General features: G+C 43.6%; 1 protein-coding gene across 1 annotated transcript; it reads left to right on the top strand.

Moving 5' to 3' along the window:
* Positions 1–16897: 16897 nt before the first annotated feature.
* On the top strand, positions 16898–53598 carry LOC134353497 (guanylate-binding protein 1-like). The gene is made up of 10 exons (XM_063061499.1): positions 16898–17123; positions 17703–17830; positions 18398–18507; positions 19523–19707; positions 20896–21141; positions 22812–23092; positions 23442–23654; positions 24922–25024; positions 27848–28213; positions 53336–53598. Exons 1-10 carry the CDS (start codon positions 16913–16915, stop codon positions 53596–53598), a joined length of 2106 nt encoding a protein of 701 aa, XP_062917569.1. The 5' UTR covers positions 16898–16912.
* The last annotated feature ends 18491 nt before the right edge of the window (positions 53599–72089 follow it).

The raw sequence follows: 72089 nt of genomic DNA, 5'->3' as shown, positions 1-72089 counted from the left end.
CTCGATGAGTCAAATGACCTAATTCTGATCCTATACTTTATGGTCTGACAAATGATCTTACTTAGCCCCGTATCGTCTATGCAGTTTCTTCATCCACCATCCTTCTTGGTGACAAAGAATAAACACGCCTCAGCGTGAGATGTGGATGTTTGAATAAACACAGAAATCAGAGCTTTTTGGATGTGACTTTTCTCCCTGGAACCGATAGAGTGTTAACACTGTCCCCAAGGAGGACAAGTACCTGGTAGCAGACAGATGGCGCTGTAGTAATCTCGGTGAGGTAGTACGGTGGTGGGTTTTTTCTTGCTGAACGCGATGTTTGAATATTCTGGATGTATAGAAACATAGAAAACATGCAGCACAATACAGGCCATTTGACCAACTAAGCTGTGCCAAACATGTACCAACCTTAGAACTACCTACTGTAGGCATTACCCATAGCCCTCTATTTTTCTAAGCTCCATGTAGCCATTCAAGAGTCTCTTAAAAGTCCCTATTCTTTCCTCCTCCACCACCACCGCCGGCAGCCCATTCCACGCACTCACCACTCTCTGTGTAAAAAAACTTAACCCTGACATCTCCTCTGTACCTACTTCCAAGCACCTTAAAACTATGCCCTCTCATGCTAGACATTTCAGCCCTGGGAAAAAGCCTCTGACTATCCACGTGAACAATGTCTCTCATTATCTTATACACCTCCATCAGGTCACATCTCATCCTCCGTCACTCCAAGGAGTAATGGCTGAGTTCACTCAACCTTTTCTCATAAGGCATGCACCCCAATCCAGGCAACACCCTTGTAAATCTCCTCTGCACCCTTTCTATGGTTTCCACGTCCTTCCTATAGTGAAGTGACCAGAACTGAGCATAATACTCCAAGTGGGATCTGACCAGGGTCCTATATAGCTACAACATTACCTCTCAGCTCTTAAACTCAATCCCATGATTGATGAAGGCCAATGCACCATATGCCTTCTTAACCACGGAGTCAACCTGCACAGCTGCTTTGAGTGTCCTATGGACTCGGACCCCAAGATCTCTCTGATCCTCCACACTGCCAAGAGTCTTTCCATTAATACTATATTCTGCCATCATAGTTGACCTACCAAAATGAACCACCTAACACTTATCTGTGTTGAACTCCATCTGCCACTTCTCAGCCTAGTTCTGCATCCTCTCAACCTCTGACAGCCCTCCACACTATCCATAATACCCCCAACTTTTGTGTCATCAGCAAATTTACTAACTCATCCCTCCACTTCCTCATCCAGGTCATTTATAAGAATCACAAACAGTAGGGGTCGCAGAACGGATCCCTGAGCACACCACTGTTCACCAACCTCCATGCAGAATATGACCCATCAACAACCACTCTTTGCCTTCTGTGGTAAGCCATTTCTGGATCCACAAAGCAATGTCCCCTTTGATTTCATGCCTCCTTACTTTCTCAATAAGCCTTGCGTGGGGTATCTTATCAAATGCCTTGCTAAAATCCATATACACTACATCTACGGCTTTACCTTCATCAATATGTTTAGTCACATCCTCAAAAAATTCCATCAGGCTTGTAAGGCATGAACTGCCTTTGACAAAACCATGCTGACTATTTCTAATCATATTATGCCTCTCCAAATATTCATAAATCCTGCCTCTTAGGATCTTCTCCAGCAACTTGCCAACCACTGAAGTAAGACTCACTGGCCTATAACTTCCTGGGCTATTCCTACTCCCTTTCTTGAACAAGGGAACAACATCTGCAACTCTCCAATCCTCTGGAACCTCTCCCATCCTCATTGATGATGCAAAGATCATTGACAGAGGCTCAGCAATCTCTTCACTCACTTCCCACAGTAGCCTGGAGTACATCCTCTCCGGTCCTGGTGACTTATCCAACTTGATGCTTTTCAAAAGCTCCAGCACATCCTCTTTCTCAATATCTACATTTTCAAGGTTTTCAAACCACTGCAAGTCATCCCTACAATTGCCAAGATCTTTTTCCGTGGTGAATACTGAAGCAAAGTATTCATTAAGTACCTCCGCTATTTTCTCCAGTTCCATACACACTTTTCCATTGTAATACTTGATTGGTCCTATTCTCTCATGTCTTATCCTCTTGCTCTTCAAATACTTGTAGAATGCCTTGGGGTTTTCCTTAATCCGTTCTCATGGCCCCTTCTGTCTCTCCTAATTTCATTCTTAAGCTGCTTACTGCTAGTCTTATAATCATCTAGATTGATATCATTGCCTAGTTTTATAAGCCTTTCGTAACCTTTCAAATCAGATGCAATGGATTTCGAGGTGGAAGGTTCAGCTGATATTCAGCAGGTGCCTTAAGCCCCTTTTGGAAGACTTCATTTTGTATTGATTTGACCACTCCACACTGATGCCAGTAATCCAATTGACTCTCCGATTCTGGAATGACAGCCAGGGATGACCCAGAATGAGTGATATTTGTGGGGAGCGAATGAGATGAAGCTGGATTGATTCCACTTGCTGACCAATCTTGAGATTGAGTGGGAATGTTTGGTGCCAGCACCAAAGGTCATGGCAACGAGCTGCTGGTTGAGATGTGAAAGGGATTTTCAATCTTCTAGCCAGTCCATGCTCAAAAGAATTTCCCATTGTACCCGAATCATTCAGGTGTCTGGGGAATGCTTTTGATCTCCCTGTGACAGTGACATGGGAAGCACCACCCCAGCAGCAGCTGGACTGAGAGTGAGGCCTGCAACCATCACAGCCCTCCCTACTCTGGACAGAACCATGAGTATCCCAGCAGTTTGAGACAAGAGGTCCGATGATGTCCAGCCTCTCCACAGTAAATGCAGCAACTCTCCCTCCTTCTCTCCCTTTCAGCTCGAGAGAGCCTGGTCCAGCCTATTTGCATGGGTTCCTCAGAGGCTGGGGTCTACAGTGGTCGAGGAGGAGTCTTAGCCCAGGGAATAGGAATAGGAATAGGAGAGGACAGAGGACAATCAAAGGTTCGGAGTACTGCCCTTTGTCTTCACTATTTTTCCATTAATCAATTATTAATTCAAATCGCCAGGTTCATAAGACTGACTAAGTCCTAACCTGGGGGTTTTTGGTATTGCATTTGTAATATCCTGGTTTAATACCATGATTTATTTTATTAATACAGTTATGCTATTGTGTAAGTGTTCCTGTAATTAAATTATAATATCGAGTATTTCATTCTTGTCGTTTAAATTAAAATTTATATCCCTTACCAATATTTTGTTTGCCTTCTTGATAGCCTGCTGCACCTGCTAACCATCCTTTTGTGATTCATGCACAAGGACTCCCAAGTCACTCTGCACAGCAGCATGCTGCAAGCTTATACCAATTAAATAACTTACTCTTTAATTTTTCATCCCAAAGTGGATGAATGTATTGAATTTACCAAAATTACACTTCATCTGTCCACTCACTTAATCTATCTGTATCGCTTTGCAGACTCTCTGTATCTTCTGCCCAATTTTTACAGGAATTAAGATAAGAGACATTATAACTTTTAATTATAATTATTATATTAGTAATTATATCCCTCAACAAAAACTTTAATAAAGTTCTTTAGATGTACACTGGAGATATACAAGACTGGATTAATGATGGGGACCTCATGCAGGGTGTTGGGGGAGTGGGTGGTCATTAATAGAATCACCAGGAATGGGTTACAGGCTGGGATTTAACACAGGGGTTCGAGGGGTTATATATGGAAAAACAGATCTCCAGCAGTTCATTCTGGGATGCGATTTAAAGGTTTAGGTGTTTATATATAAAATAACCTACCCCTGTGAGTGGGTTACAGACTGAAATGTAATCCAGGTTTTTGGGGTAGAACAGGTCTCTGGGAATAAATTACATGATGGGTTCTAATCACAAGTCTGGTGGGTGGTAGGAGGGATATACAGTATGTTCAATAATGGATTCCCACCATCATTTACAGACTGGTATTTAAGTGTCTGATCACAGCAGAAAGCAAAGGCGTGTTTTGGTAATCATCTAAGTATGTTGTTCAGGATTCATTTCCCATATTTGTCATTTCTACCTGACTAAAACTTGAATTCTACAAGCAATGTAGTTTTAAGGTGGCACGCTATAAAGTGTAAACTCCCTCTCAGGGAGTTGTTTCCTGAACGGAGGTGTGTCATTACAGTCAGGTGACGTGTACATGCTAACAACATTGAAGATAAATCTGGATCCTGGTGAAAGCTCAGTGCCCTCCACTCTGGTGAGTACAGAAATTCAGGAGGGTTCATGTTATATACACAATCTGTTATTTAATTATAAGTTCTAGGGACAGGAGGGATCAAGTGGGCTGGGGTGTGGTTGTGGTTTATATAACAGAACAACAGATAGGCGAGGGTGAGTTACAGGCTGAGTTCTAACCCAAGGGTTTGAGGGGTTTGGTATTGTACTTGTAATATCCTGGTTGAAGACTATGCTTTATTTTATTAATACAGGTGTGCTGTTGAGTAAGTGTTCCTGTAAATTACATTATATGATCGAGTATTTCATTCTTGCTGTTTAAAATAAAAATTCAATTGATTAAGTTAGGCTTGTTATATTAGCCAATAGGATTTGTGTTGTTAATATTTTTTTTGAGAGTTTGCATGGGAAAAAAGAGCCCAGAAGTCATTTTAGAGAGAGCATAGGATCGAAGGAGAAAGAAGGAAAATAGAAATGGACAATGAACACCATTGAAGAACATGTTGAAATGTTCACAGAATCCATTTGGAAGGACAGCTACTGCTGTAGAAAAATCCTTCTGCATATTTTGGTTTCACACAACCTTGGAGAAGGTTCAACACTTTTCCTTGGTTGTTGCATGAATACTTCTTTCCTGGGGTGGGTTCTTGAGTGCAAAACCAGTTCAGTATCGTGTGCAAACAAAATGAAACAAACTGAATTGATTATGCCACTATCAAAAAAATTTTGACAATACAATTTTAGTATAAGTTTATACTCATGTGAGTCAAATTGTTGCTTCCTGGTGAATAGTTATCCATGGGTGTGTCACTATTCATACTACTTAGCGTCCTACTTTCCCTTAAAGGGACATTCAAACTTTTATGTTTGAATTTACCTGAATCATATTAACCCTAAGTGTGCTTATTTATTGGAAATGGCCTTTTCATCATTATTCCCATGCATTGTTGAGTTATGTTGCTGTTTGCTTGTATTCACAGCAATAGCTAACTCATTACAAGCCCACGGTGAGAGGGTTACATATTATATCTGTAATGAGAGAGATATGAAGGGTGGTGAACCCAAGCGCAGAGTAAGGTCTGGAATTAAATCAGCCTCAGACTGGAAGTAAACAAGACAACACCAACAAAATCCAAAGGCAAAATCACAAACAGTAGTACTAGAAACAGAACTCCTATGATTGAGCACTGAGTGCTCAGCATGAGGTCTGTAAGTACAGACTTTCCATGAAGGAATGTGGCTAGCAACAATTGCCAGTCTGAGTCTTAAAGATAGTGACAGCTAACCATACTTTGGGGAATTGGAGTGCTAAAACATGGATGCCTGCTGCCATTCAGTCAGGACCATGACAGAACCACCTCCTAAGCCAACTCCTGATGACCCAGGGCGATCATGATGGTGCAGGTGAAAGTCTTCAGTCAACATAGGGTCCAGGATGTCTCATGAAGGAACCAAGTTTCTTCTTTCTGGACCATATTCCGCCCAATCCACAAGGTACTGCCTTTTACCTCGTTGCTGTAATGTGTAGGAGGGTTGCCCCTCAACAATTCTGGGAGGTGGAGAAGGTTTGGGAACTGGAGCCAAGGGGTTGGCACTCAAGGATTTGAGGCAGGATACATAGAACGTGGCGTGATTCTGCATATTGCTTTGGAGTCAGAGATGATAGGTAACCAGAGTGATGAATTGCAGGATTTTGAACGGACCAATGGAACAAGGGACCAATTATTTGGATTCAACCCACATGGGGACATCCATAGTTGAGAGCCAAACCTGCTGACCATAAAACAGTGCTGATCCCTGTCTTCTCCAGTGGTTGGCCTAGTCTTGTTGTTGCATGAATTTGCCAGCAATGTCTCCCTCACCTTAACCCATTTAACTTGACATATCTGGATCGGTCGATCTGCTGATGGAACCCCAATCTCCGGTTCTTGTTCTGGGAACAGTGGAGGATGGTACCCCAAGTGGCATTGGAAAGGGGACTTCCCAATAGATAAATGTTGAAGTGTGTTGTCCACCCAGATCAGGTTGTCACTCCAGGTGGCAGAGTTCCCCAGGGCTGGACATGTGAGTGTTCTTTTTAGGTCCTGGCTGATCCTCTCCATTTGCCCATTGGTCTGCATAAGGAACCTGGATATCAGACAGGCAGAGGGCTCAATGAGATCACAAAAGGCTTTCCAAAATGTAGAGGCAAACTGGGGGCCACAATCGGAGACAATGTGCTGGGGGTAACTATGAACCCTGAAGATGTGCTGCAACATGAGCTTGGCGTTCTCTGAAGCTGATGGTAGTTTGGGAAGGGGTATGGAGCGGCAGGTCTTGGAGAATCGTTCTATGACCACCATGACTACCGTATAACCCTGAGATCCTGGAAGACCAACGACAATGTCCATAGAAATTTGGGATGTAGGGCTAGTTGGAATGGGGAGAGACTGAAGCAGACCTTGAAGCTACGCTCGGAATTCTTTATTTCATGCACTGACATCACACATTCCCAGACATCTTTAGTCAAGTCTGTTGACCAGTAATGTCTCTTGCCAAACTCTAGGATGTGAGTCACCCCTGAATACCCAGCCAGGTTCGAAGCATGCCCTCAGTTGAGTATCTCTAAATGAACAGGTTTGATAACAAAGGTACATCCATGAGGATCATTACCACGGTCTGCCCCATGTTGCTCTTGGGCTCAGCGTGTTATCAAGTCTATGTTGCAGCAGATGGGCGCCACTTCTCAAGGGCTGCGAATTTTATTTGAAGGGTCTTTTCCCAGATAGGTGCTTCGAACTGTCGAGAGAGGGTGTCTGGTGTTTGATTTTGTGATCCTGGGTGATAAGAAATAAGGAAGTTGAACCTATTACAGAATAGGGATCAAAGTGCCTCCCTGGAATTCAGCCTCCTCGCATCCTGTTTTTGTGGTCGGTCCATTTCACAAACGGATGTTTAGACCCCTCTGCCAGTGCCTCCGCTCCTTTAGTGGCAGTTTAACGGCCAACAAATCCTGATCCCAGATGTCATAGATTTCCTCTGCTGGAGAAAGATTTTGTGCATGTTGCTCAGATTTCCAGCATCTGCAGATTTTCTCTTGTTTGTGTCTTGTCAGTGTGAACACTGTTGCTGCTAGCTTGAATGAGAACATTAACTTGTGGGATGGTCATATTGGACATCCAATCAATTTCAATTTTTTTGTTTTAGTGGTTTTATTTGAAAACCCTGGTTCTTGCAAATGGAATTTACACTTCCACAGCACACATTACAAGTTGAGGATAGGCTTCTATTAAGGAATGCCAGAACTCTCCAAGACTTTTTGAGGTAATCTCCAATTGCAGTCAGTTTTTTGTCCCAAGATCAATGAGCTCAACTTTGATTAGATCAACATCTTCAATCCAGTTTATATTAGAAGGGAAAGAATTGTGAATGCATGGTTCAACTTTATTATCATCAAGAAGGAAATAACTTTTGAGAGTTCTGAAGTGTGACCAGGACTTTGCAGATGTCTCTCTTCAAAGAAATTGACAGAGACTCACCATCTTTTCACAGCCCTCACCCACCCCCACACACAGAGACAGAACAAGAGATCAAGTGTACCCAGTAGCAGTGTCTTTGCAGAGAACCCAAGTGCATCTGCCACTGCATCATGCTTGACCACACCTAATGAAAGTAGACCCACAGTAAAAGCAAAAGCCAAGCACACCAAGAGAGTGTGACAGCAGGCAGTGAACAGTATGTTAAAGTATAACAGGAACTGTACTCTGTATTGAAGGCTGGTAGAAAAGGTAGATGATTAATTCTATAGCTCAGGATAGAAAAATATTAGGGAAAATTGATGGGAAGGGATCTGAGTTACAGCAGTTTCCACAACTTCAATGGCATGGCAGACCAAGAAAGAAACAAAAATACAGAGGTGTCTGAAGGTAGTCACCCTAAGCTGAATGGGGAGTGAATACAAGTAAGATGGGCCCTTTCAGTGGTTGGGGCAGTATTCGACTGGACAGTCTTGAAGGATGAGCCACTGGTTTGATACCCTTACAGTCATTCAAATAGAGACTACCCTAACCCCTCCTGTATAGCGATGAGAACATCTGAAAGACTAGTTATCAAGAATCTATTAACCTTTGCTTTAAATGACTTGGCCCCCACAGCTGACTGTGGCAACAAATTTCACAGATTCACCACTCTGGCTGAAGAAATCCCTTACCTCGATCTAAATGGAACTTCCTCTATTCTGTTGGGCGTCAGTTTAAGGCAATCTACTGAAATACATTCGGCTTACCCCCCTTATTCTTTGATATGTAAAAGTCTTTTCCCCCGGTACCAAAGCAGAAGGAGCCTAAGGGAATGTTGAAGTGCATCCTCCAAATCTTGGGGGGATGGAATAAAACCATGGGCAAGATACTCAATGCAATATTGCCGACTTTGTTTTCTTTGCTGCAGTAGCCGTAGGTAATCTGATGTAAAAACTGATAATTAATAAATAAGAGGGGGGGGGAGGGGGTGGGGGGGGAGAAGGAGAGAGAGGGAGAGAGAGATTTTATTAATAACAATACAATTGTGTGAGTAGGCGCTGTAGAATATTAGTAACTGCTGAAGAATTATAATCAGTGTAATCCCAAATGAAAAGGTATCAGTATTGTTGGATCTCTGTAATTTTTGATCCCTGGTTCTTTTTGGAGTTCAGGAACAAGCAAGAAATTTTGATTCATTGATTCTTCACTGTCATTTATTTTTAAGTTTAAACAAAGATATAGGAGGAGTAACAAGGCCCATGAGAGACAAGAGAAATTGAACAGATTCAATAGTTTCGATGACAAAATGCACCTTTGAAAAATCTATCACCTTTATATTTAAAATAACAGAAATTCCTTAAATAACAGAATCCAATCAAAATCAAATTAAAACAATGATACCATGTATGATGTGCTAATACGTATCCAACTAAAAATGAAAATGGTGCACCATTATGTAACTGATATGCTGCTTTCTGACAGTAAGTAGGGATGAACCACCACATACTGTGAAAAATACATGGGTTTGTTAAAGATTCAAATTGTTAGAAGTACAAATTACGGTTTTGTTTTACTGTCATGATTAAAATTATGATTTTAGTCTTGCATTAATTCAACTACTATCTTATAAAAGGTGTAAAACACAATTGTTTCCAACGGTATTGAATACACATGCAAAACAAAACTAGACTTTTAGTCAGTTTTTAAAATGCTGTTAAATATGCAAATTTCTGGTGGGAATAAAGTTCAGTACATTGAACTTCCTTTCAAAATATGGTAAGTATCTGGGATTTAATGGAAGTTGTAGCAGTTGGTAGTGATGCAATGGTAGACTTCATGTATTTTCACCTCTCTGCAGTTTATCCGTTTCTGGCAGAATATCCGAGTATAGCAGCCTTCATTGTCACGTTTTATAAATATTATATTACACATGGGTTAGAGGAAGGCAGCCATGTTGGTGGTGCATTCCCTTGTTGGGAAAGCCTCTACCCACCGGGTGAAGTGATCCATGATCATCAGACAGTCGCTGCTCTCCCAGTTTTTTGCGAAGATCTCAAGCAGTCTATCTGGATGTTTTGCCAGGGTCCTCTTGGCACTGACTAGGTTGCCAGCCTCACCTTTATGCCCTTTCAGGGTTATGCTGGGGACAAGTATACAAGGGTGACAGAATTTCTGAACATCACCGCTCAAACCCAGCCAACACCAGTCCTGCCAGAGGGTTGTTACCCTGCTCTGCATTCCCTGATGAATCACCCCATGATATAATCTCAGTAGTATCTGCCACAATGATTCCTGCTTCTCTATGCTTCCAGCTTCTATCTGCACATTCCTTTGTTCTCTTTCTCCTCTGCTTTCACCTTTCAATAGTTTCTTCCTGCACACTTGCAGTTTCAATTGCCTCTTGTTCATCTGCTGCCCCCTTCACACTGATGTCTGCCCACTCATCTCCTTTCTGCTCCTTACTCTCCCCTTCTGGTGACCCTTTACTTTAATCAGTTCAAACTCTGCTGGCAGCCTCATCGCTTCCAGCTGTTCTTGTCCCTATGCTGAATAACTGCTCCTGTTGAGGTTACATATTCACGATGTCCCCACACCATCAGATAATCATGCACCACCCCGAAGGAATACCTGCTATCTGTGTATGTATTCACTTGTTTGCCCTTACAGTAGTGCAATGATTCTATCAGGGCCAGCAGTTCCACCACATGAGCTCAGGAACCTCCTGGCAATACTCCTACAGCTAATTCCTCACCGAATGTTGAAAGGACCAGATAGGGTGGATGTGGAGAGAAAGTTTCCAATGGTGCTGGTATTGAGAACAAGAGGGCACAACCTCAAAATTGAGGGGTGACCCTTTAGAACAGAGGTAAGGAGGAATGCTTTTAGCCAGAAAATAGTGAGTCTGTGGAATGCTCTGCCACAGACTGCAGTGGAGACCAAGTCCATGTGTATATTTAAGACAGCAGTTGATCACTTCCTGATTGGTAAGGGCATCAAAGGACATGGAGAGAATGCATGTGTAAGGGGTTGTGTGGGATCCAGGATCAGCCATGATGGAATGCCAGAGCAGACTTGATGGGCTGAATGGCCTAATTCTGCTCCTATGTCTCATGGTCTTATGTTTCCTTCACCACAGCCCATACAGTCCGTGGCTTCCCATCTATGCACCTCCGAGACGCATCTATAAAAAATTCCTCCAAAACCCTTTCCAGAGAAGTTTCTCTCACACGAATACCTTCCTCCTGTTGTTTCCATTTGGCACTCGTGCTTCACCGTTTGTTAGGAAGGTGCTTGAGGGGACATTTACCATTACTATTCTCACTGACTTGTCTAGGATGAGAACTGTCTCCCAACTGCCCTTCTGCTGTCAGTGACTGCTCTCAGCCTCCCTGTATTCAGGAGCTCTACAATGGTATGGGGAGTGTGTCATACGAGTTGTCCCATCATCACAACAGGATCACTTACATGTACTGCCCACGCTGTGCTGTCTAAAGCTGCTATGCAGCAGGGAAATTCTGCTACAACGTGAGTCTGGTTCATTGAATAATATGCTACTGGCTTACTTATGTCACTGTAGTTCTGCACCACCACTGTGTTGTAATTCCCTCCTCCACTGCTGCAGTGGGGGTGAAAGGGGTGAACTGCATCTGGTAAGACCCCATGCCCCCTAAACCTTTTATATTTACTAGGCAGGGCATGAAGCTGATTGCAGAACGTCTGTCATCTGACATGTCCTTCCTCCCATGGGAGATTGTGTGGAAAATCCTGCTACCTGATGCTCTAGAAGTTCCAGCATACTGCTAGTGTCTTCCATTATGAAGACTGATGAAAAATATTTATTCATCTGCCAATTCCTTGTCCCCTAATACTATCTCTTCAGCATCATTTTCCAGTGGTCTGATCTCCACTTTCACCTCTTTCACACTTTATGTATCTGAAGAAACTTTTTGTATCCTCTTTATTATTGTCTAGCTTACCTTCACATTCCATCTTTTCCTTCTTTATGTCTTTTGTAGTTGCCTCCTTTTGGTTTTTTTAAAGCTACCCAATCTGCAAGTTTCCCACTATTTTTTGCTGTATTATATGTCCTCTTTTTAGCTTTAATGTTGTCTTTGACTTTGCTTGTTAGCCATGGTAGTGTTATCTTGCTTTTGGAATAGTTCTCCCTCTTTGGAAAGTATACATCTTACACTTTCCGAAATGCTTCCAGAAATTCCAGCCATTGCTGCTCTGCCATCATCCCTGCCAGTGTTCTTTTCCAATCAATTTTGGCCCGCTCCTCTCTGTAAGTCCCTTTAATCCACTGCAATACTGATACACCTCAGTCATATTCATGCAATGGAGTGTTGATTGCATTCTTACCTATGCAGACATCTCAGTCATATGGATGTTTCCCAGTCTACAACTTACTCTAGATGCTGTGGTCCTTGAGTTGTATTCACACAATGGGATGATTGCATTCATGTATATGCAGATGTATATCAGTCAATTGGATGTCTCCTGGTCTGCAGTTTACTCTAAAATGCAGTGTCAGGAGGACCATTGCTCCAAACCACATTTTAATTTCAATCTACATTCCATACTCAGATCTGAAGATTGTTTGCCATTGAAATTAATATTTGCTATATACCCTAAATCAGGAATACATCCGAACAATAGATTCTTGATTTGTCAGGGCAAGAAGGGACATGTGGAGAAGGCAGGAGATTGGGGCTAAGGGGGAAATGGATTAGCCATGGTGAAATGGCAGAGAAGACTTAATGGGTCAAAATGCCCAGTTCTGTTTTATTACTCTAATTGAAGTCGTTAAGTGGCTCTAATAGGAGGCTGGCATGAACATCGATTCCTCGAAATTCCAGAAATTGCTCTCACTCTTCACCATTCCAGTTTTCCTCTCTCAACCTATCTCCTTACCAGCACATCTTCTCCCTTTAGTGCTCCTGCTCCTTCCTTTTCTTTCATGGTCTTCTGCCTTCTCCAATCAGATTCCCCCTTCTCCAACCATTTCTCACTTTCAGATATCAGCTTGTCAGTTTTTTTTATTTCATCCTTCCCACTCTCCTCGTTTCACCCATCACCTACCACCTTGCATTTCTTCATCTCTTCCTCCTCACCCCGACCTTCTTGCTCTATTGTTTTTCTCCAATCCTGATGAAGGGTCTCAGCCCAAAACTTCAACTGTTTACTGTTTTCCATAGATGCTGCCTGGCCTGCTGAGTTCCTCCAAAATTTTGTGTGTGAAACACCCAAACACTAACCACTCCTAGCTACACAATGTCCATATCCCTCCATCTTCCTTACATCCATGTGCCTATCCAAACACCTCTTAAAAGCCTCTAATTTATTTGCCTCTACCACTATATCAGGCAATGCATTCCAGGCATCCACCACAATGAGTAAAAATATTAACCCTCACATCCTCTTTGAACCCACCTCCTCTCACCTTCAACATATGACTTCTTTCTTTCAACCCTGGGGAACAGATGCTCCCTATCTACTTTATATTTGCCTCTCATTATCTTACAACCTTCATCTGTTCTCGCCTCAGTCTCCGTCACTCCAGAGAAAACAAACCACGTTTATCCAGCCTCTTGAAGTAGCACATGCCCTCTAAACCAGGCAGCATCCTGGTAAACCTCTTCTGCACCCTCTCCAAAGCCTCAACATCCTGCCTATATTGGGGCAACCAAAACTGTGTGCAATACTCCAGATGTTGCCTCACCAGAGTTTTATAAATTTACAATTCTGAATATTGAACTCAATGCAGCGATAATAAAAGCAAACATTCCATATGCCTTCTTAACCATCATTTTGACCTGTGTAGCCATTTTCAAGGAGCAAGTACTTGGATCCCAAGATCTCTCTGCTCAGCAACACTATTAGGGATCTTGGCCTTAACAGTATAAGTCACCTTGCATTTGCCCTTCCAAGGTGCAACACCTCACATTAATATGGGTTAAACTCCATCTGCCATTTCTCAGCCCATATTAGCAACTGATCTATATTGTGCTATATTTTTTGCCAGTCTTCTACACTATCCACAACTCCACCAATCGTAGTATCATTACTAACCCACCCAGTAACAGTTTCATCCAGGTCATTCATATATTTCACAAATATTAGAGATCCCAGAACAGATCCCTGTGGAACACCACTAATTTCAGACCCTCATCTCAAGTAATTCCCTTCAACCACTACCCTCCGTCTTTTATGCACAAGCCAGTTTGAATCCAAACAGTCAATTCGTCATGGATCCTAATCTTCTGGATTAGCCTCCCATGAGGGACTTTGACAAACGCCTTACTAAAATCCATGAAGACAACATCCACTGGCCCACCTTCATCAATCTCTCTCGTCACTTGCCAAAAAATCAATCCAGTTGGTAAGACACAGCCTGCTCCATACAAAGCCAAGCTGTCTCTCTCTAATTAAGCCATGAGTTTCCAAATGCTCATATATCCTATCCCTAAGAATTTTCTCCAGCAATTTCACTACAACTGACATGAGACCTACCAGTCTATAGTTCGAAAGATTTTCCCTTGTTCCTTTCTTAAATAGAGGTACAACATTAGCCACTCACCAGTCCTACGGGATCCCACCTGTGGCTAGAAAAGACATGAAGATACTGGTCAAGACCCCAGTAATGTTACCTCTTGCCTCCTTCAATAGCCTGTGGTAAATCCCATCAGGTCCTGGGGACTTATCCACTTTAATACTTGTGAGGAGACCCAACACTTTCTCCTCCATGAACTCTAAATGCTCTAATGTATTTATACACTCAGCACTGAACTCCTCGTCATCCATATCCTTTTCCTTGGTTAATACTGAAGCAAAGTACTCGTTAAGTACCTCAGTCACTTTCTCCACATCCAAAAAGGTGTTTCATCCTTTATACTTGAGTGATCCCATCTGCCCCCTAGTTATCCTCTTGCTCTTGATGTATGTATAGCTTTGAGATTCACCTTAATCTTACTTGCGAAGGACTTTTCATGGCCACACCTGACTCTCTTAATTCCCTTCTTTAGTTCTTTTCTGGGTTCTTTAGACTCCTTGTGTGCTCCGTTTGATCCTGACTTCCTAAGCTTTATATACTTTTCCTTTTTCTTCTTGAATAAGTTCATCACCTCTCTGGACATCCAAGGTTCTCTGATCTTTCAACCCCCATCATTCCTTCTAACATATCTTTTCTCCTCTCTGTGCAATTGATCCTTAAACACCCTCTAAAATTGCCAGAAAAAGTGTTAATCCCAATTAACTCTTCTTAGTTCCTGCTGTAATGCCCTTGTATTTTGCCCTATTCTCCTTCAAGGACTTTCTTATATATAGCTATCCTGAACATTAAGGACTTGTGGTCATTGTTCACCTGCAGTCACCCGGCCATGCTCACTTCTCAACACCAGGTCCTGTACGGCCCCTCCTTTCATTGGACTATCCACATATTGGTTTAAGAACCAACCTGGATAACAAATTCTACCCCATCTAAACCCCTGGATAACAAATTCTACCCCATCTAAACCCTTTACACTAAATAGGTCCTACTTTATATGAGGGAAGTTGAAATCCCCCATTACAACAACCTGATAATTTTCACACATTTCCTGAATCAGATTACATCTCTGTTCCTCAGTGTCCCGGAGGCTATTGGTATAGTACAACACCATCCGCGTGATTGTACCCTTTCTATTCCTGAGTTCTACTCAATGGACTCAGTGTCTGACCCCTCCATTATGTCTGGTCTGAGTGCAACTGTGATATTGTCCTGACTAGCAGCACAACTCCACACTCTGTTTTACTTCCTCCTCTATCTTTTCTAAAATTCAGTACACTAATCACCCATTACAGCCCCTCTCTCAGCAAAGTTTCAGTAATGGTTACAACATTGTAGTTCCATGTACTGATTATTGGCAGGTATGGGATGATAGCATGGATGAATGAGTGGCTGAGGAGACGTTGCAGCGGACAGGGTTTCAAATTATTGGATCATGGCACCGCTGGTAATCTGGAGATTACTACCCTGGACATCCTTCTTGTCAGCCTCTTTCCTTACTCTATATACTCACTGCGTTTCACGTCTTCCCACTTTCTGCCCCTGTCATTGATGCCAATATGCACCATGACATCTGGCTCTTCACCATCCTGCAGCCGCCCCAATACATCCCGGACCCTAGCAGCCAGGATGCAACATAGAATCTCCTTTTCCTTTTGCAGTCAGAGAATCTCCTTTCTGACCCCTATAACTACCTCACTGCCTGATTTCAAGTGTCTTGGCCTACAACATCAATGTTTACTCCTTTCCATAGATGCTGCCTGGCCTGCTGAGTTCCTCCAGCAGTTTCTGTGTGTTGCTTTGATTTCCAGCATCTGCAAATATTCTCTTGCCTGGTAAGCCAAAGCCTTCCCACTCTATCACTAACACACTGCAATTACAGCCACTCTGCTTGACCCGATCTTCCTGTTATCTGCACCTGAGTCGAGGCCTCTTACTGTGCCTGTGAAACCGACAAAGATGGACTTACCGAATCTGTGCCTTTTCTACACAGTCTCTCTCTCTCAACTTCTGTAGGACTACAACAGTCACATTCACCGTAAATGAGCAACTGAAAAAGTATAGTTGAAACTCAGTAGGTTTGTAAAAGATATCGGTTGATAGTTTGTCTCCAGAGATGGAGACAGAGAGATCAAGAATGTGAAGGGAGGTGCCAGAGATGTACTAAGTGAAATTAAGCGCAGGGTGGAAGTTTGAGTCAATATTGATATAATTGATGAGCTCAGCATGGGTAAACAAAGCAGCACCAACACAGTCGTCAATGTTGTGGAGGAAGAGTTGGGGAGTAAAACTGGGCAAGGTTTTGAACATAGACTTTTCTACATAGCCGACAATGGGGCAGGCATAGCTTGGGTCCACACTAGTGCCTATAGCTGCCCCTTGGCTGTAAAGTGGGAGGAACCAAAGAAAAACATTTTCAGGATCTCCGGTAGAGATGTAGAGGCTGGGTTACAATCCATGGTATCGGGGATTGGTTTATACTGTATGATTAACAGACCCTGGTGAGTAAATTAAAGTTTGTGATCTACTCCAGGGTCTCAGGATTGAAATGTAGTTGTTTTCCTGATGTGCTCCATGTCTTGTCTGTTCCGTTCCCTAAGATTCAAACTGTGCGTGATTCCCTTGCTCTGACTTTGTAGATATTTTGGGAAAGCACTGTCAGATGTCAGTACCCAGGGACACTGCTGCCACCAAACAGAAGATGGAGAAACCCTTGCAGCTGGTTTGTAACAAGGATGGAAAGCTACAGCTTAACCCAGAGGCTCTGAAGGTCCTCCAGTCCATCGAGGATCCAATGGTTGTTGTGGCTGTGGTTGGTGCTGCTCGTACAGGGAAGTCCTACCTCATGAACTGTCTCGCAGGAGACAAGAAGGGTAAGGGCAGTGGCTGTAAACTTCCACCTCTAACCTTTCACCTCTGTTTACTATCTGTCTTGCAGAAATTATCCTGAGACCTGGGACACACAGAGCACACTTGCACTGTCAAGCTGTCAGTAGTGGGAGGTGTACTGGAGACATCTATTGGTGTCACGTTAATGTTCCCATCACTGTTTTGGCCAATGGATCCAGAGAGATTGGAGAATTTCAACAGCATGCTTGCTTCATATCTCAGATGCAGAGAGCACACTCGTCTCGTTAAATGCTGTAAAACTGACTCTGCACTGACCATCAATCGTTCTTTTTCATCAATTCTACAAAAATCCCTTTTTTACTTCTTCCTATGGATGCTGCCTGGCCTGCTGCATTCCACCAGCATTTTGTGTGTGTTGCTTGAATTTCCAGCATCTGCGGATTTCCTTGTGTTTCCCTTTTTTTCTTCCCATATTCCCATCAATTCCACGCAAACCCTATCCCACTCAAAAACATGCACATCTTTGGGCTATGAATGTAATAGGTCCACTTTTCTACTAACAAAGTTTACCTCTCCGCCTCTGTGTCTCTCTCCCTCTGCAGGATTCTCAATGGATTCAACTGTCCAGGCTCACACCAAAGGAATCTCGATGTGGTGTAGGTCCCTCCCTCAGAGACCCAATGAGGTCCTCCTGTTGTTGGACACCGAGGGTCTGGGAGATCCTGAGAAGGTCAGTCCCTCTCTCTCAACTATCCCCCTCCTCAGAACAGTGGTTTCATTACCAAATGGGTAACCCACAGATAGAGGAATGATCCACAGACCAGAGTTCAAATCCTATCACAGGCAGTGGGACTTTTAAATGCTGCTTACAATCTAGATTTAAAGTAAAAATTAATTAATTAGTTAATTAATTATGAACAGTCATCACAGGTTCATGCTGAGCTTCAGGGAGGAATTCTGCCATATTTTCCGTTGGAATTATATGACACAAGACTATTACACACGCCAAGCTTCCTATCCCACCCACACCTATTCCCACCCCCATCCTGCCAAATGAAAAGGATGTTAAAGTACCATGACAGTGTGCTCTCCCCCAGCACTGAGTTGGTGAGCACTGGCTGAGACTCCCGTCTGTAAGGCTTCCCTTGTCCATACACCTGTCACCGGTGGCATTGATAGGAAGAATGCTGTGGAGGGAAGCCTCACCCACCAAGCTCTGTAAAAACTGGGATGCTTATTTATTCGACCGATCTCTGAGTGAGAGCTCTCACTAACTGCTCATCTGTTCTACCTGCAGGGAGACATCGACAATGATAATTCCATCTATACACTGGCTATCCTTCTGAGCAGCATTCTCATTTACAATGGGCAAAAACAAATAGACCAGCAATCCCTGCAATACCTACAGTATCCTTCACTGGTGTCTCTCAGCCCCTCCCTTTCAGGGTGATATCTCTGCAGTGACTGGTTCTTCTCTCTCGGGCATAAATGCTGTGACCAGTGTTGCTCAGTCCCATGCTCTTGGGGAGTTATTGTAGTCTGATCAGTTTATCTCAGCACCTGTCTCTCTCAGTTGGATATCAGTGCACGGACTGATGTTTCTCTGCCCCTTTCTTTTGGCATGTATCTGTATGCTGATCAGTGTCTCTCAATTGTAGATTTATTGAGTAATACAGCAAGAAAAGTATCCCTTCAACCATGCATGTCCATACTGACTAAAATGTATTCTCAAGCTGATCCCATTTTCCAACACGTTCCCATAACCCTCTGAATTCTTGTCATCTTCCTACCAGTCCACATACTTAGTAAATGTGTCTAATGTACATGCCTCACCCACTTTCTCCGCTAGCTGGTTCAATATAATCACCACTCTATATGTACAAACGTTTGCATAAATAATTGCATCTCAGTTTCTTATTAATCTTTTCACTCTAACAGTAATACTATATCCTGTAGTTTTCATTCCCCCAGCCTTGCAAACAAAGACCACTGACCCTGTCAATGCCCTTCATGATTTTGTTATTACACCTGTGAGATCACCCCTCAATCTTCTATGCTCCAAAGATTAAAGACCATGATGTCTAACGTCTCATTTCTATGACTCCTGGCAATATCCTTCAAATGTTTCTTTGCTCTCTTTCTGGTTTAATCCAACCCTTGCTACAACCACATGATCAGGACTGTACACAGTACTCCAAGTGTGACTACACCAATGCTCTGTACAATTGTAGTGTAACCACCCATTTCAAACTTAGTCCACTAACAGACCGGTGCTATTCAGTCACTCTCTCTCAGGGGAAAATCTGTACACTGACCAGTGTCACTCATTTCTTCTCTCTCGGGGCAGATCTGTACAGTGACTGGCATTCCTCACCATTTTCCTGCCAACCCTTCATTCCTTTATCCTTGATATCACTCCTAGTTTTGTGACTGAAGTGTCCAAGCGGATCCTGTTGAAGTCCCAGCCCAACGTGTGTGATAGTTGGAACTTTGTCCGTTTCTTCCCTGAATTTGTCTGGGTGATCCGTGATTTGACACTGGATATGCACATTGATGGAAAAGATGTGACTCCGAATGAGTACCTGGAGCACAGTCTGAAACTGGACAGTGAGTATGTGGCAGTGCCAGTCTCTAAGCATATAGAGCGAACCTGGAAAGTGGCCAGAGAAGGGAGGGAGTAGAGTTGAATTCGGTGTGTGAGAGGGTGGTGGAGGAAGGGGGAGCTGGTTACCTTTGATGATCTGTGCACAAACTCTCCAGAGTCTCCCAGCCCCTTCACATCTCTCATTCCCCACTTACTCTGCATTCCCCTGCCCTGTTCACATTCACATTACCTCACAATTCCCTGGAGGGTTACATAATTGGGAGAAATGTAGATAATTCCCAACCATCGACATTGTGTTGGGGTTTCTGTCATGATGACATTGTTACATAAGGCGTTTTAGGGCAGTTCTGGTGTTTAGGTTTTGGAGTTCAATAGAATGTGTTGTGTGGGCACGTGGCCAAGTGGTTAAGGCATTGGACTGGCGACCTGAAGGTCGGGAGTCGAGCCCCAGCCGAGGCAACGTATTGTGTCCTTGAGCAAGGCACTTAATCACACATTGCTCTGTGTTGACACTGGTTCCAAGCTGTATGGGTCCTAATGCCCTTCCCTTGGACAACATTGGTGTCGTGGCGAGGGGAGACTTGCAGCATGGGCAACTGCTGGTCTTCCATACAACCTTGTCCAGGCCTATACCCTGGAGAGTGAAAACTTTGCAGGCGCAGATCCATGGTCTCACAAGACTAACAGATGCCTGAGAAAATGTGTTTCATTTAATGAAGTTTCGTTAAACTTCAAACACCTCACTTTGTTTTGTTTGCGAAAACCTACATCCAATTCACATTACTTCACAATTCCCTGGAATAACCTGATGCCAACGTACAGCGTCCTCTGGTTTGATGGTATAAATACACCACTCCCACCAAACTAACAACTCCTTCTCATCAGAGTTTCCAATGATTGACAGGGTGCCACACTCAATCAATGTGACCCTCAACTACCCTGTATGACACCACTTTCACATCATTCCCCTCCATGACAAGTCACCGATCACCCAATTACAATGCACTTGATGCCCCTCCCACACATCCTGTCCCACAGCATCACATCTTCCAAACTCCTCCCCTCTGTTTCCTTCCTGTCCTTCCCCCTATTCCTCCCCACAGCCCTGTGGTTAACAGTCACCATGTTGGGAATGGGAGAACAGACTCAGTGAGGGTGATTCCTGCCTGATTCCTGGCTCTTTTTTAAAGGTGAGATCAGTGAGCAGGACAAGGAATATAATGAACTCCGCAGGTGTATCCGCAATCATTTTCCCTCACGTTGCTGCTTTGCATTTCCCACTCCCACATTCCGGAGGAAACTCAGGCAGCTCCAGGAACTGGAGGAGAAGGATCTGGATGAGGATTTTGTCAAGGAGCGGCAGAACCTCATCAATTACATTCACACCCACAAGAAAGTCAAGAGAGTTGTTGGAGGTCAGCTGGTCACAGGCAGGAGTGAGTAACCGGGCAAAACCTCACCACCTCTATTCAGTATAACACACTAACCTGGTATGAGAAAATCTGCTAATGCTGGAAGTCCAAAGCAATACACATAAAATACTGGAGGAGCTCAGCATGCCAAGCAGCATCTATGGAAAAGAGTAAACAATCGATGTTTTGTGCCTAGCCCCTTCATCAGGACTGGAAAGGAAGAGGAGATATCAGAATAGGAAGATGGGGGAGGGGGAGGAGGAAGAAGTGCAAGCTGGCAAGTGATAGGTGAAACTGGGGGGGGGGTGGTAAAGTAAGGAGCTGGGATGTTGATTGATGGAAGAGATAATGGGCTGGAGAAGGGGGAATCTGTTAGGAGAGGACAGAAAACCATGGAAAAAAGGGAAGGGGGAGGAGCACCAGATGGAGGTGATGGGCAGGTGAGAAGAGAAGTTGTGAGAGGGAAACAAGAATAGGGAATGGTGAAAGAGATGGAGGTTGTGGCAATTACTGGAAGTACAAGAAATCGATGTTCATGTCATCAGGTTGAGCATCTTCACACCGTCTGCCACAAAAACCAAGATTTCCTGGTGGCCATCCATTTCAATTCTACCTCCTATTCCCTTTCCATCATAGCCTTCTCTACTGGAATGATGAGGCCAGCTTTTATTCGGTTCGGGTGGCCTCCAACCTGATGGCATTTACATAAATTTCTCAAACTTCTTACCTGCCCATCAGCTCCCTCTGTTGCTACTCTCCCCCCCGCTCCCCTTTCTTGCATGGTTTTAAGTCCTCTTCTTTCAGATTCCTCCTACTTCAGCCCTTTATCTCTTTCACCAATGAGCTTCCCAGCTCTTAACGTCACCCCCTCCTCCTCTCCCAGTTTCACCTATCACCTGCCACCTTCGACTTCTTCCTGCCCCCTTCCCAACCTTCTTATTCTGATATGTCCCCTTCCTTTGCATTCCTGATGAAGGGTATTGTCTCAAAATACACACCTGGAATGGGAAAATACAATTGGACTACATGGGAGTGTACACATTGAGATCGAATGGGAAGGTATTGGGATCCCATTGGAAGTGTGTACAATGGAAGTGAATGAGAAGGAGCTGAGATTCCATTGGAAGTGTGTTGAATGGAAGTGAATGGGAATGGGGCTGGGATCCCATTGGAAGTGGTTTGGGAAAGAGTTGGGATCTCATTGGATATGTGTACAACGGGAGTGACTGGAAGGGGCTGAAATCAATTGGAAGTGTGTACAATAGCTGTGAATGTGAAGGGGATGGAATCTCATTAGGAATACAGATGATGGGAATGTGTGGGATGGTGTAGGATACCAGCATGAGTGTAGAGGGTAGGAGTGAATGGAAAGAGATAGAGTCCACTGTGAGTGAATGGAAAAATGGTGGGGTCAAATTGGGAAGATCAACTTTGGTATTGAATGGGAAGGATTGGGAATATTGACTGTGGAATTGAATGGGAAGGGCTAGAGTCCCATTGGGAGCATGGACTGTGGGATTAAATGGGAAAGCGCTGGGGTCCCATTGGGAGTATGAATGATGGGAGAGAATTGGAGGGGGTGGAATCCCATTGGAAGTGAATGAGAATGGGTTGAGTACATTGGGATATGGAGAGTGGGAATTGAGAGTGTGATCAGATCCCCAGGCACTGACCTCCAGAAATATCCCACACAGGATTTGTTGAATTGACCAAGGTGTACGTGGGCATGATGGCGGATGGGGTCCTACCGTGTGTGGAGAACTGTGTCGCCAAATTAGCGGAGGTGGAAAATCAAGCAGCAGTAGATGAAGCCCTGAAATTCTATGATAATGAAATGAGAATAATCTCAGAATCTGGCTGTCTTACTATGAGCAAACTCATCGAGAATTACAATATGAAGAGCAGAGAGGCATTCAATATCTTCCACAAAAGATCTATGAACAACAACAGTGGCAAATACATCCAACGGCTGGAGGTGAGCTTCTAATATGCAATGATTGCCAACTGTCTCATCTCCGAACACCAGTCCCTGGACCCAACCCATACAGACATAGACTGAGAGACAGAGAGCATAGATATCATCCTGAAAGTGAGGGACTGAGGGACACCAGATAGCACTATCCCTCCCTGAGTGAGAGTGGTGAAGACACATCGGTTCGTATACAGATCACTCCTTGTCAGTGTGGAGATCTCTCCCTGAGAGAGAGCAACTCAGAGATATAGTCAGTGTGCAGATCTCCCCTGAGAGAGAGGGACTGAGAGACACTGGTCAGTGTACAATACTTGGTATCCTACTTTACCGTACATCTTTCCTTCAATCCCAGAGGAAGATGCATTACATTTACAAGTCTCTCATGGCCAAGATCAAGGAAACCTCACAAGAGCAATGTAAAGCACACCTAGCAAAAGAAGTGTCATCTATAGAAGAAAACCTGGCATCTAGATATTACCAGAGACCTGGTGGTTTCCAGGAACTGAAGGAGGATCTTGATAAGGCCATCAAGGAGTACGAAAAAAATACCAAGGACGAAATGGAGGTGTGTTCAATATATTACAGCAAGGCATTTACTTTTCAATTTTCAGAGCTTTTCTTTCCTCTGCCTTATATGAATTCAGAAAACTCCCCCCTTTGCCTCCTTCCATTCACCCAACAAATGTGAATTTGATATCCACTCTGACATCTGGAACGGGATTAACTGGGTGGAGTGAATCTGCGATTCACCAGTTATGGCGGGCTCTCGGTGGACTTTCACTGGGTGGAGTTTGTCAGTGATGGGGGTTAGTGCCTCTGGGGTTGTGGGAGGGGATTCTGTGAATAGGAAGAGTGTGTGATGGAGGAGCTATTCATGGGATGCGAGTAGATTCAGTGGGTGGAGAGTCAGTAACAGGGCAGAGTATCCATGGGCTGTGGAAATTATCTTTTAATGGTAGTTTTCAAACACCTTCCAATCTCTCACTTAAAAAAAACCTTCTGCTTCCACTGTGCTTCAGTGGAGAGAGTTCCAAAATCCAGTCATGCACTGAGGGAAAAATGTTTGTCTCATATCTCCGTTGATCAAGCTACCTGTTTATCTAACTCAGCTTTGTGAATCATGACCATCTCCCATACTCTACCCATCCAGTCCATGACTCTTAGTTCTGAGTTTTTCCACAGAAGTGTCTAGCCTCAGCCTTTCCTACCTTCTCTAATAAGGTAATATGTCCTTCCAGGTATCAGTCCAGGAACCCCTCTGAACTGCTTCCAGCATGTAGTGTTAAAGGAGACCTGTTCTGTCCATAATCCAGATGTAATCTCACCAAAACCTGATATAACTGAAGATTTTCCCTTTTACTTTTGTTACACACTCTCTCTCCCACTTACTTGCACACAAACATTTTGTGAACCTTGCACCAGGACACCCAGATCCCTCTACATCTCAGAACTTCACTAGCTCTCCCATTTGGTTAATATGCTTCTATTTATCTTTCTGCTGTAATGGATATTTTGCATTATCCCACATTGTGCTTGATTTGCCAGACCCTTGAACATTCTCAGAACCCATCTCTATTCTTCGTCACCTCTGTGTGTCATTCTTAGAACTTATCCCTGTGTCACTTAAAAAGTTCTGCCTCCATCCAAGACCACAATATAGTCCCCAATCATGGTCTTACCAATTTCCTGTAGATTGGCAAGAGGAGTTTCCTAATTGTGTATCAATCCCCAGCACTAGATGTTTGATGGGGAGAACCTGTCTCTGGTCCCTTGTGGACTGGTGTGTTAGGAGAGATTTGGACATGAATGATTGTATCTTCTCTTCTCTGTAGGGGTGTGCTTTCCTGACCCACTTCCTGGAAGAAGTAAAACCTCATCTAGCCCAAGTACAGAAGATAGACAGCAAGCTGGTACAGGAAGAAAAGCATGTCTCTGGTGAGAAAATAAACAATATGCGCAAGAACTGTAGGATGGTAGGAAGTAGAGGGGTAAAAAGAGGAGGACCTGGTGGGGGAAAGGGGTGGGGATACTGGGAAGCATGGGATACCAGGAGTGAATGGGGAAGGATGGTAGAAGACGAGGAGCAGTAGGACGCAGTGGTGGCATGAAATAATAACATTACAGAGGCAAAGGCAGTAAACACAAACATCCAATGCATGTTAGAATAGATCAGTAGATGTGATGGGGACTTGCTTATTCAGCAGACGGATCAAATTGGTCCAGGCAATCTTGAGGAGGATTACGTAGAATGTATCTGTGATAGCTTTCTGAAACTGTGTGTTACTGAACCTACAAGGGAATGCACTATCTTTTTCTCATCCTGGATAACGAGAGTGGAGAAAGGTCTCGTAGTTAGAGATCATCTTGGAAAGGGTGATCAGAGTATCATTGAATTTCTCATACAAATGGAGGGTCAATAATTTGATCAAAAACCTGGTGTATGGTGCTGAAACAAGAGAGAATACAATGGGATGAGAGGGGATTTGGATAATGTAGATTAGAAACACAGGCTACATGGTGGGACAGTGGCTGCAGGAGTGGGACCCAAGTATTTACACTGATCATGGCTGTGGCTGATGGGGTGGGCAAAAGCTGTGGGACACTGACGCCTCTCATGGGGCAAAATAACGGTGCTCCAGTGGCTGGGGGACCTCCCGGTGATGATGTTGGAGCAGTGAATGGGGTAACAAGGAACACGGACTGTGAAGAATGTGTTTCCTGTTCAGATTCCAGGGTAGGCCAAGAGTTGCCCATTTCTTAATGGGGAATATTTTCCCTGGACTTGTTTACCAGGGTGCAGAGACCGTGCAAAGGGTTGCAGTGAGAAGACTTGCTCCTCTCTACCTCAGGACGTGGCTCTGTATGGACTCAGTGCCAGGAACAATGAGGCCATCCTTTACTCTGATACCTGACGTGGAGAAGGTCCCTCCCCTCTGGTCACTACAAGATCAGATTCCCCTGAGGTGTCTGAGGATTCCTCCACCACTGATCCTGGGGTTAGGATTGTGTCGGCGATGGAACAAGCTGGTGGGTTTGGGAGACTTACTGCAGAGAGAGGAATGCACGTGTTAGTATGAATGGCTTCTGCCGGGAGGGGAACAGGTACTTCTGGTAGTTGGAGGTGTTGGTGTCCATTGACAGAAGATGGACTGCCATGCGTCTTGTACAATGATTCCTCTCATCCTAGTTCCTGGAATAAGTCTCCGCTGGCTAGGTTGGAAATGGCATAGCTCATGAGGTGTGTCTATACCATTCTCCAATACACCTGATGCTGTGCTCAGACCACCACCTGTTGTGGGCAGAGCTCATTTTATCAGACATGTGGGCAGGGTCCACATATTGGCTATTTAACAGGCTGGAGAACAGCCCATTTCCAGGATTTGTTCTGACTTAAGAGGGAGACCAGGGAAGTTTCCCCTCCCCAAGGTTCATGAGCAAAGCTCACACTAGTCACCTCTGTTAGGAGTATATCTGGGGGCCGACCAAGGAGTACAGAAAATTAAGAGGACAGAGATGAAACTTTAAAAATGTTTTTGTTGATTGCGTGTATATTTGTAAAGAATAATCTGAGAAATTTCTAAAAATGATTGTTAAAAACCAAACAGTTTGAACACTGATGTCCTTCTTCAAAGAAAGGGATTTCCCTCCCTCCATTATTGATGCAGACCTCACCCACATCTCTACCATTTCCAGATTATCCACACTTACCCCATCTTCCTGCAATCTTAACAGTGATAGAGTTCCTCTTGTCCTTACCCACCACCCCAGGAGTCTCTGCATCCTCTGCAACTTCCACCATCTCCAATAAGATCCTACCACTAAACACATCTTTACATCCCTCTCCCTCTGCTTTCTGCAGGGATCACTCCCACCACAATTCATCCATTCATCCCCATGACCCCCCAAATATCACCCTCCCAGCACTTATCCTTGCAAGCAGCCCAAGTGCTACACTTGCCCATACGCCTCCTCCATCTCATTCTGGGCCCCAAACAGTCCTTCCAGGTGAGACAACACTACACCTGTGCATCTGCTACAGGTGTGTATTGTTTTGGCTCCTGATGCTGCCTCATTTACATTGGTGAGACCCATCATAAATTGGGGAACCACTTTGTCAATCACCACTGCACCATCCACCTCAAGCAGGACTTCCCGCTGGCCAAACATTTTAATTCCGATTCCCATTCCTGTACTGACATGTTGGTCCATGGCCTCCTCGTGATAAGAAGAGGCCAGGCCACCTTCAGGGTGCAGGAACAATACCTTACATCATGTCTGGTAAGCCTCCAACCTGGTGGTATGAATATCCATTTGTCCTCCTGATAAACATACATCCCCCCCCCCACCCACTCTGACTTTTTACTTCTCTCACCTGCCGATTACTACCCCAAGTTCCATCCTCCTTCCCTTTCTCCTATTGGCCAATCAGTTTGCTTCCTCTCCAGCCTTTGACCTTTCCCACCCACCTGGAGTCACCTATCACCTTCCAGCTAGTATCTTTCCCCTCCCCCACCTTTATATTCTGGCATCTTCTCCCTTCCTGCTCAGTCCTGAAATCGGGACTCTGGTGAAACATTGACTGTATTAATTTCCATAGATGCTGTCTGACCTGCTGAGTTCCTCCAGCATTGTGTGTGTTGTCTTAGGCTGAACAGTGAATGAATCGCCTTCTGAAAGTCCTGTCACACACATCTCAAGAAATTACCCCTTCACCGCTCTGCACAGACTAATCAATTCATCCTCTGCCCCTTTTGTCAGCTTTGGAAGAGGAGCTCTCAAGGGTGAAACAGGAGATGGAGAAGATGAAGCAGGAGAGGAAGGCCGCTGAGGAACACAGGAATAAGGAGATCAAGGAGCAGAACAGGAAAATGTTTGAGAAGGGTAAAAAGTGCAGTGCAGAGGAACTGAAGGAAGCCATGGAGCATATGAGGAGTGAGATGGAGAAATACAAAGTCGAGGGCAGGGAGGAGGATGTGGAAAGGGCTCGGCGGAGGTATGAGTACCTGAAGAAGAAATATGAAGAGCCAACAGAATGGAGCTTCATGAAATTTATAAGGGAGCATGCTCCTGAGATTAATGTTGTTCTGATAATTGTGATGGTCACTGTGGTAGAATACAAAAAAGGTGTTGCCATAAAAGATGCGTACATTTAGAAATGTGTCCACAGCACAAAACCTATGACATCTCTAACAGCTTCCAACATCTCACCCCCCTTCCCCCAAGTCTGATCAATGAACTAGACCCCAAATATTGTCCACCCACACACCCAATCATCAGCCTGATCTTGGGGTGCATACACTGGAACATTTGAAGCAGGGTCAGGAATTTCCCTCCAGTTTATCCAGATTCCAGCTGGTGAATCTCAGAACCCCAGGGATGTGAATAAGATCATTTCCCTATGACCCAGTGTAATATGACCCACTCACTAAATCTTCTACCACAGTCCATGGACACCCCCCCTCACTCTCTAAATCTCCTCTCACAGCCCAGACACTCTCCCCCATCACCGAATCCATTCTCACAGCCACAGACACTTGCCCCCAGGACTAATTATTCCCACTCACTGAATCCCCTCCCAGAGCCCCAATCTCCCCAATCAGCAATGTCCCTCCCCATCAAATCCCCTTTCACAATCCATGGACATTCTCCTCCATCACCAACTGTCCCCACCCACTGAACCCCCTCCCACAGCCCATGGATGCTCTTCCCAATCACTCTCCCACCATCCACCAGATTCCTACAGCCCACAAACACTCTCTCCAATTACCAACTACCACACCCCACAGGATTGCCTTGCATGTTCAATGTATGGTCTCTATCATCACCAATCTCACCCAACAACTCAGTTTTTCCCCTCCCACAGCTGATGGACACTCTCCAATAACCTGCCCTCCCCACCTACTGAATTCCACCCCACAATCTCAGACTGTCTTCCTCATCACCAACTCTCTCACCTACTGAATTCCCTAACACAGCCCACAGACTCTTCCCAATTATCATCTCTCCCCACCCACTAAATCCTCTCCTGCAGGTCACGGACATTCTTGCCTCCCATTGAATTCCACCCCCCCCCATAGCCCATGAACACTCTCCCCACCCATTGACTCCTTTCCACAGGTCACGGACATTCACTCCCAACCACTGAATTCCCTCCCGCAGCCCAAAGACACTCTCCCCAACCCATTTAATTCTCTCCCACAGCTCATGGACATTTTCCCCCCAACACTTCACCCACCCCTTGTCACCCACTGAATCCTCTATTTTGCATTCAATACAGTGCTTGAGAAACATGCTACACAATAATTTTGCCTGATAGCTTTTCTTGATCAATCAAGATTAGATCTAACATGTCAAACATTTAGCATGAAGTTTCAAACAATTCTGGTTACTTTTTAGTTTCACAATTTCCACTTGTGTTCATACATTACCTGCTCCAGGTGAACATATTTAGATTCAATGCAGTGAGTTCTTCTCCAAGACAGTGTTGAGGACATCTCTTCTGCAATTTTTGAGGACATCTCTTTCTGCACGTTTCTCAAGCACTGTATTGACTGTAAAATAGAGGATTCAGTGGGTGACGAGGGGTGGGGGAAGTGTTGGGGGGAAAATTTTTGGAGTTACCACTACCAAGTATCTTCTGACGCTCCACTTTATGCATTCCCACATATAGGTTCCAAACTCCACCTAGTTTCTGGAAGCTCGTTATAAATTTACCTATCTAGTCCTTAGCTATCCAAGTACAAGTTTTTATTTAAATCCACTCAAATACCTGTCCACACTGTACCACAATTATATGAACCATCAGTTGTTTAGTTGTAAGAGGGCCTGTTTATCCTTGGACAATTCATCAAACTCTCCCTGGCACAAAATGTCAGCTCCCACATCCTCCTTATCAGCTGGTTCAGTGTTCTGGGTCAGCAGTCAGCTCTATTCAATACTGACCCTGTGTTCATAATGTGGCCTTCCTCCACTCTGCTCTGTGTTCTGTGGATCTCTCTCACCAGCAGAGTTTCCACCCAGAGGCTGATAGGAACTTGTCATCTCCCTCTGGCTGTTACATTCCCAACGTCAGATCTACAAATCGTTTTGGCAGTTGAAACAGATCATATATGGGTGAAAGACAATGTTTTAAAGATATTGCAAGATGAGGGGTTTAAAATCAGTCTACACAAGGCTCAGATAAGAAACCAAGCCATATCGTACCTAGGCTACATGATTTCCCATAGGAGGAAGGAAATGTCAGATGACAGACATCCTGCAATCAGCTTCATGCCCTGCCCAGTAAACGTAAGGAGATCACGGGGAGTGGGATCTATTCAATTAATGCTGTAGTTTCATACCAGAATTCTCAGCACTGGTGGCACTGATAGAGGCCTTAATTCAAGGAGGGCATCTCCCCCTGCATGGAATTGAGATGAGTACCAGATGACGAAGAAGTTTTTACTAACATCATGAAAGCCCTGGTCTCTGCACCTGCACTAGTGTTACCAGATGTAGCTTGTCCCTTTCACCTATATTATAAGACCATAAGACCATAAGATATAGGAGCAGAAGTAGGCCATTCATCCCATTGAGTCTGCTCTGCCATTCAATCATGGGCTGATCCAATTCTTCCAGTCATCCCCACTCCCCTGCCTTCTCACCATGCCTTTTGATGCCCTGACTAATCAAGAACCTATCTATCTCTGCCTTAAATGCACCTAATGACTTGGCCTCCACAGCCACTGCTGAAGCAAATTCCACAGATTTACCAGCTGCTGACTAAAGTAATTTCTCTGCACCTCTGTTCTAAATGGACGTCATTCAGTCCTGAATTCGTGCCCTCTTGTCCTAGACTCCCCTGCCATGGGAAATATCTTTGCCATATCTAATCTGTTCAGTCCTTGTAACATTCAGAATGTTTCTTTGAGATCCCCCCTCATTCTCCTGAACTCCAGGGAATACAGCCCAAGTGCTGCCAGACGTTCCTCATATGGTAACCCTTACATTCCTGGAATCATTCTCGTGAATTTTCTCTGAATCCTCTCCAATGTCAGTATATCCTTTCTAAAATAAGAAGCCCAAAACTGCATATAGTACTCCAAGTGTGGTCTCATGAGTGCCTTATAGAGCCTCAACATCACATCCCTGCTCTTATGTTCACCATAAGACTCATATTATGTTCATCCCTGCTCTTATGTTCTAGGTTCACCAGATTAATTCCTGGGATGGCAGGGCTTTCATATAATGAAAGACTAGATCGACTAGGCTTATACTCGTTGGAATTTAGAAGATTGAGGGGGGATCTGATTGAAACATATAAAGTCCTAAAGGGATTAGACAGGCTAGATGCAGGAAGATTGTTCCCCTTGTTGGGGAAGTCCAGTACGAGGGGTCACAGTTTGAGGATAAAGGGGAAGCCTTTTAGGACCGAGATGAGGAAAAATTTCTTCACACAGAGAGTGGTGAATCTGTGGAATTCTCTGCCACAGGAAATAGTTCAGGCCAGATCATTGGCTATATTTAAGAGGGAGTTAGATATGGCCCTTGTAGCTAAAGGGATCAGGGGGGTATGGAGAGAAGGCTGGTACAGGGTTGTCAGTTGGATGATCAGCCATGATCATACTGAATGGCGGTGCAGGCTGGAAGGGCTGAATAGCCTACTCCGGCACCTAATTTCTATGTTTCTGTGTTCTGAACCTCGAGAAATGAATGCCAGCATTGCAGTAATTACAACACTGTGGTGGTGCAGGACCTTGGGGACACAAGACGACCAGTGCCATATTATTCAATGAAATAGACAGTCATTGTAGCAGAATTTCCCCGCTGCGTAACAGCTCTTGACTGTGCAAGGAGGGCAGTATGAGTAAGTAAACTTGTTGTGTTGATGGGACAACTCATGCTACATACTCCCCATCACATAGTAGAGCACCAGAATACAGGGCGGCTGAGAACAGTCACTGACAACAAAAGGGCAGCTTGAAAAACAATTGTCATCCTTACTGACAAGTCAGTGAGAATAGTAATGGACACCGGAATGAACCCAGCAAGAACCTTCCTAACAGAAGGGGAGGCACATGAGTGTCAAATGGAAATAGAACTGGAAGAAGGTATTGGTGTAAAAAAAATACATCTGGAATGGGAAACAAAGGAATTTTTTAAGAAAAATATAAAGAGCTAGGTGTAGGAATATTGCCAGGAGTTTCCTTAGCTCATGTGATGGAACTGCTGGCCCTGATAGTATCACTTTAACTTCACTACTATTGATTGGCACCTGATTAGTTCCAAGGGTTTAGATGGGGCAGAGTTTGTTCAGTGTGTCCAGGACGGATTCCTGTCACAGTATGTGGACAGGCCGACTGGGGAGAATGCCATACTAGATCTCGTACTAGGTGATGAACCGGGTCAGGTCACAGATCTCTCACTGGGTGAGCATCTGGGGGACAGTGACCACTGCTCCCTGGCCTTTAGCATGGAAAAGGATAGAATCAGAGGACAGGAAAATTTTTAATTGAGGAAGGGCAAATTATGAGGCTATAAGGCTAGAACTTGTGGGTGTGAATTGGGATGATGTTTTTGCAGGAAATGTGCTATGGACATGTGGTCGATGTTTAGAGATCTCTTGCAGGATGTTAGGGATAAATTTGGCTGCTGAGGAACATAAAGAATGGTAGGGTGAAGCAACTATGGGTGACAAGTGAGGTGGAAAATCTAGTCAAGTGGAAGAAGGCAGCATACATGAGGTTTAGGAAGCAAGGATCAGATGGGTCTATTGAGGAATATAGGGAAGCAAGAAAGAAGCTTAAGAAGGGGCTGAGAAGAGCAAGAAGGGGACATGAGAAGGCCTTGGCGAGTAGGGTAAAGGAAAACCCCAAGGCATTCTTCAATTATGTGAAGAAAAAAAGGATGACAGGAGTGAAGGTAGGACCAAATAGGGATAAAGGTAGGAAGATGTGCCTGGAGGCTGTGGAAGTGAGCGAGGTCCTCAATGAATACTTCTTTTCGGTATTTACCAATGAGAGGGAACTTGATGATGGTGAGGACAATATGAGTGAGGTCAGTATGAGTGAGGTTGGTGTTGATATTAAGGGAGAGGAGGTGTTGAAATTGTTAAAATACATTAGGACGGATAAGTCCCCGGGGCCTGACGGAATATTCCCCAGGCTGCTCCACGAGGAGAGGGAGGAGATTGCTGAGCCTCTGGCTAGGATCTTTATGTCCTCGTTGTCCACGGGAATGGTACCAGAGGATTGGAGGGAGGCGAATGTTGTTCCCTTGTTCAAAAAAGGTAGTAGGGATAGTCCGGGTAATTATAACACAGTGAGCCTTACATCTGTGGTGGGAAAGCCGTTGGAAAAGGTTCTTAGAGATAGGATCTATGGGCATTTAGAGAGTCATGGTCTGATTAGGGACAGTCAACATGGCTTTGTGAAGGGCAGATCGTGTCTAGCAAGCCTGATAGAGTTTTTTGAGGTGACCAGGCATATAGATGAGGGTAGTGCAGTGGATATGATCTATATGGATTTTAGTAAGGCATTTGACAAGGTTCCACATGGTAGGCTTATTCAGAAAGTCAGAAGACATGGGATGCAGGGAGGTTTCGTCAGGTGGATTCAGAATTGGCTTGCCTGCAGAGGATTGTGACTAGTGGTGTCCCACAAGGATCTGTTCTGGGACCTCTTCGTGATTTTTATTAACGACCTGGATGTGGGGGTGGAAGAGTGGGTTGGCAAGTTTGCAGACGACACAAAGGTTGGTGGTGTTGTAGATAGTGTAGAGGATTGTCGAAGATTGCAGAGAGACACTGATAGGATGCAGAAGTGGGCTGAGAAGTGGCAAGATGGAGTTCAACCCGGAGAAGTGTGAGGTGGTACACTTTGGAAGAACAAACTCCAAGGCAGAGTACAAAGTAAATGGCAGGATACCTGGTAGTGTGAAGTAGCATAGGGATCTGGGGGTACATGTCCACAGATCCCTGAAAGTTGCCTCATAGGTAGTTAGGGTAGTTAAGAAAGCTTACGGGGTGTTAGCTTTCATAAGTCGAGGGATAGAGTTTAAGAGTCGCGATGATGCAGCTCTACAAAACTCTGGTTAGGCCACACTTGGAGTACTGTGTCCACTTCTGATCGTCTCACTATAGGAAGGATGTGGAAGCATTGGAAAGGATACAGAGGAGATTTACCAGAATGCTGCCTGGTTTAGAGTGTATGCATTATGATCAGAGATTAAGGGAGCTAGGGCTTTACTCTTTGAGAGGAGAGAAGGAGGATGAGAGAAGAGAAGGAGGATGAGAGGAGACATGATAGAGGTGTACAAGATAATAAGAGGAATAGATAGAGTGGACAGCCAGCGCCTCTTCCCCAGGGCACCACTGCTCAATACAAGAGGACATGGCTTTAAGGTAGGGGGTGGGAAGTTCAAGGGGGATATTAGAGGAAGGTTTTTTTTACTCAGAGTGTGGTTGGTGCATGGAATGCACTGCCTGGGTCAGTGGTGAAGGCAGATACACTAGTGAAACTTAAGAGACTACTAGACAGGTATATGGAGGAATTTAAGGTTGGGGGTTATATGGGAGGCAGGGTTTGAGGGTCGGCACAACATTGTGGGCCGAAGGGCCTGTACTGTACTATTCTATATATTGTCTATTCTACTACACTACAGTAAGGTGAGACAAGTAAATATATACACAGACAGTAGGTATTCCTTCGGGGTGGTGCATGATTATCTGATGGCTTGGACACGATGAGGATTTGTAACCTCAACAGGAGCAGTTATTCAGCATAGGTACAAGAACTGCTGGAAGCAGTGAGGCTGCCAGCAGAGTTTGAACTGATTAAAGGGTCACCAGAAAGGGGAGAGTAAGGAGCAGAAAGGAAATGAGTGGGCAGACATCAGTGTGAAGTGGGCAGCAGATGAACAAGAAGTAGCTGAAATATCTAGGGTGCAGGAAGAAACTGAGCAGTGAAGGCAGAGGAGAAAGGGAGTAAAGGAGTGTCTGGATGGGAGCTGGACTCACGGGAAGCAGGAGTCGCTGTGGCAGATACTACTGGAGTTATATCATAGGGCAATGCATCAGAGAAGGCAGAGCAGGATCATGATCCTCATGCAGGACTAGTGTTGGCCAGGGATGGGTGGGGATGTTGAGAAATTCTGTCACTGTTGTATACGTGTGCCCAGCATAACCCTGAGAAGAGCATAAAATGAGGCTGGGAAATCAGCAAGTGCCGAGAGGAGTAAGTACATCTCGAGTATAAAGGTGATAGATTTTTCAAAGGTGCCCTCGTGTCATTGAATCAACTGAATCTGTTCAATTTCTCTTGTCTCTCATGGGCTTTGTTATTTTGTCTGTATCATTGGTTAAATTTAAAAATGATTAATCGTGAAGAATCAATGAATCAAAGTTTCTTGCTCATTCCTGACCTAAAAGAACCAGGGATCAAAAATTACAGAGATCCAACAATACTGATACTTTTCATCTGAGATTACCCCAATTATGATTCTTTGACGTTTACTAATACTCTATGGAGCCTACAAATGCAATTGTACTGTTAATAAAGTCTCTGACACACACGTATATGTTTTTTTTTATTATAAACACATCAGATTACCCATGACTACTGCAGCAAAGAATGACCATCAACAACATTGCTTTGAGTATTTTACCGTGGTTTTATTTCATCCCCACACGACAAAAGGATACCACTGTGGCTAATTTGTATGACTACACTGTCAACTGAAAGTATGCAACCATGTAAACTGAGGAAACATTTGGAGGCAGCGCAAAAGGAGACAAGTCACTTGATTACTTCAAAAAACAACTGATAAATTTCAATCAAGGCAGAAGTAAAGCAAACATTTAGTGAAAAAAGCTTCACATGCATCCTATGAGATTTCAAACAATTGTAAATGCTATCAATCCGCATATTGTAGGTGAATCATTCATTCTGCCTGTAGTTTTTGTTGTACTTTCCACTGTTGCGAATCAGGGCACATATTAAACGATTCAAGCCATCCCCTTGAGCAACTCATCAGTATCGAGGCATATTGGTGATGTGGAAAAACAATTAATTGCACAACGGAAAGTTAAGAAGTTTGCCCTGCATATTGACAATAGCACATTAAATGATAATGAAGTTCTTCTGATGATTTTGGTTAGGATTTTGAATGATGATCAGGCCAGCAAGGAAATGATTTTTGCCGGAAAGCTTACTACAGATATCAAAGGTGAAACTATTTTTGAAGAGGTCAAGAACTATATCTTTCAATACAATATTCCACTGGAAAATATAATGGCTTGTGCAATGGATGTTGCTGCTTCGATGGTAGGAAGATACAGAGAATTCACTGCTCATTTAAAATTGCTGTGCCTGACGATTGTTGTACACACTTTGTCATCCACCGTCAGTAACTGGTTGCAAAGTGATGATCTGACTTCCATCTTGAGCATTTGAAACATCATCATGGCTCTGTCTGTCTAAGTAGAAAATGGATGCGCCCGTTCCGGAGCGCAGAGCTGGGCAATGAATATGGAGATCCTGGGTTGTCCAGACTTCAAGATCCCCCCTCGGCCTCACGGATATGATACAAAAGAATGCGAAGCAGTACATTTGGCATCAACTTGGCTGCAGGAGCATCCAACCGCCTTAGGGGCTCCACTCCGGATTTGTGTTGGGTTTACTCCTTAGTGTTCTCTTCTCCCAAAGATTCCCACAAGGATTCTGGAGCCAGCTGAGCCCAGGATTCATGTAAGGCAGGGTCATCACACCCTGTAGTAGTGACATAAGGAGCCACTACCCACTATCTGAAACAACTGCACACAGATATAGAGATCTCCTGGAGATGCCTATTCCAGATTGCGTTGTGGATCTATTTGGGGTCAATGTGAATGCTGTTGCCACCACAACATCAATATCACAAGAATTGTGCTGCAGAATGATATAACAGCCCAAGCAAAATTCACATGCAACAAGTAAATTTCTGGATAACTCGTGATATTGAAAATAATTTTCCACAGCTCTGGGAGCAAGCAAGGTTGTTTTAATTGAATTTCCCACCTCTTATCTTGTTGAATAATGTATGTGCTGCTGAAGCGCAAGTTGTATCAAAGCGCAAACTGCCCGCCGCAAGTGTAGTGACATCAGCACTGAACTTCAGGATGAGAGTCCCGAGTTTGAGTCCAGCCGGCCGCTTGCGCGCTTTCCATCCGTGCTGGGTGGAGTTGACTAAAGAAAAAAAACTTTAGTACCGAAAGAAGACTATGTTAGGGGAGTCACAGATGTAAGTGAAAGTCACAAGTGGGCCGCGAACAGATAAAGTTTGAGAGCCATTGGTGCAGGGAACTGGAGAGAGGTACAGAGACAGAGAGGTGTGACACGGCTGGAGGAGTTTACAAAAATGTGAAGGTGGTTTAGTGCCTGAGGGCATTACGTTGCTAAGGAGGAGTGAAATATCTGGTGGTAATTTCAGGAGAAAGACTGCTTGGGCTGGGTGGTTATAATGTTGGGGAGAAGAACAAGGGCCAGAGGGAGTTACACAGAAAGGGGACTGATGGGGTTACAGTGAAAGTTTTAGTGCCCTTCCGTATATTCTCACCAGTGGTGGACTGCACTGAAGGTTTACCAGACAGGTTCCAGCAATAGTAAGTCTCGCACGTGAGAATTGATTTCATTTCCCGGACCTTATAGACTCAAGTTCAGAAAAACAAAATGGGACTTTTAAATCTCAAAAATTTCTGATTGGGTGTGACAGAGTTCAGTATTAATTTCCAGTATGTTGGCATTGATGGTAAGAAGATGGGTGGGGCTGGGTCACTCCTTGATCTTCGGCCACTTTATTAGGTACACTTGTACACCTATTTCTTACTGCAATTAAAGTTCAAAATTTCAAAATACATTTAATATCATAAAATGTATACAGTGTACTACTGGAAGTTCATCCTCTTCAGAGAAGTCAATGAAACAAAGAAACCCCACAGAATGATAGAAACATCGAACCCCATACCTTCCCCTCCCCGCCTCCATTCACACAAGCCGTAGCAAAAACACAAACCCCACCCACCCACAATGACCACCCGTTTAGCAGAATCACTGACAAACCCCCAACACCCCCACCATGTGAGCAGCAGCTGAAGAGCCCAAAGTGTCCTTGATCCAGAGTCCATCAAACTACAGATCACAAACTGGCACTTTGGAGTCTCAGACAGACGCTCACTCTCCAGTGAGAGAGAGGTCACTCCTGCCAAGAGCAGAGACCAGCAACCCGCTGTTCTGATGTTAGTCTTCTGCGTCCCTACTCCTTTGACCCCTGTCTTAAGGGCCGACAGGCTCTCTCAGAGAGAGAGTGGGATCGCTCGATTACAGGGGCCTTCCTCCGACAGCAGACGGCAACACACACACTGCCTGCTCTCTTGATGTCTTAGTCTCCCACGACACCTCATTCGGTGAAATCACGAGGAACTGGGTCACCTATGGGGCTTTTTCCTGAAATCTAGCCTCTCAGACCAAAGAGCTCACGTCTTTCAGGCCAATCTAGGAGATAGCGAAGCGTTAGGCCGCACAGTTGGTCCAGAAACCCACAGCATGTGAAGAATATCTAATCAAACTATTATGAAGCAGCAACTCAATGCATAGCAGCATGCAGATAGGAGAGATATAATGTGGCGAATGTGGAGTAACGCCACCCAGAGAAGTGGGAGTATTCTATCACAACCCTTATCTGTAGATAGCAGTGATATGATGTGGCAGATGTGGAGTGTTCCTGAGGATTGATGGGCTCTCTCTCTCTCTCTCTCTCACTCTCTCTCTCTCTCGAAAGAGAGTGAACACTGGAGGACAGGGGCCTTCCTCTGACAGCAGGTGACGGTTAGCAAACACACCGCCTGCTGTCTCAGTGTTACAGTCTTAATGTTTCAGTCCTTCATGATGTCTCAGTTAGTGAAATCAGTGAGAAGCAGGTCACCCATGGGGCAGTTCCCCGACTTCGAACCACCGGCCCCCGAGGGCTCTCATCTTCCAAGCCGTTCCTAGTGATAGCAAAATGCTAGGCCACACAGTTGGTCCAGAAACCCACCGCTTGTGAAGAATATCTAATCAAGCAATTATGTGGCTGCAACTCAATGCATAAAAGCATGCAGACATGGTCAAAAGGTTCAGTTGTTGTTCAGACCAAACATCAGCAAAGTGATCCAAATGACTTTGACCAGAGAATGATTGTTGGTGGCAGATAGGACAGTTTCAGTGTCTCAGAAACTGCTGATTTCCTAGGATTTTCACACACAACAGTCTGTAGAACGTAAAGGGAATGGTGTGAGAAACAAATAACATCCAGTTATTTAGAGTGGCAGTTCTGAGGCCATAACCACCTTGTTAATGAGGAAGGTCAGAAGAGAATGACCAGACTAGTTCAAGCTGACAGGAAGATGACAGTAAATCAAATAGCCACACCTACAACAGAGATGTGCACAACGGGATCTCTGAATACACACAAAGTTGCATCTTGAAGTGAATGGGCTACAGCAGCCAAACACCATGGACAGACACCTGCTGAACCTAATAAAGTGGCCACTGAGTGTATATCCAAGTCAGTATGAGCTAGCAATTGGTAGGTGAGCCAGGAGCCCCCCTCGATCTGCTGCCTTTTTCCTGGTTGAGAGAGAGGTGTTGTGTGTTAGATGCTGCTGGAGTAACATGGACAAATAGGGAAGTGGAGAGTGTTCTAGCACACTGCTGACCTGTAGGAGGGAGTGAGGTCATGTGCCAATGTGGAGTGCATGGATAAATGGATCACGAGCTGACGACATCTGTTTCAATTCCACTTCCCATTCCCATTCCGACATGTCAGTCTACTGCCGCGATGAGACCAGACTCAAGTTGGAGGAGCAACTTGGAGTAAGTTGGAGTAGCATCCAATCTGATGGAATGAACATCAATTTCTTGAACTACCACTAATCCTCCCCTTCCCAATTCCCATTTCCCTCTCTCACGTTATCTCCTATCTGCACATCACCTGTCTTTGGTGCTCCTCACCCTTCCCTTTCTTCCGTGGTCTTTTCCTCTCCTGTCAGATTTCACGCTTCTCCAGCCCTTTATCCCTTTCATCAATCAACTTCCCAGCTCTTTACTTCAGTCCCCGCTCCTGGTTTTCACTGATCACCTTTTATTTCTTCCTCCCCTCCTCCCGCTTTCTTACTCTGACTGCATCTTTTTTTCTCCTGTCCTGAAGGGTCTCGACCCGACATATTGACTGCTTACTCATTTCCATAGATGCTGCCTGGCTTGCCGAGTTCCTCCTGCATTTTTTGTGGGTATTGCTTGGATTTCCAGCATCTGCAGATGTTCTCTTGTTATAAATTAGGCTATAGTTACCTTGTTGTGTTTATATGCTTTTTTTGAACCTCTAGTACACTCAAATTTTTGGGGTCTCGTCAACCCAGCCCATTACAGCTGTTAACGTATCAGAGGATCTGTCCTGGATGCACAAAGAAATTTGCTGAGATTTGGCACGTCACCAAAAAAATTGACAAACCTCTATAGATGCATCACCACATGGTATGGAAACAACAATGCCCAAGGACAGAAAAAAAATCTATAGGAAGGGGTGGATACAGCCATGACCATCACAGCCAAATTTACACAAGAATGCAGAGTTAAAAATACACGTGGACTAAGATGTTAACTGTCCTGTGCTATCACCAGTGGGATCATCAGTTGATCTGCCACCTGTCTTCAGGAGTTTCAGCCCGCTTATGATCAAGACTCCCTCGAGGTGGTGGGCCAGCAGTGCTAAAGAACCACCTCCCACTGGTGAGCTTAAAAACTTGGCATCTGCCTCTATCAGAGTTGTTGGTCACTTCCATCCAACAGATAGTCTGCTCTTCAGGTGTCAATGCAATTACTGAAGGGTTAGCAAGATATGTATACACTGTCTGACTATCTGCCCCTCTGGACATACTTGGTCCACACCCATGCTGATCCTTTCTCTGCTGCCTCAGCTACAGCCCTGCTGGTTGACTTGATCTCTCTTCTAGTGAAGCCAAGGTCACGCAGCCACTTCTGGAGAGAGAATGCAATAAACCCACGGCAGCCTACTTCGAATGGACAGCATGAGACCTTCCACCCTCTGACTCTGCACTCTGATCTTAATTCTGCATACTTGGTTAACTTGCGCTCATGGGCTTCATCGACGTTGTCTTCCCAGGGGACAGTGAGTTCACCAATAACCACTTCTCTACTGGTGTCAAACCATACGATTATATCTGGACACAATGTAGAGGAAGCTATTTGCTCTGGGAAACTGCCCTTCCCATCCAGGTCAGCCTTGACACACCAACCATTGGCTGAAGAAAGTATACATGATCGTGAGCCTGCGCTGTACACCCTTGACTTGGAGCCTTCTTTCACAAATGATATGCGATGTTCTGTGCAGCATGGGGAATGAGATAAGTTGTGTTGCAGTACTCTCTGCTCAACTGCTTCTGTTACAACTTTGAGAACATTGTTATGTCTCCATGTGTACATGCCACTGGAAAGATTGACTCTGCATACACTCAAGATATGTTGAAGTGTTCCCTTCTCGCCACAAGCAGCACACCTGTCTGTCTTATCTTCATACCAGGTGCTGAGGTTGGTAGGTATTGGGAGCAGATCGTACGCTGCTCTGCATGGAAAAGAGATGCGGAGCGGTTCCATCTGCCGCAGAACATTCCAAGATAGATGTCATTGTTCAACACTTTCCCACCAGGTCCAAGCCCCTTGTTTGGCCAGGCCAGCTGTTTTAGCTAACCTCTTCTCTTCTACCTCTCGTATTTCTTGTGTTACAAGCTCACAGCCTCCTTACCTGTAGAAGATGACCACCACTTGTGGATTGTCCATCCAAGTCCCTGGCGGCCTAGTTGGATAGCCGCAACCATCTCCTTTTGCTTCAATCTAGACTCTGCCTCATCAACTGCTACACAGGCTGACCACTTCCTGCCTTATCTCACATCTGGCTGGGTGTTCTTGATGACAGGGTCTTTTGAGTCTCGAAGCATCAAGAATGATCTTACCTTGGCTACCTTGACCTCCTCAACAAGGGATTGCACTGGGATGGTAAGCTTTGTCTGGCTACTGTGGATTGCAACATTGGTGAGGCTGCTCGGTACTCCAAGCCACTTCTTCACATCTTGTTGATCTTCTGTTCCATTGCCTCAACGTGGGACATTGCCACTTCATAGACAGTTAGTGGCCACATTATCCATGGCATCAGTCCATACTACAAGCACCACAACTTTAACTTGCCAGGCAAGCCACACTTGTCAACAGACATCAGACCTCTGCTGATCTGTTCTCCTGTCTCTTGAACCCTCTTGGTGTCTCTCAGCTCCTCTGTGTACCATCGCCCGAGGCTCTTAACTGGTTGGTCCTGAATGGATGGAATCTCCTCTCCACAAAGGGTGAAATGAAAGTCAACCAGCTTTCCTCTCCTAAGAACAAGGCTCCTTGACTTCTTGGTCTTGAACTTCATTCTTCCCCAATCCATTAGCTCGAGTCTAGATAGTACATTTTCCACTGCCTCTGTGCTGGGACCCAAAAGGGTGAGATCGTCCATGAACGCTCGTATTGGTGGTAACTCCCCTCTGCCATCAAGTGCGACACTTGGACCCACTGATTCTGCAGCCCTCAGAATGACCTCCGTGGCTAACACAAAAAGGATGGGTGAAATCACACATCCCATTGGGATTCCAACATCTAAGCTCTGCCACCTAGTTGTAAACTGCTGAGTGGAAAACCTCATTTGGAAATCATTGTAGTACTGCATAACAAAGTTCCTCACCTTAGCAGGAATCCATAGGAATTCCATCGCAAACTCAATCAGGACATGGGGACAACAGCATCCATCTTCAAAGATCCCTCCCATCCAGCCTAACTATTCCCACTGGGCAGGAGCCAAAGATACTTTTCATCACACACCATTAGGTTCAGGAAAATGTATTACCCAACAACCATCACGCTTCCAATACAGTAAATAAACTGTTTACACCAAGTTACCTCCTCGTGTTTTTCAGGAAATTGGAAATATATGATTTTTACTTCTGGAAACACTTCTCTAGATTCCATACAATTTTTATTTTACAACTGGCTAAAATATCCCGGGCATAAGTGTCACTGTCAAATATATCATAGTAATCAGGACCATAGAATACACAAATGAAAGTTATTTACAAGACATAGTTCTTGAGGAAAGTGGAAATGTTTGCTCTTGTCTGGTACAGTACACTCGTTTTGTTTACAGAATGTATAGTTTTGTTATGCAACTGCAATGATTTAAAATGTACATTCAAATAACTGATTCCAAAAAACTCTGCAACATAAATAATAAATTAAAACTAAATAAATCAGTTTACCACTTAGTGTTTTCAGCATGTTGGAAATATGCTTATTTACTCTAAAAATAATACATCAGATTCTGTGCACTTTTCCTTATGTAACTGCATATACCTTCTCAGACACAAGTGCCACTATCAAATCAATGGTTGTGGAATAATCAAGACCATGCAATACATAAAATTGTTTACAACAAGATATCGCATAGCATCTTTGAGGAAAGTGGCAATATGCATTTTGCTCTGGGAACACTAGATGTGAAATTTTGTAATACCATAAGACCATAAAGAGCAGAATTAAGCTATTTAGCCCATCAAGTCTGCTCCGCCATTCCATCATGGCTGATCCCAGATCCGACACCCATACACCTGCCTTCTCGCCATATCCTTTGATGTCCTGATCGATCAGGAAACGATCAACTTTTGCCTTAAATTTACCCACGGACTTGACCTTTACTGCAGTCTGTGGGAGAGCATGCCACTGATTCACTACTCTCTGGCTGAAAGTATTTCTCCTTACCTCTGTTCTAAAAAGTTCCCCTTCAGTTTAGGGGCTGTGCCCTCTAGTTCTAGATACCCTCACCAGAGGAAACATCCTCTCCACATACATCCTATCTAGTCCTCTCAACATTCAGTAGGCTTCAGTTAGATCCCCATGAATTCTTCTAAATTCCAGTGAGTACAGGGCCAAAGCTGCCCAAACACTCCTCATGCATTAACCTTTTCATTCCCAGAATCATCCTTGTGTACCTCCTCTGGACTCTCTCCAATGACAACACAACCTTTCTGAGATACAGATCTCAAAACTGTTGACAATACTCCAAGTGCAGCCTGACTCGTGTTGTATAAAGGCTCAGCCTTATCTCCTCACTTTTATATTTATCCTCCTTGAAATAAATGCCAACATTGCATTTGCCTTCTTTACCACAAACTCAACCTGTAAATTAACCTTCTGGGAGACTTGCACGAAGACTCCAAAGTTCCTCTGCACCTTTGATGTTTGAACCTTCTCCCCATTTAGATAATAGTCTGCACAATTGTTGTTTTACCAAAATGCATTATTATACATTTCCCAGCACTGTATTCCATATGCCACTTTGTTTTTTGTTTTTTTTTTATTTAAACACATTCTTCCAATTTATCCAAGTCCTGCAACAATCACATTGCTTCCTCAGCACTCGCTACCCCTCCACCTATTTTTGTACCATCCACAAACTTTTCAACAATGCCATCAATTCCATTACCCAAATCATTCACAAAAAATGTGAACAGTAGTAGTCAGAACACTGACCCCGAGGAACACCATTAGTCACTGGCAGCCTTCCAGAAAAGGCCCCTTTTATTCCCACTCACTGCCTCCTGCCTGTCAGCCATTTCTCTATTCATGCTAGTATCTCTCCTGTAATACTTTAGGATTTTATCTTGTTAAGCAGCCTCATGTATAGTATTTTATCAAATGCCTTGTGCAAATCCAAGTAAATGACATCTATTGCCTCTCCTTCGTCCACCTGCTTGTTAGTTCCTCAAAGAACTGGCCTAGAATTTCCTTTCTTTTGCCTTCCTCTTTTCTTAGAGATTGGAGTAATATTTGCAATCTTCCAGTTCTCATACAACTTCATACATCTTCTAAGAATGATGTTACATGTTCAAATAAGTGATTTTAAGTGCTCCAGCATGAAATGCAATAAATAAAACTGTTCTAAACAAAGTGTAGAACCTGTTTGTGATTTTGAGGACATTTGAAATTATGCTTTCTTTCCCCTGGAAACACTACTTCAGATTCAGTTCACATTTTGTTATCACAAGATCACAAGACAAAGGAGCAGGAGTAGGCCATTCGGCCCATCGAGTCTGCTCCGCAGCTCCCCCATGAGCTAAACTATTCACCCATCTAGTTCCAATTTCTGACTTTTTCCCCATATCCCTTGATACCCTGACTAATTAGATACCTGTCAATCTCCTCCTTAAACACCCTCAATGATCGGGCCTCCACAGCTGTATGGGGCAACGAATTCCACAAAGCCACTACCCTCTGGCTAAAAAAATTTTCTCCTCATCTGTTTTAACTGGGTACCCTCTATTTCTAAGACTATGGCCTCTTGTCCTGGACTCACCCACCAAGGGAAACAACCTTTCTACATCTGCTCTGTCCAACCCTTTCAACATTCGAAATGTTTCTATGAGATCCCCTCATTCTTCTATACTCTAATGAATACAGTCCAAGAGCCGACAAACGCTCCTCATATTTAGCCCCTGCATTCCAGGAATCATCCTTGTAAATCTTCTCTGAACTCTCTCCAACATCAGTACATCCTTTCTAAGATAGGGGCCCCAAAACTGCACACAGTATTCCAAATGAGGCCCATAGAGCCTCATCAACACTAATGCCCCATAGAGCCTCATCGACACCTCCTTACTCTTATACACTATTCCTCTTGAAATGAATGCCAACATAGCATTCACTTTCCTTACCGCAGATCCAACTTGGTGGTTAGCCTTTAGTGTATCCTGCACGAGGACCCCCAAGTCCCTTTGCACTTCCGATTTTTGAATTTTCTCCCCATCTAAATAATAATCTGCCCGATTATTTCTTCTTCCAAAATGTCCAACTGTACATTTGTCAACGTTGTATCTCATCTGCCATTTCTTTGCCCACTGTCCTTAACTGACTAAGTCTCTCTGCAACCTTTCCGTTTCTTCAACGTTTCCTGCTCCTCCACATATCTTGGTGTCATCCGCAAACTTAGCCACAAAACTATTTAATTCATAATCCAAATCATCGATATACATCGTAAAAAGTGGCCCAACACTGACCCCTGCGGAACCCCACTAGTAACCAGCAACCAATCAGAATAGGATCCCTTTATTCCCGCCCTTTGCTTTCTGCCTATCAGCCAATGCTCCACCCATTTCAATATCTTTCCTATAGTTCCATGGGCTCTCATCTTATTAAGCAGCCTCATATGCAGCACCTTATCGAAGGCCTTTTGAAAATCCAAATACACAACATCCACAGCCTCTCCCTTGTCAATCTTATTCGAGATTACCTCAAAAAATTCCAATAGGTTGGTGAGGCAGGATCTTCCCTTCATGAAACCATGCTGGCTTCAGCCTATCTTGTCAGGCACCTCGAGGTATTTCATAACCTTGAGGATTGACTCCAATATCTTTCCAACTACCGATGTCAGACTAATAGGTCTGTAACTTTCTTTTCGCTGCCTCCTTCCTTTCTTAAATAACAGAACTATATTTGCGACCTTCCAGTCCTCCGGAACCATGCCAGAGTCTATTGATTCCTGGAAGATCATTTCCAATGCTTCCACAATCTCCAAAGCCGCCTCCTTCAGAACCCTTGGGTGCACCTCATCTGGACCGGGAGACTTATCTATTCTTAGTCCACTTAGCTTCCCAAGCACTTTCTCTCTAGTAATCTTGACTGTACCTAATTCCATTCCCTGATACCTCTGGCTATCAGGTATATTGCTCATGTCTTCCACTGTGAAGACTGATGCAAAATAGTCATTCAGTTCCTCCGCCAACTCTTTGTTATCCATTATAATTTCTCCAGCATCATTTTCAATCGGTCCCGTATCTACCCTTGTCACTCTTTTACTCTTCATATATTTTTAAAAAACTCTTAGTACCCTTTTTTATGTTAATCGCCAACTTCCTTTCATAATTCATCTTTTCTTTCCTAATGACTTTCTTAGTTTCCTTCTGTAAGTTTTTAAAAGTCTTCCAGTCCTCATTTTCCCACTAATTTTTGCTTCCTTGTACGCCGTTTCTTTTGCTTTTATTTTTGCCTTAACCTCTCTCGTTAGCCACATTTGTGCCATTTTTCCATTCATGATTTTCTTTTTTCTTGGAATATATTTTTCCTGCATTTTCCTTATTTCTTGTAGGAATTTCATCCAATTCTGCTCTGCCGTCCCTCCATTTAGCTTATTTTTCCAATCGACTTGGGCCAGTTCCTCTCTCACACCACTGTAATTTCCCCTGTTCCACTGAAATATCGATACACCTGATACCAGCTTCTCCTTTTCAAATTTGAAACTGAATTCAATCATATTATGATCACTACTTCCAAGGGGTTCCTTTACCTCCAGCTCCCTAATCACCTCAGGTTCATTACACAGTACCCAATCCAAAACAGCCGGTCCCCCGGTGAGCTTCTGGACAAGCTGCTCCAAAAAGTCATCCTGTAGGCATTCTACAAACTCCTGCTCCTGAGATGTCCCCAGCTGTCCCCAGCAATATGTACTGCACTCGGTGCAAAATACCTCTCTCTGACATCTCCCCTAAACTTTTCACCACTCAACTCTAATGGGTGTGCTCTGCTATAGGCCATTGCCGCCCTGGGGAAAAGTCGCTGGCTGTCCACTCTATCTATTCCTCTCATAATATTATCCACTTCAGTAAGGATGATCAACAGCTCCACACACTAACCCACCCCTTCAGACCCCTCCCCACCATTACTTTATCATTTCCTGTCAGAGTCACCTGGTGTACAGACACTCCTGTGCCTACTATCTCTTATGGTTGGTTGGTTGTTCGTCCATCGTTGACGTCGATGAGGACCTCGACACCATTATGATGGTGTCGAGACTAGCGCATGATTTGGATTTAAGTGAGAGAGAGTTACGCAGCGTCAGCCTCACTCTCTCTTCCCAATTCCCATCTGGATCCAGTGGCAAGACAGAGTCTAGACGGCTGGAGATGGGACTAGGTGCAGTGGATGACCAGGACGTCTTCTGTGTCTTCTCCTGCTCTACACGTTCCATGACACTTGCAGAGACCGCCTTCTTGACCGTTGGACCTTCCATTGGTCTAGTCCGCTCAATCTCTTATGGACACTCTTTATAAAAGCAATCTGATGTATTTACATTTATTGTTTTTTTTCCATGTATTATTGGATTCTTTAATGTGTCTTTTTTTGGGTTGCCTGAGATCCAGAGTAACAATTATTCTGTTCTCTTACACATGGGGGAGAAGAGAATGAGAGCAAATCATGATATTTCTTTACACCTGTGTACTGGAAGTAACATTAAACTATCTTGAATCTTGAATCAACAAAATTGAGAGGTAGAGATAGGGTGAATGCTTGCAGGCATTTTTCCCTCCAGTTGGATGAGACTAGAACTAGAGGTCACAGGTTTAGAGTGAAAGGTGAAATATATAAGGGGAATCAGAGGGTGGTGTACAACTGGATGTATGGTACCTTCACAGGCTTCAGTGCCACTATCAAATAAATCCTTGCATAGTAATCAGGACTGTGGAATGCATAAAAGAAAGTTGCTTACAACAAGTTACCATATAACGTTTTTGCGGAACGCAGCAATATACGCTTTTTCCTCTGGTAAAACTCATTTAGCTTATGTAAACACAATAGATTCTGCAGTTGATGGATATCTATAGCAGCACACACATAACGCTAGAGGAACTCAGCAGGTCAGGCAGCAAATACGGAAATGCATAAACAGTCGATGTTTCAGGCCAAGAGCCATGTATTTAAATGGAAAGAGCAGGTCAAGTGGCAATGGGCAGGAACTTGGGAGCAGGTGTTCTAAGAATGCACAGCAGCATCGTAGAGGTTGTTTAGGGAATGTTTGCGTTTAGGTGTGTCTGTCCCACTGAGTGAGTGTAGCTGAAGGAAAAGGGAAATGGAACATTTAGTCAAAAGGAAGAAGCAAGTATATTTAAAGTTTAAAAGAAATAAATATTAGACAGGGCTTTTGAGAATTATGCGTTGGCCAATAAAGGATTTATGAGAGAGAAGGAGACATAAGGAGGGCTTGGCAACAGAGACACAGCAATACAGCATGGATTCAGGCCCTTCAGCCCAACTAGTCCATGCCAACCACATTCTCCAACAGGCTGGCTCCAATTTCCTGCATTCAGCCTATTTCTCTCCACGTTAGTGCTTCTTAAATGATCCTGCTGTAACTTCCTCAACCATTTCCTCTAGCAGCTTGTTTAATATACTCACCACCCTCCGTGTGAAAAAGATGCTTCTCTGATCCTTTTAGATCTTTCCCCTCTCAACCTAATCCTAAGGTTAGACTCCCCAACCCTGGGGAAAAGATTATTACCACCCACATTACCTATGCCTCTCAAATGAAAACATTTCTACAAAGTCACTCCTCATTCTCCTACATTCCAAGGAATAAAGACCTAGCCTGACCAAGCCCTTATAACTAGCAGCAACCTCACTCTTACTGCATTCTTTCCAGTTTAACCATATCGTTCTGAAACAAGGTGTCAAAATTGTTCTCTGTCTGATTTAATGATGTCTTTTTTTCCCTGTAACAGAATGACTGAAACCGAACACAATACTCTCAGTAACGTCTGACTGATATCTAGTTCAATGGCAACATAACCTCTCAAATTCTATATTAAATGACCTGACTAATAGCAAGCCGGCAGTATAGTGGCATCTGCACCAAACCTCGAGACAAGTGGACGCGGGTTTGAATCCGGCCAGCTCCTTGCATGCTTTCCATTCATGCTGGATTGAGTGTCGAGCTAGCAACTCGGCCTCAAAAACCAGACAAATGGTAAAGAAATGGCAAGTTTGCTGCCTGGTGCACCACAAGTTGCGGAGGGGGAGAAAAGACTAATACCAGAAGCCTCCTTCACTACCCACTCTATCCGTGATCCCATTTTCAGTGAACTATGTACCTGCGCTCTTAGGTCCTTATATTCTACAACACTCCAGAGATCTACTGTTCACTGTGAAAGTCATACCCTGGTTTAGTTTCCCAAAATGCAATACTTCACTCTCTTCCAATTTGAAAGACATTTGTCATTGTTCAACACTTCCAAAAACAGCCCTGTCCCAGCTTACTCTTAGCAGCATGAAGGAACAGGGATCTTGGGAGCTAAGCCCAAGATTCCTCAAATTTGCTGTTCAAGTTTGATTGGATGGTTTGGAAGACCTATGGTCTGTTGGTCTTCACTAGTAGGTGGAGTGAGTTGAAACACCACAAAGTAATTTTACAGTTCTATAGAACTGTGGTTAGACCACAATTGGAATCATAGAATCATAAATCACTTCATTCCAGTTAGTCCATGTTGGCCTGGTCTTCTGCATTTTCTCATCTACCAGCACCCAAACCATATCACTCTATACCTTTCTCTTCCATGTACCTAACCAAACCTCTCGTAAAAATTACACTGGAACCTTCATATACTGGCTGCTTATTCAACACTCACACCACCCTCTGATTCCCCTTAAATATTTCACCTTTCACTCTAAACCTGTGACCTCTAGTTCCAGTCTCATCCAACTGGAGGGAAAAATGCCTGCAAGCATTCACCCTATCTCTACCTCTCAATTTTGTTGATTCAAGATTCAAGATAGTTTAATGTTACTTCCAGTACACAGGTGTAAAGAAATATCATGATTTGCTCTCATTCTCTTCTCCCCCATGTGTAAGAGAACAGAATAATTGTTACTCTGGATCTCAGGCAACCCAAAAAAAATCACATTAACGAATCCAATAATACATGGAAAAAAAAACAATAAATGTAAATACATCAGATTGCTTTTATAAAGAGTGTCCATAAGAGATAGTAGGCACAGGAGTGATTGTACACCAGGTGACTCTGACAGGAAATGATAAAGTAATGGTGTGGAGGGGTCTGAAGGGGTGGGTCAGTGTGTGGAGGTGTTGATCATCCTTACTGAAGTGGATAATATTAGGAGAGGAATAGATAGAGTGGACAGTCAGCAACTTTTCCCCAGGGCAGCAATGGCCTATAGCAGAGGACACCCAATAGAGTTGAGTGGTGAAAGGTTTAGGGGAGATGTCAGAGAGAGATATTTGGTACACAGTGCAGTACACATTGCTGGGGAAAGTGGTAGAGCCTGATGCAATATAGATATTTAAGAGGTTTTTAGGCAAATCAATGTAACAGAAATGGAGATGCCTGCATAAGCATGAATGTGGCCTCGAGTCAGTGGGGGATTAGCATTGATTTTGGGTGTCTGGCATGTGGGTGTGAAGTATGAGGGTGTTTGAAAACTATATGTAATTAAAAGGAAGCATTGTAGATCCATTGTAACTATAGAATTATCCTACTGTTACCTTTGATCATTAGTACATAAAATATCACATAATATTGGATCAAACAGGCATCTTCTTGCAAGAGTGTCTGAATATGATACTTGTTGCACATTTTTGCTGAATAAAACTCTTCTATATCCACTAGCCACTACCTTCATTGACAGTGAGAAGTTGGACTGCTGTGTGTCCTGTACGATAATTCCTCTCATTCTAGTTCCTGCAAAAAGACACCACTGGCTACTGACTTCCAAGTTGGAAGTTCATAGGGTGTGTCAGTACCATTCTCCCAAACACCTGGTATTGTGCTCAGATCACCACCTGTTGTGGGCAGAGCTCATTCTATCACTCATGTGGGCAGGGTCCATGAACTGGCACTTTAACAACTAGCACTTTAATAGGCTGGAGGACAGCCCATTTCCACGATTTGTTCTGACTGTGGCGACAGATGTAGAGGAAGAGCAGGGGAGTTTCCCCTCTCCAAGGGTCATGAGTAAAGCTCACATTTGTCTCTTCTGTCTGGAGTATATCTGGGGGCTGACCAAGGAGTAGATGAGACTTTAAAATATTGTTGTTGATTGCATGTATATTTGTAAAGAATAATCTGAGAAATATCTAAAAACGATTTTTAGAATCAAAACAGGTTGAACACTGATGTCCTTGAAAGAATAGAATTTCCCTCCCTCCATTATTGATGCTGATCTCACCCGCATCTCTTTCATTTCCAGATTATCCACACTTACTCCATATTCCTGCAACCTTAACAGTCAGAGTTCCTCTTGTCCTTACCCACAACCCCAGGAGTCTCCATATCCAGCCCATCATCTGCAACTTCCACCATCTCCAAGGAGATCATATTACTGAACATATCTTTACATCCCCCACCTTCTGCTTTCCACAGGGAACACTCCCACTGCAATTCCTTTATCCATATGTCCCCATGGCCCCAAAATTATCTCCCTCGCTGCACTTATCCGTGCAAGTAGCCCAAGTGCTACACTCGATACACCTCCTCCATCATCTCATTCAGCACCCCAAACAGTCCTTCTAGGTGAGAGAACACTACAGCTGCAAATCTGCTGGAGTTGTCCATTGTGTCTGGTCCTCCTGATGCAGCCTCCTTTACACTGGTGAGACCCATGATAAACTGGGGACTGTTTCGTTGATCACCTCTGCACCACCCACCACAAGCGGGACTTTCCAGTGTCCAAACAGTTTAAATCCGATTCCCATTTCCATTCCAACCTGTTGGTGCATGGCCTCCTCTTCTGCCAGAAAGAGGCCACCCTCAGGATGGAGGAACAACACCTTATATCCTGTGTGGTAAGCCTCCAACCTGATGGTATGAATATTAATTTCTCCTTCTGGTAAACAAATTCCAACCCTCTCCCCCACCGCTTCCTCTATTCTGATCTTTTCCTTCTCTCACCTGCCTGTTACTACTCCGAGTTCTCTCATCCGTCCCTTTCTCCTATGGTTCACTCTTATCTTCTATCAGATTGCTTCCCCTCCAGCCTCGACCTTTCCCACCCACCTGGATTCACCTATCACATTCCAGATAGTATCTTTATCTTTCTCCTCCCCCATCTTTTTATTCTGGCATCTTCCTCCTTCCTTCTCAGTCCTGAAATAGGGTCTCGGGTGAAACGTTGACTGTGTATTCATTTCCTTAGATGCTGCCTGACCTGCTGAGTTCTTCCAGCATTTTGTGTGTCGTCTTAGGCTGAACAGTGAGTAAAGCTCCCTCTCAATGTCTTCTCTCACACACACACACCCCTGGAGCAGTGACCCCTTCACCACTATCTGCCATGGACTAACTAATTCATCCTCTGCCCCTTTTGTCAGCTTTGGAAAAGGAGCTCTCAAGGATGAAATATGAGAAGGAGAAGGAGCAGGAGAGGAAGGTGGCTGAGGAACACAGGAATAAGGAGATCAAGGAGCAGATCAGGAAGACGCTTGAGGAGGGTAAAAAGTGCAGTGTGGAGGAGCTGAAGAAAGTCATGAGGAGTGAGATGGAGAAATACAAAGTTGAAGGCAGGATGGAGGATGCAGAAAGGGCTCAGCAGAGGTACGAGTACCTGGAGAAATATAAAGAGCCAGCAGAATAAACTTTCATAAAATTCATCAAGGAGCATGCTCTTCCTATTTTTACTGTGCTGATAATTGTGCTGGTCTCTGTGGCAGAATACAAAAAGGTGTCATAAAAGATGCGAACATTAGAAATGTGTCCACAGCGCCAACCCCATGACATCCCTAAGAACTTCCAACCACACTCCCCTCAGTCTGATCAGTGAACTGGACCCCAAATATTGTCCACCCCACACATTTCAAATCCAATCCCCAGCCTGATCTTGGGGCGCACACACTGGAACATTTAAAGCAGGGTCAGGAATTTCCCCCCCCCCCCAGTATATCCACAGATTCCAGCTGGTGAATCTCCAGGGATGTAAATGAGATCATCATTTCCCCATGACCCAGAGTAATGTGTCCCATTCAATAAAGCTTCTACCACAGTCCATGGACACTTGCCCTCACTCAATAAATCCCCTATCACAGCCCACAGGCAATTTCTCCCACTCACTGAATCTACCTTCACAGCCCACAGGCACTCTCCCCCACGACCAACTGTCCCCACTCACTGAATCCCCTCCCACATCCCCTTCCCAATCAGCAATGCTCCTCCCCATCAAATCCCCTTTCACAGTCCATGGACATTCTCCTCCATCACCAACTGTCCCCACCCACTGAAACCCCTCCCACAGCCCATGGATGCTCTTCCCAATCACTCTCCCACCATCCACTGAACAGATTTCCACAGCCCACAGACACCCTCTCCAATGACCAACTACCTCAACCCATAGAATCCCCTTGCACATTCAATGTATGTTCTCTCTCATCACCAACCACACCTAACAACTCATTGAATCCCCTCCTACAGCTGACAGACACACTCTCCAATAACCTGCTCTCCCCACCCACTGAAGCCACTCCACAATCTCACAGACTGTCTTCCTCATCACCAACTCCCCCACCTACTGAATTCCCTCACACAGCCCACAGAACCTTCCCAATTACCAGCTCTCCTCACCCACTAAATCCTCTCCTGCGGGTCACAGACATTCTCACCCACATATTAAATTCCACCTCCCATAGGCCACAGACACTCTCCCCACCCATTGAATCTTTCCCGCGGGTCACGGACATTCACTCGAAAGCACAGAGTCTCCTCCCGCAGCCCAAAGACATTCTCCACCAACCCAATTAATTCCCTCCCACAGCCCATGGACATTTTCCCCCACTTCCCCCACCCCTCGTCACCCACTAAATCCTCTATTTTGCATTCGATACAGTGCACGAGAAATATATCACACAATAATTTTGCCTCATAACTTCTTGATTAATCATGATTTGTTCAAACACAAAGCTTTAGCTTGAAGCTTCAAACAATTCTGGCTACTTTTTAGTTTCACAATCTCCACTTGTGTTCATATATTACCTGCTCCAGGTGAGCATGTTTGGATTTCAATGCAGTGGGTTCTTCTCTAAGACAGTGTTGAGGACATTTCTTCAGCAGATGTTGGACTCTGGAGTTGCCACTGCCAAATATCTCCTGACGCTCCATTATATGTAATCCCGCATACAGGTTTCAAACTCTGCCTAGTTTCTGGAAGTGCATTATAAATTAACATATCTAGTCCATAGCCACACAAGTACTTTTTTTAATCCACTCAAATACCTGTCCACACTGTACCACAATTATATGAACCATCGGTTGCTTAATTATAAAGCGGGGTTCTGTTTATCCTTAGACAATTCAACAAACTCTCCCTGGCACAGGATGTCAGCTCCCACAACCTCCTTATCTGCTGGTTCAGTGTTCTGGGTCAGCAGTCAACTCTATTCAATACTGACTCTGTGTTGATAATGTGGCCTTCCTCCACTCTGCTCTGTGTTCTGTGGATCTCTCTCACCAGCAGAGTTTCCTCCCAGAGGCTGATGGGGACTTGTCATCTCCCTCTGGCTGTAACATTCCCACCATCAATCCATGATCAGTGTGATTACTGGATCACACTAATTATCCAGGCAATAAATCTGACCGCCAGCAATGAACAATTGGAAGCTGAAATGTGAGAACGGATGTACATTCAGCAGAGATACGTGAGACTGCAGGCGCTGGAATCTGGAACAACATGCAGGAAGATGGAGGAATCTTCAGTGGGTCGAGCAACATCTGTTGGTGGAGGTGTGGGAGAAGGAATTGGTGACGCTGAGTCAAGATCATGTATTAGAACTGATAGAGGTGTCCTCAGCACAGGATCTCAGCCCAAAACGTTGACAATTCCTTTCCTACCACAGATACTGCTTGATCCACTGAGTTCCTCCAGCAGATTATTGCTTTACACAAGTTGAATAGTTTTTGTTAATAGAATTGGTAAGTAATATAGATGCTACTTTTAACTTTTCTTTCTTAACAAGTAAGTGATCTTTCCAATTAGCCAAATAAATATAACTGCAATAACGAGAATCAGGCTATATGAATTATAACCCAGATCTTTGTAGGTAAGAATAAAGATTATTGTTTCAAAGGTTCATTTATTATCTATGCAGTATAGAATTCTGAGATTCCTCTTCTCCAGATAGCCATGAAACAAAGATAACCCTTGGAAGTCAGTGCAGTGAGAAGCAGCAAACATTCCCCCGCCAAAAAAAGAACAGCAACACAATCATCAACATCCCAAACCCCCTCCCGCGCATGAATCACAACAAGAACATCAGCCCCAAATCCCCCTCCCCCACACAAATCTAACAAAAACACAATAAGAACATCGACATCCAAACCTCCCTCCCCTCACATAAAATTCAAAAAAAACATCCTTCTCCTCCACACAAAAACTAACATAAACACAGCAAGAATATCACCCCACCCCCAGACCCCATCACACAACAGAAAATGCCACAAGAACATTGACCCTCAAATCCCCTGACCCCATGTTAGGGAAAAATTTGCTCAGGAGTTACAATCAAAGTTGGTCACAAGTAAATTGGACGTGGACTTCAAACAAGCTAGTGAATACATTTATTCATGACTAAGGGAGGATGCGTCTCACCAACAGTGTGATCGCCAGTCTTCCAAAGAGCAATAGTCACAGCCTTTTTTATACATTAATCCTGTGTAATTTATCACGTTCCACAAAAGGTGAGAGACATCAGCCAAGAGACAGCCTGTCTTATCCCACAGCATTTGTTATTTCCACAATTCATAGAGCATAGAAAACCTACAGCACAAAACAGGCCCTTCAGCCCACAATGCTGTGCCGATCATGTACTTACTTTAGAAATTACCTTGGGTTACACATAGCCCTCTATTTTTCTAAGCTCCATGTACCTATCCAGGAGCCTCTTAAAAGACCCTATTGTATCCACCCCCACCACCATCACCGTCAGCCTATTCCACGCACTCACCACTCTGCTTAAAAAACTTACCCCTGAGATCTCTGTACCTACTTCCAAGCACTTTAAAACTGTGTCCTCTCGTGTCAGCCATTTCAGCCCTGGGAAAAAGCCTCTGACTGTCCACATGTTCAATCCCTCTTATCGTGTACATCTCTATCAAAGTCACCTCTCATTCTATGTCGCTCCAAGGAGAAAAGGCCAAGTTCACTCAACTTATTCTCATAAGGCATGCTCCCCAATCCAGGTAACATCCTTGTAAATCTCCTCTGCACCCTTTCTATAGTTTCCACGTCCTTTCTGTAGTGAGGTGACCAGAACTGAGCATAGTACTCCAAGTGAGGTCTAACTAGGGTCCTATATAGCTGCAACATTACCTCACGGGTCCTAATCTCATCCCACAGTTGATAAAGACCAATACACTATCTGCCCTCTTAACCACACAGTCAACCTGCGCAGCAGCTTTGAGTATGCTATAGACTCGGAACCCAAGATCCCTCTGATCCTCCACACTGCCAAGAGTCTTACCATTAATACTATATTCTGCCATCATATTTGACCTACTAAAATGAACCACCTCACACTTATCTGGGTTGAACTCCATCTGCCACTTCTCAGCCCAGTTTTGCATCCTATTGATGTCCTGCTGTAGCCTCTGACAGCCCTCCACTCTATCCACAACACCCCAACCTTTGTTATCAGCAAATTTGTTAACCCATCCCTCCACTTCCTCATCCAGGTCATTTCTAAAACTCATGACGAGAAGGGGTCCCAGAACAGATCTCTGAGGCACACCACTGGTCACCAACCTCTATGCAGAATATGACCCTCTTACAGCTACTCTTTGTCTTCTGTGTGCAAGCCAGTTCTGGATCCACAAAGCAATGTCCCCTTGGATCCCATGCCTCCTTTCTTTCTCAATAAGCTTTGCATGGGGTACTTTATCAAATGCCTTGCTGAAATCCATATACACTACATCCACTGCTCTACCTTCATCGATGTGTTTAGTCACATCTGCAAAAAATACAGTCAGGCTTGTAAGGCATGACCTGCCTTTGACAAAGCTATGCTGACTATTCCTAATCATATTATGCCTCTCCAAATGTTCCTAAATCCTGCCTGTCAGTATCATCTCCAATTTACTAACCAACTCGCAGAGATAAGTTGTTGATCTTGCTTACACAGCTGTGTTATGCCCTACGGTTTAGAGATTAACACTAAGTAGATGGTTTGTTAATGAAAAGAAGGTGTAGGGCATTAGCAACCCTTTATCCTGAGTTTTCTTCCACAATTCCCTCTTTTCTGACTGTAAGGTCAGCTTTGTAGATTGGTGTCTGCAAATGGGGCTTTATAACTCGGGGGAGGGGGTAATGGTCGCATCTTAAAACATTCCTCTTTATTGTATGTGGGGTCATACGTGTTGACATTAACACAAGGGAACACAGAAATGGGTGATTTGTTGAACACTCAGGATATGATTGGACATATCGGGTAGCCAGAACATCTACTATTATTATACTGACAGTAATTCTGTAATTTACCAGTGTTCCTCACCAACCAGCAAAGATGTTCCCAAAGGGCCATTAGATCTCCAGAGGGTGAAAGTTATGGAATTCTTTTCTGATCTTACGCACCTATTTTTTTCACTTTTCTGGATAGAGATGGCCAAGTGGATTATGTTGTCTGATTCATCTGGAATATAGGTACAGCATTCCTACCTGTAACAGCACATGTTCCTCATTTTTCTGCTAAAATAATATCCAAGACCATCCTGTTTTGCAGGGTCACAGTTCGAATGGTTATTATCTCAGCAGTTAAGCAGAAGGAGACGCAGCTCTCCAGTGATAATGATATCGTATCCGTTAAATAGGGGCCATGGACAATACTGATTTGATGGAGACAGACATGAAAGCACAGGAACATCTGGAGAAATTTCTGAAACGCCAGTTCACTGCCGTTGTTACTGCATGATCGAGAATCTTCCAGAGGGAAGGCCTCAGAAATCCCCAGCTTTGCCTGCTGCTGGTGACTGAGACTGAGGTCAAATCGTTCGGATAGAGATGGTGCTCGGTACTCGGTGTTGGAGAGCTAATTGGAGGCTTGAAGTTTTCCAATGACTCAGAGTCGGACTGTGGTCAGGCATGGCAGGAAGAGTTTTCTTCCTTCTCCTGTCTGTGTGAGATGTGGGACTTTTGAGAAACTTTGAACTCTTTTACTTTGCCATGGACTGTTCTTCATCAAGTTATGGTATTGTTGCACTGTTGTAACTATATGTTATAATTATGTGGTTTTGTTAATTTTTTCAGTCTTGGTCTGTCCTGTGTTTTGTGATATCACACCGGAGGAATATTGTATCATTTCTTAATGCATGCATTACTAAATGACAATAAAAGAGGACTGCATGTCCTCATAATCTAATCTAATCTAAGCCTTCAATTTGCTTTTGTGTACCCTCCAAGGCTGATACTGTGTCATTAGCTAATTTCTTAAGGGCTGAGGCCTTGTTAATTAATTCGTTGCTGCTTTCTCTATCCCATAATAAGGGCAGGCTATCATCCAGAACCTTTCTGTGTTTGTAATTGCCCTTTTCTTTTGTGAGAGGGTAAGTGAGTTTAGTTCATGAGAATAACATACCATAGGTACCACAAATCCAGGGTGACAAAATCCAGTTCAGCTAAAACGTAGCCATGGTAAGCTCGATCCTGACATATTTAGTAATTTAGTAATGGAGATAATTCAGAAGTGTGATGATCACCCCACCATATACTAGTTTTCTCTCTACACCTATTCATTCACATGAATCAGCCTGTCTTATCTGTCTAAAAACAGCAGTTTTCGGCTGTCCCGGGAGCTACATGCAATCTCAGCACATTAGGGTTTGTTAAATTTTAGTTAGGCATGCACCATCCCTTTTGAGCAATTACTCCCAAAAATGATAACCATTCAGACATATTAACTCCTTATTTGTCAGCTTGCTTCGTTATCCATTCTTTCCCTTCATCTGGCCAGTAGTATGCTGCTAAAACCTTGGTTATATCCTGGAAGCATTCCAGTTCCTTTTTATTAACGGGTATTGGTCATAAAGGCACACCCCCACCGGCATGTGCAGGAATCTCCATACACACCCAACAACTTGACATATTGGTTCAGGTCGCATACTCATAAGCCAAGCCAAAATGAGTATTACAAGTGCAGGCAAATCTAGACTTAATGTTTTAAACATATACAGTATTTTCTAAGAATGTTGCCCGTTCAAGTAACTAAATCCTAAGCACTCCAGCATTAAGTAAAACTGTTTTAAACAAAGTATAATACCTGTTAGTGAATTAGAGGACATTGGAAATGTATGGTTTCTTTCCCCTGGAAACACTACTTTAGATTCAGTTCACATTTTGTTATACAACTGGATGTACAGTACCTTCACAGGCTTCAGTGCCACTATCAAATAAATCGCTGGACAGTAACCAGACAGTGGAATGTACAAGAGAAAGTTGTTCACAACAAGTTACCACATAACATTTTTGGGAAACGTAGCAATATATGTTTTTTGCTCTGGTAAAACTCATTTAACTTATGTAAACACAAGATGTTCTGCAGATGCTGGAAATCTACAGCAACAAACATATAATGCTGGAGGAACTCAGCAGATCAGGCAGCAACTATGTAAATACATAAACAGTCGATGATTTAGGCCAAGACCCATGTATTGAATTGTCGAAGGGCAGGTCAATTGGCAACGGGCAGGAACATGGGAGCCTAGACTGGGAGCAGGTGTTCTCAGAAAAATGCACAGTGGAATTGTAGGGGTTGTTTAGGGAAAACTTACATGGGCCTCTAGATAGGTCTGTCCCACTGAGAGGGAAAGGACTGTACCTGAATAAACAAAGGAGGTGGAACACCTTGTCAAGAAGAAGAGGGAAGTATATTCATAATTTAAAAGAAACAGGGTTTTTGAAAATTATGAATTGGCCAATAAAGGATTTATGAGAGATAGAAGGAGACGTAAGAAGGCTGAGGCAATAGAGACACAGCAATACAGCATGGGTTCAGGCCCTTCAGCCCAACTAGTCAATACCAGCCACATTCTCCAACTGGCTGGACCCAATTTCCTGCATCTGCCCCATTTCCCTCCATGTTAGTGCTTATTAAATGATACTGTTCTAACTTCAAACCACTTCCTCTGGCAGATCATTCCATATAAAAATCATCCTCTCACTGTGTAAAAAAAAATGCTCCTCTGGTCCTTTTAAATTTTTCCCCTCTCTCTAAACCTATGTTCCCTAGGGTTAGACTCCCTGACCCTAGGGAAATGATTGTTACCATCCACATTATCTATGCCTCTCATAAATGAAAACCTTTCTATTAAATCATTCCTTGTTCTCCTACATTCCAAGGAATAAATACCTGTCCTGGCCAAGCCCTCCTTCTAACTAGAAGCAACCCCACTCTTTCTGCACTATTTCCAATTTACCCAGGTCATTCTAGAACAGGGTTTCAAAACTGTGAACAGTACTTCAAATATGGCATTTGACCCATATCTTTCTAATACTTGCCTATCCACTTACTTGTCCAAATATCTTTCAAATGTTGTAGTTGTACATGCATCAATCACTTTATCTGGTAGCACTTTCCATAAATGCTTCTTTCTCTGTGAGGAAATTGCCCCTCAGGTCCGATTTATATCTTTCACCCTTCACCTTAAACCTGTGTCCCTTAGTTTTTACTTCATCTTCTCTGGGAGAATGACCGTGACCATTCACCTTATCTATACTCATCATGGTTTTATACACCTCTATAAAGTCCTCTTTGTTCCAGGAATAACATTCTGACCTACACCACCTTCCCCTCTAAGTTTGGCTCTTGAGCCCTGGCAGCATTCTCATAAACCTCTTTGCATTCTTTCTGGTTTAATGATGTCTTTTTTTTCCTGTAACAGAACAACTGAATCTGAACACAATACTCCATGTAATGTCTCACCAATATCTTATAGAATTTGAGAGGTTATGTTGCAGGTCTACATGAAATGACCTGACTAATGACTAATAGCCAGCCGATGGTGCAGTGACATCTGCAGCCGACTTCGAGGCGAGTGGTCCTGGGTTTGAATCCAGCCAGCTTCTTGCACACTTTCCATCCATGATGGGTTGAGCATTGAGCTTGTCATAACAGGGGCATTGGGAGTGGACCCAATTGCAAGACACAGACACTGAAGTACTAGGAACAGGCCTTGACCTGACAAGGAAGCAAGGGAAGAGGGGAAAAAATGACACTGGACATTGACACAGGCCCTGGACGAGACTAGGATGCAGGACCTGAGCTAGGACATAGACAGGAAACATGGAAACTGACAAGGAACTAGGAACCAGGATCCTAGACTAGAGACACGGAACTCTGGAACCAGAGCCTGGACAAGGACCCAGGACCTGGGTCTTGACTTGGAACCAGAACCTGGGTCTAGGCTAGGACTCGGAACAAGGATCTTGGCAAGGACCGGACAAGGAACTCCTGCACAGGACGAGAACACAAGAACGTGGTCAGGGCTGGGCGAGGCTCTTGGGCGTGGCCAGGGCTGGGCAAGGCCCCAAAGCCTCAACTTGGTCTTGGGAGACAGGAATGCATAACACAAAGCCTTGGTAATCTTGGGAGACAGGAACATGGAACACAGAGCCTGGACCCCTCCTTGGAAACAGGACATTGGGCCAGGACTCATACACAGAATGCTGAACACAACAAGACAGATCCCAACACTAGGTAGCAGCAAACAGCCAGACCTACCTAGTGAAGGCATAGACACAGACAATTCAAAACAACAATAGGCAGTTCCTTATCTTGCTCCAGCAGTTGAACTTGACAGCAGTGGCAGCAAGGCTTCAGAAGGGATTCAGACAGGGAGTTTGGACAGGAACAATCCAACAGCCAAGCCCTAGTCTCTGGAGGTATTTATGTGTTTGCCCAAACTAGAATCATGTGCCTCAATTACAGCACTCAAAAGAAATGTGGAAAACAGGAAAACCTGGAATAAGTGTCAATGGACTGGACCATGAACCGGAATGCGCACTTCATGGACCGGACCATGACAGAGTTAGAAACTTGGCCTCGTAAAAAGCAGACAAATACTGAGGAAATAGCAAGGTTGCCACCCAATTCCCCACAAGTTGCTGAGAGGAAAAAAAATGACTAATGCCAGAAGCCACCTTCCCTACTCATTCTATCTGTGAACCCACCTTCAGTGAACTATGTACCTGTGCTCCTAGGACCCTATATTCTACAACACTCTCCAGAGTTCTACTGTTCACTGTGAGAGTTATACCCTGGTGTAATTTCCCAAAATACAACACTTCACACTTATCCAAGTTGAAAGCCATTTGTCATTGTTCAACCCACTTACCCCAGCTGCTTAAGATGCCACTGTAATTTTTGATAACATTTCTCACTTGCTACGATATTACCTATTTTACTGTCATCCACAAACTTACTGATTGTGCCTTGGATTCACATCTATAATCGTTTATATAAATAATGAACTACAAATGTCTCGGCACTAATCTGTGAGGAACACCACTACCGACAGGCCTCTAGTAGGAGAAACAACCTTTGACTATCGAACCAATTATGAATTCAATTAGCAATCTCTCCCTGGATTGTATGTAATCGAACCTTCCAGACTAGCCTGCCATGTGGGACCTTGTCAAAAGCTGTGCTAAACAGCATCTAGATAATGTTCACTGCCCTATTCTTATCTATCCCTTTGCTTAACTTGAATAACTCTAAGACATTTGTCAGATACTCCTTCCCATGAACAAAGCTGCACTAGCCATCCCTAATCAGACATTGTCTATCTAATTGCATCTTGTCCCCTCAGAATCCCCTCAAGTACCTTACCTACCACTCATGTCACACTCACTTGTCTATAACTCTGTGGCATGTCTTTGCTGCCCTTCAGTAACAGTACAACATTAGTCAGCCTCCAGTCTTCTTGTGGCTACAGTTGAAGCAAACATCTCTGCAAGGGCCTCCACAAATTCATTTGAAGCTTTCCACAAGTTCCAAGGATGCACTTAGTCAGACTCTGGGGTGTATCCATTTTAATGCACCCCAAGGACTCCAAAACCTACTCCTCGATAATTCAGCTGTGGTCCAAGACATCAACATGCATATCCCTCATTTATTTCACATCCACCATTTTCTCTACAGTAAAAATTGAAGATAAACTGCTGGCTCAGTTTAGCAATTTTTCTGGTTATAAATTGAATCTTAATAAGAGTGAACTATTTTCCCTAAATATGCAGGCTCCTATTTATAGATGTTTACTGTTTAAATTGGTTGAAAGGCATCCATTAGTCTTGCGAGACCATGGATCTGTGCCTGGAAAGTCTTCACTGTCCAGGACGCAGGTCTGGGCAAGGTTGTACGGAAGACCAGCAGTTGCCCATGCTGAAAGTCTCCCCTCTCCACGACACCAATGTTGTCCAAGGGAAGGGCATTAGGACCCATACAGCTTGGCACCAGTGTCGTCGCAGAGCAATGTGTTATTAAGTGCCCTGCTCAAGGATGCAAGACGTTGCCTCCGCTGGGGCTCGAACTCACGACCTTCAGGTCACCAGTCCATTGCCATAACCACTTGGCCACGTGCCCACAATTAAATCGGTTACTGACTCTTTTTGGGGTTAAAATCACAAAAAAGCAGAAAGATTTATTCAAGGCTAATTTTTTACCTTTAATTGATCAGATTAAACTTTTGTTTACTAAATGATCACCGATATCTCTGTCATTGATCGGTCAGATCAATGCTATCAAGATGATTATTTTGCCTAAATTTTTATATGTATTTCAAGCGGTGCCAATTTTCATTCCAAAATCCTTTTTTGATAATGATGATTCCAAAATTTCCTCATATATATGGCAGAACAAAAATCCTAAGTTAGGTAAAAGACATTTACAGAAATCTAAAAAGGAGGGTGGTTTAGCTTTGCCGAATTTTAGATTTTACTACTGGGCAATTAACATTCATAGAACATAGAATAGTACAGCACAGAACAGGCCCTTCAGCCCACAATGTTGTGCCGAACCTCAAACCCTGCCTCCAATATAAGCCCCCATCTTATATTCCTCCATATACCTGTCTAGTAGTCTCTTAATCTTCACTTGTGTATCTGCCTCCACCACTGACTCAGGCAGTGCATTCCACGCACCAACCACTCTCTGAGTAAAAAACCTTCCTCTAATATCCCTCTTGAACTTCCCACCCCTTACCTTAAAGCCATGTCCTCTTGTATTGAGCAGTGGTGCCCTGGGGAAGAGGCGCTGGCTATCCACTCTATCTATTCCTCTTATTATCTTGTACACCTCTATCATGTCTCCTCTCATCCTCCTTCTCTCCAAAGAGTAAAGCCCTAGCTCTGTTAAGCTCTGATGATAATGCATATTCTCTAAACCAGGCAGCATCCTGGTAAGTCTCCTCTGTACCCTTTCCAATGCTTCCACATACTTCCTATAGTGAGATGACCAGAACTGGACACAATACTCCAAGTGTGGCCTAACCAGAGTTTTATAGAGCTGCATCATTACATCGCAACTCTTAAACTCTATCCCTCGATTTATGAAAGCTAACACCCCATAAGCTTTCTTAACTACCCTATCCACCTGTGAGGCAACTTTCAGGGATCTGTGGACATGTACCCCCAGATCCCTCTGCTCCTTCACACTACCAAGCATCCTGCCATTTACTTTGTAATCTGCCTTGGAGTTTGTCCTTCCAAACTGTACCACCTCACACTTCTCCCAGTTGAACTCCATCTGCCACTTCCCAGCCCACTTCTGCAACCTATCAATGTCTCTCTGCAATCTTCGAAAATCCGCTACACTATCTAAAACACCACCAACCTTTGTGTCCTCTGCAAACTTGCCAACCCACCCTTCTACCCCCACATACAGGTCATTGATAAAAATCACGAAAAGTAGAGGTCCCAAAACAGATTCTTGTGGGACACCACTAGTCATAATCCTCCAATCTGAATGTACTGCCTCCACCATGACCCTCTGCTTTCTGCAGGCAAGCCAATTCTGAATCCACCTGGCCAAACTTCCGTGGATCCCATGCCTTCTGACTTTCTGAATAAGCCTATCATGTGGAACCTTGTCAAATGCCTTACTAAAATCCATACAGATCACATCCCCTGCACTACCCTCATCTATATGCCTGGTCACCTCCTCAAAGAACTCTATCAGGCTTGTTAGACACGATCTGCCCTTCACAAAGCCACGCTGACTGTCCTTGATCAGACCATGATTCTCTAAATGTCCATAGATCCTATCTCCAAGAATCTTTTCCAACAGCTTCCCATCACAGACATAAGGCTCACTGGTCTATAATTACCCGGACTATCCCTACCACCTTTTCTGAACAAGGGGACAACATTCGCCTCCCTCCAGTACTCCGGTACCATATTTAAAATTTTGGTTATGGGACTTGGACGTAATTTCAAGTCCACATTGGGTAAATCTTGAATGTAACTCTTTACAAGGGTTTTCACTGGGTTCTATTTAAGGGACTTCGCTTCCCTTTACTCTTTTTAAATTATATCAACAAATGGATAACCCAATCGTTGAATATACTTTACGTACATGGTTTCAATTTTGAAATTTTTTTGGGTTGAATCAATGTATTTTAGCAAGTCCTATTACATGTAATTTCTTTTTTCAACCCTCTACTATGGATCAAGCATATCTGCCTTGGAAAATTAAAGGTATAGTATGATTTTGTGATCTATTTTTGGATAATTGTTTCAAATTGTTTTGGGTAATTGTTTGAACAATTATCTAACAAATATAATTTGCCTAGATCTCACTTTTTTAGATATTTACAAGTTAGAAATTTTTTAAATACTGTTTCTCCTACCTTTCCGAATTTATATTCAATGGATATTTTGGAAAAAAAAATTAGATTTAAATCCTTTTCAGAAAGGTGTAATAGCAATTATTTATAATACAATTATGAAAATATGTCCAGACGTATCTAATAAAATTAAGACTGATTGGGAAAGGGAACTTAAGATTATTGTACCAATTAAAGAATGGGAAAAAATTCTTCAATTAGTTAATTCATCGTCTATATGTGTTAAACAATAGAATGAGGGGAGACTTCGTAGAAACATTTCGAATGTTAAAAGGCATGGACAGAGTGGATGTGGCAAAGTTGTTTCCCATGATGGGGGAGTCTAGTACGAGAGGGCATGACTTAAGAATTGAAGGGCGCCCATTTAGAACAGAAATGTGAAGAAATTTTTTTAGTCAGAGGGTGGTGAATCTATGGAATTTGTTGCCGCGGGCAGCAGTGGAGGCCAAGTCATTGGGTGTATTTAAGGCAGAGATTGATAGGTATCTGAGTAGCCAGGGCTTCAAAGGTTATGGTGAGAAGGTGGGGGAGTGGGACTAAATAGGAGAATGGATCAGCTCATGATAAAATGGCAGAGCAGACTCGATGGGCCGAATGGCCTACTTCTGCTCCTTTGTCTTATGGTCTTATGATCTTATGATACAGTTTAAAGTAGTGTATAGGGCTCATATGTCTAGGGATAAATTATCTCATTATTATTCTCATATAAATCCTATATGTGATAGATGTCACTCCGAGATAGCTTCTCTAACTCATGTGTTTTGGTCATGTCCTTTGTTGAAAAAATATTGGAAAGATATTTTTGATATTATCTCAACTGTTTTGAATATTGATTTACAACCTCACCCTATTACTGCCATTTTTGGGTTACCAATGATAGAATCAAGTCATTTAACCTCTTCAGCTTGTCAGATGATTGCATTTCTTACATTAATAGCTGGAGATCCATTTTGCTGAATTGGAAGGAGATTAATCCTCCCACCACATTTCATTGGTTCTCTCAAACTATGTTGTGTTTAAACTCGGAAAAAATTAGAAGTGTTGTTTATTCTATTTCTTTGTAATATATGGTGAGAGGAATGGAGTCAATGACATTAAAGGTTCCTTTTTTTTTATGATGTTACATAACAGCCCATGTCTTCTTTTTCTTAGTTTAGTTGATTAACACTGTTTAGCTTAGCTTTTTGCGGGGGGACATATTTTTGTTTTTTTTCTTTTTCATGATTTTTTTTTAGATTTTTTTCTGTTTTATATTGTTCAACTACATCCTGTATGATTGAGAGATTTAACACTCATGTGTCAACTGGGCTTATATTTAACTATGTTAATTACAACAATGTATTCCCAATAACCTTGTATCAATATTATGGTATGTTTATTATTATGAAACTAATAAAAAGATTGAAAAAGAAAAAAAATGAAAATAAATATTCAATAGCAAAACACATTGATCTCCTCTGGATTCATACATACACAGGCATGAACATCCTAAGGCAGGACTGTTCTCTCCTGAACCACCTTTTCACTCTTATTATCACTGAGGGATTTACTTGTTTCCAATTGCCTGAACCTAATGTATAACCAGAGCCTCAATACCTCTTGTCATCTCAGGTTCATTCAATTTGCCAGGCTTGCCCTGTTACCCCTGGACCTTGATATTGCACTTTTAAAAGTTTCCCACTTGACAGTCATTTCTTTACCAGCAAACAGCCTCACCCAAAGAATGGGTGCAGCATCTAGTGTAACACCTCCAAAACGGCTTTGCCCCAGTTTATTCTTTGCAGCATGGAGGAACAGGGATCTTGGGATCTAAGTCCATAGCTCCCTCAAATGTGCTGCACAAGTTTGATACGGTGATTAAGATGATATATGGTCTATTGGCTTTCATGAGTCGATAGACTGAGTTCAAGCAACACAAAGTGATTTTGCAGCACTTTGTTGTCTCCGAGGAGATTCCTGGAAGCAGGGGGCTCATCACTAAACTATGAGATGGGGAGCGAGCCAATATTTGACTCCATTTCACTGATTAAAGCTTCCATAGTTTGCCGAATGAAGTGCTGAAGAAGATGGAAGCATCAAGGTGAATAGTGGAGGGTGAGTACTGACTGCCTACCTTCTGTTCGCTGGTAGAATTGCTTTACTGATGGATAGGGAAGCCTCTGAGGCCTATCGCTGTCCCTGGAGGGTAGACCCCTGTGCCTCTCTCTTTCCATGATGTCAGAAGATGTAACCCAAGTTTCTGCGTTTATGGATTTGGGCTTTGGACTATGGATTTTTGCAGTATTACGGTTTTTATATTCTGTGTTTTAACACATTCTTCCTCATTTTTATGTGTAGGAGCATGGAAAAAAAACTCTGAACAAAGTGTTAAAATATCTGAGTTGCTAATGCCCTGTCTTTTCCTTTAATTAACAAACCACCTCCCTCATGTTAGCCTCTAAGCCATAGGGAATAACACAGCTGTGTAAACAAGATCAACAAACTATCTCTGAATTGTGGAAATACAAAAAGCTGTGGGACAAGACAAGCTGTCACTTGGCTGATGTCTCTCACATTGTGTGGAATATGAAGAGTTACACAGGATTAAGGTATAAAAAAGACTGTGACTATGCTACCCCTGGACCTTGATATTGCACTTTTAAAAGCTTCCCACTTGCCAGTGATTTCTTTACCAGCAAACAGGCTCACCCAAGCGATTGCACTGTGACTATTGCTCTTTGGAAGACTGGCAATTGCACTGTTAATGAGCCACATCTTCCCTTATTCATGATTAAAGGCATTCTCTAGCTAGCCCTTTTGAAGTCCATGTCCAATTTACTTGTGGCTACCCTTAATTGAAACTCCTTAACAAATTTTTTCCCTAACAATTTGGCAACTGATGTTGGGCCGCTTTTATACGGGGTCCAATGAACCGTTATACTGTGCGTGACTGTGAGCTTGAGAAGCAAGATCAGTGAACAAGACCAGTAGACGAAGAGATCATGGGGAACATTTGACCATGATCTGCTGTGACTCTCCAGAGGAGAAAAGACCAGAAAGGCAAAAACAGTGCAGACGAGAGGGCTTGCAGCTTCTCAGCCCAGTTCTGCTTCCTAACAATGCCCTGCTGTAACCTTTGACAACCCTCCAGACTATCCACAACACACTGAACTTCTGTCATCAGCAAATTTCCTAATCCTCCCCCACTCACCTTCTACTTCCTCATCCAGGTCTTTTACATAAAAAATAATCACAAAGAAAAGGGACCCAGAACAGATCCCTGTGGAACACCACTGTTCACCCATCCTCCATGCAGAATACGAACCATCCACAACCACCTTCTGTGGTCAAGCCAATTCTGGATCCACAAAGCAGCTCTCCTTAGATCCCATACTTCCTTACTTTCTGAATGAGCCTCGCATAGGAATCCTTACCAAGTGTCTTACTGAAATCTATATACACATTCACTGCTCTACCTTAATCAATGTGTCTTGTTACATTCTCAAGTAATTCAATCAGTTTCATAAGGCATGACCTGCCCTTGACAAAACCATACTAAATATCTCTAAACAGATTATGCCTCTCCAAATGCTCATAAATCCTGCCTCTCAAGATCTTCTCCAACAACTTGCCCACCACTGAAGTAAGACTCACTGGTCTATAATTTCCTAGGATAGCTCCACTCCCTTTCTTGAACAAGGGAACAACATTTGCAACCCTCCAATCCTCCGGTACTTCTCCCGTCCACATTGATGATGCACAGATCATCACCAGAGGCTCAGCAATCTCCTCCCCTGCTTCCCACAGTAGCCTGGGGTATATTTCTTCCAGTCCCAGTGATTTATCTTACGTAATACCTTTCAAAAGCTCCAGCGCATCCTCGTTCTTCATGTCTATACACTCAAGCTTTTCAGTCCTCTGTAAGTCAATTCCACAGTTGCCAAGGTCTTTTACATTGGTGTATACTGAAGCAAGTATTTATGAAAGACCTCCACCAACTCCTCTGGCTCCATGCACATGTTTGATTATTGCTAATGATTGCTGCTATACTCACATGGCTCATCCTCTTGCTCTTCACATACTTGAAAAATGCCTTGGGGTTTTCCTTAACCCTGCTTGCCAAGGTCTTCTCATGGCCCCTTTTAGCTCGCCGAATTTCATTCTTGAGCTCCTTCCTGGCACCCTTGTAATTTTCTAGAGCCCTAATAGTACCTAGCTTCTTGAATATTTTGAAAGCTTCTCTTTTCTTCCTAACTAGTGTCACGTGACCAGAAACAATTGATATATCAATTGAGTCAGGTTTTATAAAAACAAACGAAGATTTATTAAACTCTGCTCAACATTAGTAAAAAGATAAACGAAAATCTCAACCAGAAGTAAACTGCTATGCGGCCCTTTAACAAGTCACCACTCAGTACTAGTTCAAGTGGTAAATGCAAAAACAGATCTTAAAGTGGTAAATTCAAACACTTCTTCAAATGGTAAATTCTAAAGTCCAAGAGATTTATACAGTCAATTAGGAGAGACTTTCCTGAAGTAAAGAATTCCTCGAAGACTTGACATAACTGTCGATCCCAGCCGGAACCTGCCTTGTCAGCAGCACTCACAACAACGGAAATAAAATGGTTTAAAGGAACTGTCCTTTTTCTCTGTATAATAGACCCTGTACTAACTTCTCTGCTTCATGCAGGAGTTATCTCAGATACAGGTCACCATATTCCGAACGAATCCTCAATAAAGTCAATCCTTCATTAATCCGCCCAACGACTCCAACTTTACTCCAATCCTTCAGTAAGGAATTCACTCTCCAATACTACTGTAAGGTACATCAGGGATACACCAACAAAGCTGGCAGCGATTGGTGAAACTGCCGGCCCAATGCTTCGGTTTAAAACTAAACTGTGTCATGGGACAAATACACAGCATAGCGGAGCATCCGACAGAAAACTAACTGCGTCACCAGGGGTCTTCCTTTTTATACCCGTGGTGAACATGCTATCACGTGACCTCACATCTGTGGGAAAATTACATCATGTGACCTCCAAAAGACCATTACATCATGCTCATCAGCTACTCAATTACATCATGGTCATAAGACAGTCACAAGGTATCCATGAGGTATGTAACACCTCTTTCCAAAAAAAAACTGTTGGTCTTTTTCAGAGCAAAATGTTAACAATTAACCATTTACAAAAAAAAATTAAAGATGTATAAAAGTTACGGCCTACACAATATACACAGTACTATCATACAGCACTTTACAAACTAATATAC

This window comes from Mobula hypostoma, chromosome 11 (assembly GCF_963921235.1).
Source record: "Mobula hypostoma chromosome 11, sMobHyp1.1, whole genome shotgun sequence".
In the NCBI taxonomy this organism is placed as follows: Eukaryota; Metazoa; Chordata; class Chondrichthyes; order Myliobatiformes; family Myliobatidae; genus Mobula; species Mobula hypostoma.
Note: the sequence above shows the minus strand (reverse complement) of the source record. Positions and strands in the feature narration are given on the sequence as shown.

What these genes read in the sequence shown, in the direction of transcription:
- LOC134353497 (XM_063061499.1), top strand. Translation starts at nt 16,913, where the DNA reads ATGTCAGTACCCAGGGACACTGCTGCCACCAAACAGAAGATGGAGAAA. An exon ending in ATACCAAGGACGAAATGGAG is followed by an intron (nt 23,655 to 24,921) that starts GTGTGTTCAATA and finishes TCTTCTCTGTAG; the next exon opens with GGGTGTGCTTTCCTGACCCA. An exon ending in TGTGGTAGAATACAAAAAAG is followed by an intron (nt 28,214 to 53,335) that starts GTGTTGCCATAA and finishes CCCTTTTGTCAG; the next exon opens with CTTTGGAAAAGGAGCTCTCA.